This window comes from Artemia sp. Qi Xiang Cuo, chromosome 4 (genome assembly GCF_049724085.1).
Source record: "Artemia sp. Qi Xiang Cuo chromosome 4, ASM4972408v1, whole genome shotgun sequence".
Taxonomy (NCBI): domain Eukaryota; kingdom Metazoa; phylum Arthropoda; class Branchiopoda; order Anostraca; family Artemiidae; genus Artemia; species Artemia sp. Qi Xiang Cuo.
The window spans coordinates 26,746,463-26,818,551 of NC_142797.1; the positions used below are offsets into that span (position 1 = coordinate 26,746,463).

The 72,089-nt window shown below is 35.6% G+C and overlaps 1 protein-coding gene across 1 annotated transcript; it reads left to right on the top strand.

The window, feature by feature from the left end:
* Positions 1 to 14,112: 14,112 nt before the first annotated feature.
* Positions 14,113 to 43,753, top strand: Ktl (BTB/POZ domain-containing protein Ktl). Its single transcript, XM_089087474.1, has 3 exons — positions 14,113 to 14,776; positions 30,650 to 30,809; positions 42,915 to 43,753. The coding sequence occupies exons 1-2, from the start codon at positions 14,171 to 14,173 to the stop codon at positions 30,800 to 30,802; spliced, it is 759 nt and encodes a 252-aa protein (XP_088943600.1). The 5' UTR covers positions 14,113 to 14,170; the 3' UTR covers positions 30,803 to 30,809; positions 42,915 to 43,753.
* Positions 43,754 to 72,089: the final 28,336 nt, after the last annotated feature.

Here is a 72,089-nt window from a genome sequence, read left to right on the forward strand (position 1 = left end):
TTTTCTTATAGTAATTACTATGGGATGTGATCGTCTCTTACTAGGTTGCCAGCTACCGCTGCAACCCGGATTATAATTAACCAGACCAATTCATTATATAATTTTTTGTGTATTAACGAAATTCTTATTATGTCTTATATGTAACTTTTATTTCATAAGTCTTCGATAGTCTAATGGTAAGCATACCCGCTTGTAACGTGGGAGAACGGGGTTGGAATCTCCGTCGGGTAGAACTTCTAATAGGTTGAATTAAGAGCAAGATCTTTTGGGCTTGAGTTTGTTCTTTACTATGTTATTACTAACTTTTAGTCTCTTTGTGGGGTTTTCTATTCATTCTTTACTTTATACCATATGGATCTTTTATGTATTAAATAAAAAAAAACAAGTTTTTTAAACTGAAAGTAAGGAGCAACATTAAAACTTAAAAAGAACAGAAATTATTCCGTATATGAAAGGGGCTGTCCCCTCCTCAACGCCTCGCTCTTTACGCTAAATTTTTTTATTTTTTTAAAAAATAAAGTTGTGAGACAGAGTAAAACTTTAGCGTAAAGAGCGAGGCGTTGAGGAGGGGACAGCCCCTTTCATATACGGAATAATTTCTGTTCGTTTTAAGTTTTAATGTCGCTCCTTACTTTCAGTTTAAAAAACTTGTTTTTTTTATTATTTAATTTCTGATCGTTTTTTAGTTAATGCAGCTTTTATTTGCATAAAAATTTTACTTTTCTTTTGCTAAATGGATGTCTTTACAAATTAACTTACGTAACTAACTTCTATATTCGTATATTTTTCTTCTGGCAAAAAATACAAAGTTGCAGATTTTTGCAGATATGAGCTTGAAACCTGTGTAATATGGTTTTCTGATACGCTGAATCTGACGGTGTGATTTTCATTAAAATTCTTTCACTTGTAGGGGATGTTTCCCCCTTCTTTAAAAAATCGAGTAAATTTTCTCAGGCTCGTAGCCTTTGATGAGTAATACTAAACTTAATAAAATTTATATATTTAGAATCAGCATTATAAACACATTCTTTCGATACATTTATTGTCATCAAAATTCCGTTTTTAAAAGTTTCGATGACTATTGAGCCGTATCGCTGGTTTTTTTATTGTTTTTTTTTTATTACGTATATGTTATTACGTATATGAGAGAGGTGTCCCCGTATTCAAAAACACCCGGGTTAATTTAAAATTTAAAAAAAAAATTTATTAAAAAACACCAGAAAAAACAAGGACGGTTAATTAGAATATATAGCTTTTTTTAAATCACTAACAAAACTGTAGCGTAAAGAGCCGGGTATTGACTTGGGGGAGAACCCCCTCACATACGTTATAATTTCTGTTCGTTTTAAGTTCTAATATTCCTTCTTACATTTCAGTTGGAAAAACTTGTTTTTTTTTATTTAATTTCTGATCATTTTTTAAATAATGCTTGGAGATCCGGCGCCCCCTTCATAGAAATGTCCCTTACCCCAAAGAAACCTCCTCCACGGAAATATTCTCCAGAGTAAGCCCCGCCTCTAGGCCCCCCCCCCCTCCAGAAAAAATCCTTCCTGAAAATGGTTGAATACTTCCCAATAACCAATAAATAATGCTGGCAAGTCCGGCACCCCCTTCATGGCAATTTCCCTTCCCCCTTGAAAACTTCCTTCATGAACAGATCCTCCAACATAACCCCCGAACCACCCTTCCCTCCCACAACCACACAAAAAACCTCCTGAAAACTTCTGTGTACTTCCGAATAACCAATACTATATGCTAACATTGGGTAAAGTTCATAACTTTTAGCCCTCCCTCTGGGAACTTCGGGAGATTAAGTCACCCTAAAAGACATATTTTTCATATTTTCGACCATGCTGAACAAAATGGCTATCTCAAAATTTTGATCGGGTGACTTTGGGAAAAAAATAATTGTGGGAAGGGGCCTTGTTGCCCTCCATTTTTTTTGGTCACTTAAAAAGGGAAATAAAACTTTTAATTTCCGTTCGAATGATTCCTCCCATGATATTCTAGGACTATTGGGTTGATACGATCACCCCTGGGAAAAAAAAAACAAAAACAAATAAACACGCGTTCGTGATCTTTCGTCTGACAAAACAAGGAAAATTCACCTTTTTCTTAGACATGAGCTTGAAACTTCTGCAGTAGGGTTCTCTAATACGCTGAATATGATGGTGTGATTTTCATTAAGGTTTTATAACATTTAGAAGGTCTTTTTCCCTTTTTTTGAAAATCAGCCAAATTTTCTCAGGCGCGTAACTATTGATGAGTATCACTAAACTTAATGTCAGTTGTATATTTGAATCAGCATTGAAATTTAATTCTTTTGCTGTATCCATTGGTATCAAAAACCCGTTTTTTAGAGTTTCGGTTACCATTGAGCCGGGTCGCTCCTTACTTACAGTTCGTTACCACGAACTGTTTGACTAGCTATGGAGAAAAAAAAACATGAAGAAAAAATATGCCTTAGTTGGAGAATATCGCGGTTTCAGCCACTCTTCTTGATTTTCAAGCCAATATATTTTCCCTGTTGTTCAAGCCAAGTGACGGTAAGTTTTCTATATAGAGATTTTGGACAAGGCGGTTCTAATAGCGTACTTCTTGTTTTGATTTTTTTATTTAAAAAGGGCACTAGAACTTTTAATATCCGTTTAAATGAGCACTCCCGAGACATCCTAGGACCACTGGGCCGATAAGGTCACTCCTGGCAAAAAAGAGCAAATTTCCATATTTCACATTTTTGCAGATAGGAGCTTGAAACCTGTACAACAAGGTTCTCTGATACGCTGAAACTGATGGTGTGATTTTCTTTACTATATCTTTTGAGGATTGTTTTCTCCTTTTTTCGAAAATTGGGCAAATCTTCCCTGGCTTGTAACTTTTGATGAGTAGGACTTTTGATGAATACGAGTAAACTTGATGAAACTTTAATATTTAAAATCAGCATAAAAATCCAATTCTTTTGATGTATCTATTGATATTAAAATTCCACTTTTTAGAGTTTAGGTTACTCTTGAGACGAGTCGCTTACTATACTGTTCGTTACCACGAACTGTTTGATCTGACTCTATTTTTAGGAGTTATGGGTTACTTTAATTTTTACTATGGGGTGTTGTCGTGTCTGACTAGGTTGCTAGCTACCGCTGCAACCCGGAACTATTCCAATTATGACAAAGTCGTAAGTTTTTTCCTGTATGTAATGCATGTTAAAATTCCTAAAGTCTTTTATAATTGAACAGACCATGTCATACCATGTCAGCCATCTCAATATAGTCGATTACTCAATGCTCTAAATGAACCTTATCGATCCTATACGTAATTTTTTTGGCTGTCTCAATTTTTACTTCTCGATACACCTGGTCGATGGATTACCATTGCTTTTCTTTTTTCTTATATTTGATTCGGTAATTTTCATCATTATCATACCAATCCTTGAAATTTTGTTTGGCTCCCTCAATTTTCGAATGTCTATAATCTTCATCATTGTGATAACACTCCTTGCTGTTTTGTTTGGCTCTCTCAATTTTACTTCTCGATATGCCTGGTCGGTTGAATACCTTTGCTTTTCTCTTTTCAAGATGTTATCTCAGTTGTTTGTGTAGTACTGTTTTTTTAACTTGCATGTAGCAAAACCCATGGCTTTTTCTTAATTGGAATAGTAAGAGACAACCAGGCTACAACCTACGACTATGACATCATTAGTCAATCTTTAGAAAGACTATATCCAAGTTGCAGCGGTAGCTAGCAACATAGTAAGAGACGATAATTAACTAGACCCATTCTTCATATTATGAAGTCTAATGGTTATAGTCGAATAATGGCATATTCTAATGGTTTGCTTTTTAGTTCAATTACTATAGGTTATAGTTCGTTCTTTGCTATAATTCTATAGAAACTATGGGTTTTTATATTTCTTAACATTGGACGTGATCGTCTCTTACTAGGTTGCTAGCTACCGTTGCAACCCGGACGACTGAAGAAAAAAAAACACATTGTGCCCACATCGTTGTTTACTCAGGCAGTGCTAGCGCGCTGCCTATGATAATAAACTGACTACACACAGGAAAAAGACTACGGCTTTTTCTTCTTTGAAATAGTATGAGACGAGTCTCAAACATTCAAGTAGTTAGCTAATTCCAATGTATGCAATTGTTTGTTATTCCAATGATCGTCTTTTACTGCAACTAGGCTTCAGCCATCTCTACAGCATTGATACTGATGGTAAAAACCTAAACCCTATTTATGTTTCAGTTAACATGGGCTAGGTGTCGTTTTTTATTGTACTATATGTAAACTTGTTAAAAGACAAGTGTGTTGCATCATCATGCTTATGATGATTTATTAAAATATTTCATGCTTATTAAGATTATTATAACAACCCAGATAATAAACTGATTACAAACAGGAAAAAGCCTACGGCTTTTTCTTCTTTGAAATAGTAAGAGAAGAACCTCAAACCTTCAAGTAGCTAACTAATTCCAATGTATGCAATTGTTTGTTATTCCAATGATCGTCTTTTAATGTAACTATACAGGGCTTTCAGACAAGGCGGTTCTAATGGTGTACTTTTGTCTTGATCTGACTCCTTTTTTAGGAGCTATGGGTTTTTATATTTCTTAACATTGGACGTGATCGTCTCTTACTAGGTTGCTTCTTTACTGTAATCATGTCACTTATTACGTCATATATGGTTATTAGTAGATAATCGGTAAAATATTCGTTCTTTATTATAAAGTGGTCCAAGACACTGGTGTTAGCCACCAGTCTCTTCGGAGGCGTGGGTTCAAATCTTACCGCTGGTATACGATTATGTTTGAAAGACTGCAGTGTGAAAAGACATCAAAAATGCAGTTTTTGGTGGAAAAATTTATTCTCTTTTAGAAATAATTTATTTTAGTTACTATAGATTTTTAACCCAATTAATTTCCTTTAAAATGAGCTATTGAACAACCCTCTACGATGTTCCAGTGCCAAGCTATCTGTGTAAAAGAAAAAAAAAAAAATAAAAAAATATCCCGTTTGGGGAGAATAACGTGGTTAAAGTCAATTTTCTTGATTTTCAAGCCAATATATTTCCCTTGCTGTTCAAGCCAAGGGACAGAAAGTTTCCTATACAGGGGTTTCGGACAAGGCGGTTCTAATGGTGTACTTTTTGTTTTGATCTGACTCCTTTGTTAGGAACTATGGGTTTTTATATTTCTTAACATTGGACGTGATCGTCTCTTACTAGGTTGCTAGCTATCGCTGCAACCCGGAGGTTGCTAGCTATCGCTGCAACCCGGATTTCGGACAAAGCGGTTCTAATGGTGTACTTTTTGTTTTGATCTGACTCTTTTTTTAGGAGTTAGGGTTTTTTATATTTCTTAACATTGGACGTGATCGTCTCTTTCTAAGTTGCTAGCTACCGCTCCAACCCGGATTTGTTTTAGTTACAAAAGGTTTTTAACCCAATTAATTTCCATTAAAATAAGGCATTGAACAGCTCTCTACGATGTTCTAGTGCCAAGCTATCTGTGGAAAAGAAGAAGAAGAAGAAGAAAGAAAAAAATATCCCGTTTGTGGAGAATAACGTGGTTAAAGTCAATTTTCTTGATTTTCAAGCCAATATATTTTCTTTGTTATTCAAGCCAAAGGGCGGTAATTTTCCTTTATAGGGGTTTCGGACAAAGCGGTTCTAATGGTGTACTTTTTGTTTTGATTTGACTCTTTTTTTAGGAGTTAGGGGTTTTTATATTTCTTAACATAGTTCGTTCTTTGCTATAATTTTATGGAAGCTATGGGTTTTTATATTTCTTAACATTGGACGTGATCGTCTCTTACTAGGTTGCTAGCTACCGCTGCAACCCGAACGACTTAAGAAGAAAAAAAAACACATTGTGCCCACATCGTTGTTTACTCAGGCAGTGCTAGCGCGCTGCCTATAATAATAAACTGACTACACAAAGGAAAAAGCCTACGGCTTTTTCTTCTTTGAAATAGTATGAGACGAGTCTCAAACATTCAAGTAGCTTGCTAATTCCAATGTATGCAATTGTTTGTTATTCCAATGATCGTTTTTTAATGTAACTAGGTTTCAGCCATCTCTACAGCCATGATACTGATGGAAAAAACATAAACCCTATTTGTGTTTCAGTTAACATGGGCTAGGTGTCGTTCTTTATTGTACTATCCTCTTTCCAACCTGTACAATGAATTAGCTGTTCTCTGTCATCTTTGGGTATGTCCTGTTGTAGGTGTTCTAAAATCGTGGCCATCTCTACATCAAAACCTTTCTTATTTGAAAGGGATCTTAGACTCTTCAATTGGTTTTTTGTCTTTATCTGCTCGCAACTGTCACAATGCATTGTGGGGTATACATCCCTGATGTTAGCTACCTTATCAAGGCTCTCACCAAATAATTTTATTATTGTATTTTCATCCACAGAAACTCTAATAGTGCTATCACCGTAGATGAAGTCTTGACTATTATTACGACAGAGTCTACTTGACACTTCTTCTGTATAATGACTTAGTTCCTTGTACGAGCCCTCGACTTTTAGTAGATTAATATGTTGTATAATCTTACATTTTGATACTGCCTTATATACGCTATTAATGAAACAGTTCAAGACAGGAAAATGTGGAGCTAGTGCCCTTAGAGAACGCAAATAGCTCTGACATCCCTCATTTGGGCTACAGAATAACGAATGCTCATGCTTTCTTGTGTCCCTGTAATTGATTTCACAATAATCCAATTTTCCAATAATCATTTTTTCCTAGAAATGATCATATCGTTTTTGGATCTATGACGTCATGTGAAATTATAAAAGGTGGCGAATGAATCAAAACGTCTAAAGTAAAAGGCATGAAAACTATTTATGAGCTAATGATGAACGAAAATGAAGGGCGAAGAAATCTACGGCAGTCGATCGCCTCCCAGGATAATACAAATCCTATAAAAGCAACAATTCTTTGAAGGATAAACAGGAACAAGGAATTTATTCACGCCAGAATTTCATAATTTGATGCAAATTGTTGATTTCCTCCCCATGACTTAAAACCATATAATATGTGAATAATTATGCTATTACGTGGTTTGGATATTTCAGATGGTATGTGCAATGCAACACGGCTTGTTGTTACTGAATTATGTAACAATGTAATTAAAGGGAAAATAATTAATATGGGAAACGCCGTAAAAGAAGTCCATATTAATTTCTGTTAGAAGTCAAGCGACAGCAAGAATCACACACATACAAGCCTGTCGCGTGCCGAGTACCAGAGACTGAGGGAAGCCCGATCTCCTGGTATTATTACAATATTAAAGCAGAGCTATATTTTTGGCTTAAATTCTATGTGGACCAGGGAAAAGTCCGAGCGAAACTTTTTCTTATAAAGGGCTGCCCAACCGCTTCCATTATTTTCATATTTGAGTAAACAGTGTCAAACATTAATAAATTTGAGTATCTCTGAACAAGTTTATCTCCTTCCATTTCATCATTAACTCTTATTTGTAAATATTTTTTGTTCTTTCTGTCCTATCATTTTGGTGGTTAGGTATTTACATAATTAATAGTTTGTATTTCTTACCTTTCGTGGCTAGTTTCTGATTCCAGGCTGAAAATTCTTTATCGTAAAGTATTATGTAAGCTATTTTATTTCTTTTGGAATTATTTCGTCTTATGGCTTTCTGGGCTTTATCCACTTTTGAAAAAGAAGGGAACTTCGTTAACATTTTTGGTTTTCAAAGTTCGTTATTTCTTCCGCTATAGCAATGTAACAGGAGAGTAATGCACCACGTGGAATTAATGAGGTTTTTTTCAAAGATGCTAAGGCAAGCAGGAATCATTCCGATATAATTAAATATGGAATCCCGGTCTTGAATACGTGGTATCTTCGTAACTCTATTTTTTCTAAGGAAATATACTGGCTCAGTGAGAGTTTTTTTCAAAGTATTCACTCTTTGTGATCCAGCATTCACTATGAATTTCTTTTCGTTTTTTCAGATATAGTAATGCACAGTCTTTTAGGCAGTTTGACGGACACGCTCTGCATTTGAAAGGGGGCTTCAATTTTGCTTCTTAATGTTAGAAATTTGTCTTTCTTGTTTCCTTTTCTGATCTTTTGCACTTCTGAAAACTGGTTTACTCATGAGGTTTGCTTGAACGCCTTTTTCTGGCTCATCGTTTCGTCATTTTTACAGCCACTCATGCTTGTTTTGTTTGCTTGATGTCTTTTTGGATCTACTTCTTTTATTGTCGGTATCTGGCTATGAAAATCTTTTTCTTTAAAATTCCTGAGATTAATTCGGTCTTTAATATAACCATTGTTTATGATAAACGCAAAATTCCTAATTCAATCCTACAGTCAGCTACCACATCTGATTGGATTTGAACATCCGATTGGACAATCCTGACTGTAGGATTTAATTAGGAATTTTTACAACCACTCATGCTTGTTTTGTTTGCTTGATGTCTTTTTCGATCTACTTCTTTTATTGTCAGTATCTGGCTATGAAAATCTTCTTCTTTAAAATTCCTGAGATTAATTTGGTCTTTAATATAACCATTGTTTATCATAACATCAAAATTCAATGCTACAGTAAGCTACCACATCTTATTGGATTTTACGCTCTCCTTGCAACCTTGAGGATAGAGTTCAAATCGATATGTGGTAGCGTTCTTAATTACAGCGTCAGACAAAGGTGAATTCTTTTTATAATTTCACATTTTGAATTTAATATGATATTCCTATACTGTCTAGGTATTCGTCAAAGTATATCTTTTGAAGCTTATTACCATTAGCACGCAAATCCAGAATCTTAACTTCCTTGAATCCCCTCAAAATCTCGTTCAATCCAGAGAGCAAGACCAACATGAAAAGATAGAGATCCGGGTATAGTATATTTTCCATAATTCTTCAGTTTTCATTGTTGAGAAACAAAGTCACGTCGGAAAACCAAATCATTTGCTTGTTTTTCTCTTTTCTTTCTTTTTCTAATTGTATGCTCCATTATTTATCATGCTGTATAGTGTGTAGTAAATAAATATGTTAGACACAAACAGAACAAAATTTCATAAGAAATTTAGAAGCCAAAATTGGAAAAAAAAAATACTGGACAATGTATTATTTCAGTAGTCAAAGCCAAATTTAAAGCTGGATATTTCGGGACGACTTCCGGGACCTTCTTTCAAATGAAAGCGAACCATAAAAAAGATTTTTATTACTTGCAGTAAAGGATATATTTATGTCTATATTCTTTGAATTAAGGCCATATGATCGATCAAAAATCATTTTGCGAGCATCAGCGTCGACTGACTGTTTCAAAGACCAAACTAGCAAATTTTCCCAGGGGAGTATCTATCATCAAAATCTCTCGGGAATTCGAGGTTTGACTGTGAAATTTGATAAGAAAACAGTGAAATTTGCTTCCAATTGTCGGCAAGTTTTTTAGTCAAAGCTGGTGGCACCCCAGGGAACTCCCAACGTGGCAAAATTACTCAAACGATAATTTCCTTGGGCCGATTTTTGCTAATTTCGAGCAGGTGACTTAGAAAATTTTTAGGGACTGCCCTTTCCGTAACTTTCAAAATAAAATTCCGTTGCTTTTAATGAAAAAATCACTATTCAGTCTCTGACCTGTTAAGAGCTATTTGTGTTAAAAAAGGATTATATTTCGGAATCAATTATTGACTAAATATATTTTGTCATTCACATCTGACCGGTGTACAAAAGTTCAATTTTAAGCCGGATTAACTTTGGAATATATTATAACATTGAGAGTGCAGGCATATATGGAATTTAAAGCTGCTTTTAATGATTGCATATGAAATCTTGATGGCCTTTTTTTTACCTGGATAATGAATTAATTTCGGTTATGTTTTGAATCAAGACTATTTTGGGCTGAGCTAAGCAAAGTGATAATGTTTTCACATTCAACTATTCTTAATTTCATACCATCAAACATTCGATCGGGTATTGATGACGAAGCTATTATTAATCATGCAGTGGAGTTTTTTTCCTGAAAATAGTCTCAAAGATGCTAAAGTTGATTTATGGGCAGAAATATACCCTTGTAGCAAAACAGCACCAAGGAGACAAGGTGATAATGCCTCCGCTCGGCACGTGAAAGATATGATTGATTTGCTTCGGAAGTGCGAAAATGAGGAGCTAACAGTGACAACGTACATAATTATTTCACCCACTGAAGTGCCTGTTATTCCTGCTGTTGCTTATCACAAACTTGCTTCCAAAATTTGTGCCCTGGATAGTACCCTTAACTTCATCAAAGAAAAGGTAACAGCTTATGATTTAAATTTTCCGTCACTTCCCATTCCTTATGCTAGTCCTCATATTGAAAGCACTGCCACCGTTATCATTTCAAAAGTACCTACTAAACTTGACGACCCTTCAAAACGGGCTCATGCTATTAACAAAATCCCTGGCCATGAAGCTATTCACAGCATAAGGCCTTCTGGCGATAAGCTGTTTGTTCAGATTAGTCAATCTGCAGCAAAGATTTTCAGCGATGCAGTTCCAACCGTATTGAATAGCTGTGACGTCATGATTCAAGAAAAGAAATTTCATGGCATTGTTAAGGGGGTGCCCGCTAATTATGAGGCGATAATTTTTAAGAGATGTGAAGGTGTCATCGATGCTGAACGTCTGGGAAAATCCCTGGCTGTGAAAATTACCTTTGCTGATGCTATAGCCCAGAGTAATAGCCTACAACTCGGGCTCAAGGTCGGCTATGAATAATTCTGGGTTTTTGAATTCCTGCGGCCACCCCGTTGCTGTCATAATTGTCAATCTCCCAACCACATGAAAATCAAATGCGGTAAGCCAACAAAATGCAGCCGCTCTGCCGGCTCTCATGTATCATCCCGTGATTCCCCCTGTGTTTTTGATCCAAAATTGTGAGGGTAATCATGCATCGTATAGCCTAAAATGTAGTATTCTGCGTGATGCCCTGAGCAAACGTATGATTCGAAAATGACTGTCAAATTGTCCGTCTCAATCTACTCTTTTAATATCAATGGCACGAAAGATAAAGATGGCTCATTAAATTAAAAAATGAATGATTTCGACATTTTGTTCTGCAAGAATATTTACTTCCCAAAATCTCCGTTAACTCTCTACGAAGAACTAGCCACCATATTGTCTTTACCACCAGTGCCCAAAAAACAAAAGGCCGACCTTCCGGGGGCCTTGCATGTGTTATCAAACGATTAGCTACTCCTTTGACACCTATCTTATTTCATTCCTCTGATAATATTATGGCAATACGACTGGGTCACCTATGTATTTATAAATGTGTATCATCCTTACAACTAGATACAACTAGCTTCACTTACTAGGTTTTGTAACGCCGGCTCGTCACTTAAAACTCTGTCATGAGATTTTGAAAAACACGGACCTTAGTCGCTATTAACAGGGGACTTCAGATGTGATGTGCATAGCTCTTCTACTCGTGCCAACTTAGTTTTGGATTCGTTGCCTATTGGTTGCCGCATGGTACCCAAAGCTCTTAATTGCTGTTATATTCATAATAGAGGTACTGTGACCAATATTGATCATTGTATTTGCTCTACCGATGTTCCCTGTTCTGTCTTTAATGTTGACGAAGACGAACGTGATTTTGACAACCTTCTCCTTTCCTTTACTGTGACAATAACCGCTGATCCATCTTATTATCCTTGTGATTCTATTAAAAAAGGGTGTATGAAACGAAAATGGAGCAAAGCCAATTGGCCTTTATATATTTCTACCCTAACAGCTCTGTTGTCCTGCGTCAAGATCCCTTTTAATCTAGTGTGCACGAGTGTTTTTTCGCAACAAGTCAGAGTGCAACTGAATGTTTATCATCTTCACGTGGTTAAGTGCATAAAACAAGCTGAGAATGTGGCTATTCCCCTTGTCCGGGTTAAACTCAAATCTCGAAGTCCAATTTGGAACGAAGACCCGCGTCGTAAAGCCATCAAAAATCGTGTTAAACTCTGCATTCACATCTCCATTACCTATGGGTGGCTCTTGCAAGGCTAAGTGTTTTACGTAAAACGGAGGTCAAAAATGCATTTTACATGGCATCTTCTTTTGTTTAGATATAATGGCGGTAAGTTTCCTAAAACTGTAGTACAATGGAAAGAAGTCATTATTACGTCTAAATTTGATTCTTTAGGGACTAGTGATGTTATCCCAGATTCGTCTTGGCTTGGGCATTATAAAAGTATTTTTTGTAAGATTGAGTATAGTGTTCATTATCATTTTCAGTGCTTAATTTCTAAGGTTTTGCCACCTAAATTTTGCAACGTCATGTTATTCCCGTCTCAACTAAAAGTATTGTTAATTGTATGCGTAAACTTAAGTATAAATCAAGTGATCTTGAGGGGATTAGTGCTCACCATGTACGTTGTGATCGTCTAGCACTAGTCGCTCAGCTCCAGTTACTTTTTCAGTTCTGTTTATCTTTGTCAATGGTGCCTGATTCCTTCCTTTGCGGAACGGTAACTTCGATTCTTAAACGCGGAAGAGACCCTTTTGATTGTAGTTCATATAGGCCCATCACTGTTGCTTGCAATATTAGTAAGGTTTTTGAATATTTTCTGCTCCCATATATTATTGAACGAACTGCGAGATTCGAACCAATTTGGATTTCAACCTCGTATTGGGTGTCAACATGCGCATAAGGTTTTAGCTTCAACTCTTTATGATGCCCAGTCTAAAGGTTATTAATTACATATTTGCGCTTTGGATTTATCTAAAGCCTTCGATAGTATTTGCCATGTACCAGTGTGGCACTCTTTGTCAGAGTTTGGGGTGAACCCTTCCGTCATACATTTACTTAAATTTTGGTATAGTAATTCGTTTCTTCGTTTAAAATCTGGTACAGGGTACTGCGGTAATATACCAGTTCAATCTGGAGTACGACAGGGTGGAGTGCTATCACCTTATCCATTTAATGCTTGCATTAAAAATTTGTTGTTAGGAATCAAGCCTTCTTAATTTTATAATTTATCTGATGTGTCTTATATTGCGTATGCGGACGACCTGCTAGTTTTAAGCCGAACCAAGTCTATTTTGGCATTATCGGTGCAACGTATTTCTATGATGTTTCGGGATGTTGATCTGTTTTTGAATTTTGATAAATGCGAATATTTAGTTTTCAATGCCAAATCATCTGCTCATAACTTGTCATGTGGATCCTCACTAATTCACAATGTTACGAGTTTACGGTGGTTAGGAATTAATATTTTTAGACACTCACTTTTTGCGACTTCAAGTTCTGAGAGATGTTAAAGAAAAGTTGAAGATCGGATATGCGAAAATTGTACCTAACCGTGGAAAATATTCACGCCGAGCTTTAGCTAAAATGTATTCCACATATTGTGACCATTCTGTCTTGTTTTTAAGTGGAATGTATTTGTTATTGAATAAGAATGATTTGCGCAAGCTCCTTATCGGTAATTTTAGATATTGCAAATTTTTATTGTACCTTCCCACGTCATATCATAATACGCGTATTATTGAGAAGTATGGTGCTACCGACATTATACAATCGTTTGAATTGCTTAGTAATAATTTGACAAGAAATGCCTTTGTGTCCCTAGGCCCAAACCATAATACTATCCATGTGTTTTTGTCAGTGATTAAGGTTTAAGTTATCTCTGTTTCTGTGTATTTGATTGATTTTTTTTTCCTTTTCAGTGTGCTTTACTCCGCTTGTTTGGTATAAAAGTGGGTTATAAATAAATTATTATTATTATTATTATTAATGTGTAAGCTTGATTCCTGGCATCCCTTATGGCAGGGGCACGTTCCAAGATAACTCATTACTTATCTTGATATCGGTAGAAAGCAAAAGTCGATATATGAGAATCAAATAAAGCGTAAACAATCTTTCCAGAATCCCTAACGATTCCTCATACATTGACGATACGTCATTTACAACCATCATATAAATGTTTCTTCACGGATGGATGAAATTGATTGGGGCTCTGTTGTTTTCTTGAAGCTTACATTCGGAATTATAATCGAATTCAACTGAGTCTTTGATGACTACTATCTGCCTTGCGTCACCACTTTCTCCTATGAAAGAAAAAGCTTGCCGGAGCTGAATAGGGATCAGTTTGAGCTAAGTCTTTGACACTGTTAGAATCAGATTATGGTTTGATAGTTGCTTAAGCAGAAGGTAGCTATGGCTAGCGAGATGGCTAACTCTACATCCCAGATAGTTGAGCTGAATGTTGGAGGTGTCGGATATACAACAACAATACAGACACTAACTAAAGAGCCTGAATCCTATTTAGGTCAAGTTTTTAGAGGAAAACTTGCACAAATAAAGGACTCTAAAGGAAGGTATTTTATTGATAGAGATGGAGTACTATTTAGATATATTTTAGATTATTTAAGAAACCAGAAGATCATTTTACCAGAGAGTTTTGCAGAAAGAGATCGTCTTCGAGCAGAAGCGGAGTTTTATAAGCTGGAAACTTTAGCGAAGGCATTAATTCCTCTCAAAGCTACAAGCGCTGACGAGTTGACATCCTCTCTAAGCCCTCTCGGCATCACTTCAAAGGCCCCTGGTTACGTTATGCTTGGATATCGAGGCACATTCGCATTTGGAAGGGATGGCTTAGCAGATGTTAAGTTTAGGAAGCTTTCGAGAATCCTAGTCTCTGGTCGAGTTACTCTTTGTCGTGAAATCTTCGGAGAAACACTCAACGAGTCAAGAGATCCTGACCGTGGAATGACTGACAGATATTCCTCAAGATTTTTCCTCAAGCATTCTTACATAGAACAGGTAAGCTAGTGTTTATGTTATAAAATCAAATTCAAAAATTTTTAATTCTGAATCCGCCAAACCTGACAAATATTAAAGAAAATGAATAGTAAATGCTAAGAAAAGCGTAAAAGGGAATATGAGGAGAAAACAAGATTTTAGCTGGATTTATAAAGCTCTATGTTGCCATGGCGCTCAGTCTCTTTAAAAAAAAAATAGACCCTGGAATCTCTTCACAGATCATAAAAGGAACAATTACTCACAAATTAGAATTTTGGGAATAATCAGCTGTCAAACTAAAAGTTGTCAGAATTGTATTTATATTTCGCGTAGGTCTTGGTATTCTATTTTGATATATGTCTGTCCAGGTTTAAACTCTTTCGAATACTTTTATAAAAAGAGTCTGAGCTTGAAACATGGAAACTGAGTGTTTAATCGTCAAAGCCTTCAATCGGGAAAAAAGATACCATCACTTATGCATCTCTAAAACCTGGATGCCCCCCTCGTGATATCCAAATTTCTTTATTAACAAATTTTATGGCAATTTTACATGAAGGAAGCTTAAAAGGCCTATAACTGGTATCTTTTTTTGGGTTGTCTTCCTAGCATATTTCACAATAATGAAAAATATTGTCTGAATAAAACACTTTATATACCATGTATAACGTCATTGCAATGCTATCATATATCCTTTTGCTTTTTAAGTGCATTTGAATGTGACGTCATTCACATGAAAAATGTTTGTTTTTTTAATTAAGGCTCTAAAGCATAGTCAGCAGAAGGGTGCAAGTCCTGCCCATGACCCACCAAAATATTGCCACCAGGCTCCACCTGTAGGTTTCACCTGTGGGGCCTGCCCCCCACTTTCAAAGTCACGCTTATAGATCAAGACGAACATTTAAATAATATAGCATATGATAACTTTCGAATTTTCCAAACAATGTGTCTCCTTTTTTGTCCAGGGGTAATTGTATTGAACCAGTGGCCGAACAATATCAAACAGTGACTCGTTTGAATAGAAATGAAAACATCTAAATACTTTTTAAATTAACAGAATTGACCTGTCCATAGTAATGTTTCATGCCCTTCTGTGCCGCAAAACTTTATTTTTGGCGAATATGGCCAAAATGTCACAAAAGGCAAATTCTGACTTAGCGAATCGATGTTTCATGACCAGAAACCCTCGAATAAGGTTAAAAGCTCCCCATCTTGAAAACCAAGAAAAATGGAATTTTAGGATGGGCATTAAACAAATAATGATCATCCCATCATGTAAGTTTTGTTGCGCTTGCTTATAATCGCTGTATCAGAGGACTCATTTGAAAACTAATGCTTACATCTACAGATTTATTATAAGTTAGAAATATCCACCATTCAAAAAATTGGGAGAAATTAAAACAATTCAATAATTCATCGTGGATAACAGTATTGATATATCGTATGTTAGCCATGGAGACCCATATCTTTAATTTAGTTCTATTTTCTCTACAAAATCAGTTCAAGCAAAATTTGTATTTAGATTACATCCTTAGACTAACTATCCATTCTTATGGCATATTCGTCACATAAGTACGACCACCGGATTTGCTGGTCGTGATTCACTCTTTACTAAGATCCAGCTTTCTAATAACAAGAAACTAAATAATGTAAATAGTTTAAATAGATTACCTCAGCTGAGTGGTGACGAGGCGCCACTTTACAGACGAAGGAAGTGGGATTCAGCATTATTGCAATAACGGGTGGTGTCTAGACATACATGCATGCTTAGTACCTGTTACGTTATCTAAAAGCAGGGCCGTATCCAAGATTTTTGTTTCAGGTGGGGGTTTGCAATAAAAACTTCAAGAAAACATTAAATATTTTTTTATTTACATTTTTTACGTTTTTATGAGTTGGACAAACATTTGGGGAGGGGGATGTTTATATCCCCATCCCTGATAAGGCCTTGACTAGAAGCACCCTTATTTCCATCTTAGACCTATATATTCAGAAAAAAAAAATAAAAATAAAAAAAAATAAAAAAACGGAAAGCAACAAGGGTCCATTTATAAAACAGAACCAAAAAAGGTCTTAATGACAGGCTAAAATATAATTTTCTCGTGTTCTCGAAGTGAGAAGAGGACTGGAAACCTTTGATGAAGGGCTTTCGACCGTGGATGGTGTACTTTTCTTTCAATCCGCTGCCATTTTCGAGGGTCAATACGAAAGTGGCACTAAAAAATTGCATTTTACTTTAGTGCTAATAAGATGAACTTTTAAAAATCACGTGGATTAGGATTTGCCCTACTTCTCCAGATGAAAGTCTAAAAATCTCAAACATGGGAATTTCAATGGTATATTTTCTATTTCGATCTGCCGTTATTTCGGGTTTTCAAAGTCCTTTTTGGGATTCCAATAAATTAGTTTTCATCAGTACCTTGTGACGACAAGATTCATCGCAATTGTAGGACATATATTTTATAATTTAACGAGCTCATTTACCACCGAGGGGCTACTCATTTATTTTTCTCGTAAAGTATACAGTAAAAGGCGGTTCCAAATGTTCATTTTGGAAGCTGTTTAAAAGCAAGTGTATAGCCAGGATTCTGTTTTGGGAGGGTTCCAACAGATGTTGGTGGGTCTGAATACTAAAAAGCTCTTATTTTTGTGAGTGTCTACTCTAGGAGAGACTAGAGAGAGGGGGGAAACTTTGGTTAATCCTTATGAAATACACCAAAATATGAAGAAAATCTAATATTTTAGTAACAACGTTATAAAATCTACAACAGTGAATTATAGGAAGCAGGCCACCCAGAACGCATTATATTAAATACCTAACCTAACCAACTCTAAATATTGAATATTTAAATAAAATATACCTGCATTGTAGTTTATCTCACTGATAATAAGCTAATTTGTCTCCGAGTGTAGACAGAGATCCTGTTTTATTCAGATGAAAAACAACAGTGTGGTCACTATAAGCAATAAGTACCGCATAGCCATCAAAATTATCATTTAGCTCTTCTAAATTTAACCCCATTAGTAGCTATTTCTTGAGAAGAAAATTGTAAATTCTTCTCTTCTTAATTTCGAGTAGAATTTCCATCATAAGAAATCTCGTGGGGAAACTTGGGGATATATATCTCTGCTGGAGTAAATTGGATTTATGTCGAGAAGTAATATATTTTGAAGTCGCTACAGGAAAGCTTTACAGCGAAGGAAAATGGAACGTATTGATCTAAATTAAATCATCCATATTTTTTCAATAAACCAAGCGTTCGGGTATGTGGTATTATTTGGAGCCACCGGTCGTCGCTTCGCACTTACATGCTTCACTTACTAATAGAATACTAAAAGGGTACTGGGTAAAGACATTGTTGTCTAACCAGTAATTTTTTTATTCATATGCCTCACGCACAGCTTTTTTTCCATGGGGGAGGAAAGTTTAAAAAAAAAAAATACACGTGCCTTGCACAGAAAATGATTTGAATAGATATGTTTAACGGTTTTTATTAAGAAGTTACTTTTAAATTTAACAAGAGGGCAATGTTTTCAATTTACGAAAATTTAGGGGAGAAGAGAGCAAAATTTATTTTTCTAAATATAGGGGGGGGGGTGAATTTCGTTATTTTCAATTTGTTTTCGATGAGAATACAAAAAGGTATTTTTCATAACCTACGTGGGATTAAAAAAATCTAGGAGGCTCATGTCCCATTTCCAATTACCGTCACTACAAGAGGGCCTTGGATTATCATTGTTGTCCTAGAGGCCTTATTTTTTAGTGTCTTAACTTTGCATTACTGGAACACTCAGCGGTGTTCTTACTTTTGCCTCCCAGTATACACAGAATCTCCAGGGAGCATTGGATGTTTCCCTTTAATTGATATCAGAAATACTAATATCAGAACTGGTATAACAACGCTCACACACCTAAAGGCCTCATTTAGCATTTTCATGTTTCTGAGATTACTGCTAAAAATAGTTTGCTAAGACGTTTCCAAAGGACAATCTCTGTTCTATCACATTTCCATCCTCTTGGTCTAAATTCCCTTGTCAATACTCCATTTCAGAACAGCTTAGCAGTAGTAGCTTCAATTCTCAAAATTGGGGGGGGGGAGTGGATTGTATTTTTTAAAACCTAGCGTGGGGGGGCCACACTTGTATTTTTTTTTCAATGAAAATACCAAAACGGCATTTTTAATGAAAATATCCCCACAAAAAAGGTATTTTCAAATCTTGGGAGGGGGCAAAAAATCTAGGGGAACATGCCTTTCGGCCCCTCCCCTATTGACGCCCCTGTGTAGAAAAGGGTTTTGGGTAGTTGGCTCAGAAGACTGAAAATAACAGTTACGATCTTGTGTGAAAGTGACAATGAGCAAATAGTAACAAATTCTGTTTTTTTTTGTGGAATAAAATATAAATCAGTAATTAATTTTATTTTGAACTCTCTCTGCGTTTATTTTGCGAACCATGAGAGAGTTTTACGAAAAAAATGTCTTATTTTTTTAATTTGCAGCATTGCGTAAAAAAATTCGCTTTGTAAAAAATCTGATTTCAAAATAGAAAATCGTAAATGAGTAAGGACTTTCTGGCCTGAGGTATCCTTTTTCAAACAGTTCGTGTGTAACGACCTGTAAGTAAGGAGTGATGCAGCTCAATAGTAACCGAAACTCTAAGAAAAAGTCTTGACAACAATAGATACATCAATAGAATCGAATTTTGATGCTTATTGAAAACATATAAAGTTCATTAAGTTTAATGTTATCAATCAAAAGTTACAAGCCTGAGGTAATTCGCCGAGTTTAAAAAGGGGGGAAACCCCCAAAACATCAAGTGATCTCAATTGAAGTTACACCATCAGATTCAGCATATTAGTGAACCCCAGTGTAGAGGTTTCAAGCTCCTATATACAAAATTGCTGAATTTTGTATTTTTTGCCAGAAGAAAGATCACGGATGCATTTTTTTTTTATTTGTTTTTTTTTTTGTTTTTTTTTCTTTCCCATGGCTAATTGAATCGAAGCAGTGATCCTAGAAGATTGGGAGAGGACTCATTTGATTGGAAATCAAAAGTTGTAGTGCCCTTTTTAAGTAACCAAAAATATTGGAGCGCAGCTAGCCCCCCTCCCACACCCTGTTTTTCTCCAAAGTCACCCTATCAAAATTTTGAAATAAGCATTTTGTTCAGCAGAATGGAAGATCTAATAAATATGTCTTTGAAAATGACGACCCTCCACAGTCCCTGGGCGAATGGCTGCAAGCTCTAAACTTTTTCCCATTGCTTACATATAGTATTAGTTATTGGGAAGCATACAGACATTTTTGGGGGGGGGGGATTTTATGACGGGGAATGGGGTATGTAATAGTATTTTCCCACGAAGAAATTTTTCGTTTGGGAAGGGAATTTTCCACTGAGGGGAGGTGGAATTCCCGGCATTACATAAAAAACGATCGGATATTAAATAAAAAAAACAAGTTTTTTTTCAATTGAAAGTAAGGCACAACATTAAAACTTAAAACGAACAGAAATTATTACGCATATGAGGTGATTGCCCCCTCCTCAATAGCTCGCTCTTTTGGCTTTCACACGTTTTTCAATTAAAAAACAACACGTTTTTTTTTTATTTAATAAACTGATATAGCACGGTGCATAAGAGAGGGCTTGAATAGTAACTGAACATTCTTTTTCAATGTTTTTTAAGCATTTGCATGAGTTTATTATCAGAATGTAAATCAGAAATTACTTGAAATGAATTCCTCGAAATATTTTGTTTCTATTCCATTTCAATTTCATTAAAAAACTAACTTTGACAGAATAAGTAATCAGTCTTTTCCTGATCAGCACCCAGATATAAATAGTAAGTAAATACATTATTAGACCACATCCTCGTTTTTTTCTGACAAAATCCTCGTTTTTTCACCTTTTTTTATTTAATTTTTCATTTTGTTACTTTATTTCCTCTCTGAGTTTCATTTGGCATGTATAGCCAGTGTGGTCTTATTTTGTTGGTTTCTTTTTTTTTTCTTTTTTTTTGTTTAGCACTGAGGACGACTCGGGGGAGGTCCTTGTCAAAATATTTGCTTATTTCTTCTTCTTCATGGTTCGCCACTGGCTGACAAAATCCTCATTTTTTCACCTTTTTTTATTCTATTTTTCATTTTGTTATTTTCTTTCCTCTCTGAGTTTCATTTGTCATGTATAGCCAGTGTGGTCTAACTAGCCTTGGATTTTCTATATATAGAAAGCCGACTCATAATAATTGATATCTACATTTCTCTTCCAATCACCCTCCTTCTGTGAAAAGAGGGGTAATAATCTCTTCAGTCGACAGAGTTTTAAAAATTTGTTTCTGTAATCATATAAATTCTGAATTATACTATGTCAAGGATATTCTTTTCTGCAATGGTTACCCAATCAAACTTATTTAAAATATCATAGATAGACGATTAAAAAAGATAAAACAACAAAATAGGGATCTCGTCCCCCTTGATTCAGTTACCCCGGCAATTGAAAAAAAAACTTTCATCGCTTTACCATACATCCCGAAACTTGGCGATAAACTTGGAAAAATTCTAAAAAAAACACAATCTCTCTGTTTCTTTCAAAACTGAACAAAAAGTTGAACATTTTTCAACTCAGGAAAGGATAAAACTGATCCTGTACTGGGTAGTGGTGTCTACAGAATCCCGTGTTCATGTGGGAAATTTACATTGGTAGGACCCATCAACAACTAGGTGAACGTTTGCATGAGCACAAAATTTCAATAGATAAGTCCCTGAGATTAAAAACTAACAATGACAACTTTGATTCGGCATTGGCTTCGCATATTTTCGTAAATCCGACCCATCTGGTTCTTTTTGACGAGACAACTTTAATATCTACTGTAAATGGCCTACCACAAACTTTTAAAGAGGTAATTGAGATAAAAAAAATACATAAACAAAAATTTAGCAATAAATAGAGATGCTGGAGATATTTCATTAAGCCCAATTTACGACAGTTTAATTTTGAAGGATTCAATCAATATTTTTACCCGGTATAACTTGAGAGAACCTATTTGCACATCAAATGATGATCGAATTTTTAGGCCAGCCAAAGCAATAGCAAAACAAAGGATTATTGCCCAATCATCTTGGTAGTTTTCTTTTTCATTGATTCCAACCTGGTTCTTATTTAGTTTCTGTTCTGTCGTTGACAAGTAAACTTCGAAAGGTTCTATTTTCGTTGGTTTCTTTTTCTTTTCTTTCTTTTTTGTTTAGCACTGAGGACGACTCGGCGGAGGTCCTTGTCGAAATATTTGTTTATTTCTTCTTCTTCATGGTTCGCCACTGGCTGACAAAATTCTCGTTTTTTCACCTTTTTGATTTTATTTTTCATTTTGTTATTTTTTTTCCTCTCTGAGTTTCATTTATAAATAGTAGGTATAAAAGATCTGTAGAATTCAATGGCACACCTGTATAATATTTACTTGATATTCATTTATTGGTCCTTCACATGCTAAAATATCGACATTGTCCAGTTTCAAATAAATAGATCTTGTCACTATATGTTGTCACAAATCTACATAATATAAAAACGGGGAATTAGTTCATTTCGAGTTAAACGTTGATACAATTTTTTTTTGTCTTTAAAAATTTGATAGTTTTGATATAATGCTCTGTTAAACAAGGGGTACACAGTGATTTTTTAAAGTGGAAGACTTTTCAAATAAGCAAATATAAAACTACTTAAAGCAGTACACACGAACTTTGATGAACGGAATGGACCGTTCGCAGGTAAAAATAAAACAACAAAACTATAAAGAAAACACCGGAAGGGGATAAAATATTTTCTTATTCTGATTTTAATGCAGAGATCACGAGATGAAATAACAGAGTGAGGGTAAGGGGGTTGAGAGCCATTCTTATGCAATAGGCAAGGCCGCACCCAGGAGTTTTTTTCGGAGGGGTTTTACTCAAAGACTTTTTTGTTTTGAAGGGTGGGAAGGGTTTACACAAAAGCGCATACAAAATTTGTATTCATTTTTGTTACGGTTTTACGAGTCAAAAAACATTTCAGGAGGGGTTTGAACCCCCCTACCCCCCCCCCTCTGTGTAAAGTCTTGACAATAGGACAGTTTTTACACGTTTGTAAGTTTAAAATTGCACTTTACTCTCATTTGAAAAAAAATTTAAAACCGATGCAAAAGTCCTTGTTGAAAACAAAACCAAAAAGTGCACATTGGTGGCCATCCACGTCAGGGGAAAAAAAGAAAATTTGTCTTCGTGTTTGGCTTGAAATCTCCGCTCTGGAGTTCTCATAGGCGGTGAATTTGATTATGTAGTTTTAATAAAGGTCATCCTCTTTTGGAGTGTTTTCCTCCTTTTTATAAAGTTATGTAAATATTCTCGTGCTAAACAATGAAAGGCTAAAACAATGAACACATTTATCTCCCAAGAAAACACGAAAAACTAAAAAAATTGAGAAAAAGAGAGAACGACTTCAGATCTCCAATATTGTTCGTGAAGCATAAGAAACAGAAACTACTTTTTGTTATACCTTAGAAACCTCCCCAAGCCCTGAATGAAACAATAAATAACAAATGCTAGATTGTTTTTTCTTTTTCAGTTAAGTACTAGTTTCGTATAATTCTACAAACATAGGCAAACATCATCAGGCGGTTTACTCTCACACGTTATTTTCACGTGTCACAGGCTGCAAAGCAATAATTTTTGGTAAATTTAAGTTTTAACTTCACTCTTTACCTCCATCAAAAAAACTGCTTAAAAAATGGATTTTGTTCTTTTTTAGTTTAAAAAAATGTACAAAACTAGAATATTGAACTTGGATATCACTAATTACAGTAGTTTGAATGGGGGGATACTGAAAAAAAAATACAGCCTTGGAAAAAAAATTTCAACATAGCTAACTAGCCAAAAGTGTCTCTGAAGGTACTTATAAGGAACCGCCATAAGAATTTACTAACCGAGAAGTTTTAGTCGCCACGGACGCTCTATCAATGGTTATAGCACAGAAACTGGACATCCTTCTTAGCTGCATTATCAGTTTTAGTCGCCACGGACTCTCTATCAATGGTTATAGCACAAAAACTGGACATCCTTCTTAGCTGCATTATCAGTTTTAGTCGCCACGGACTCTCTATCAATGGTTTTAGCACAAAAACTGGACATCCTTCTTAGCTGCATTATCAGTTTTAGTCGTCACGGACGCTCTATCAATGGTTATATCACAGAAACTGGACATCCTTCTTAGCTGCATTATCAGTGTTAGTCGCCACGGACTCTCTATCAAAGGTTATAGCACAAAAACTGGACATCCTTCTGAGCTGCATTATCAGTGTTTCGCTTCAAACTCTCCAACACTTTTCTTCAACAACGATTTAGTTTGTTAAAGAGAGATGAAAGTAAAAAAAAGAAGGTGCAAACAAGGCCATATCCAAGGGTAGGAAGCTACGGGGTTCAACCCCCCCCCACCACAAAAAAAACAAACAAATTACGTCTAACTCGTAAAAACGTAACAAAAATGCATATAAACAAATTTTATGCATTTCAAAAGTTTTATTTGTACTTCCCCTCCTCCCCCCCCGAATAAAAGCCCGAAAACTCCCTTGTGTGCAACACAACAACATTAATAAGCTTTTGGGTATAGCTTTGGCCTATATACAAACGTTAGGGGGGGGGGGGGTCTGGAGTGCAGTTAAATGGGAAAGACATGCACAATTTTTCAAATATAAATTTTTTGAATGTAATGAAGCATGAAGTATATATTTGGAACTTTTTCGTTATTTCACTATCACTACTTTTTTGATTTGTCATTCCGTTAACTTTCTACCATTAGCGTTCTAGATCTGGAACTAGATATTTTCGAAGACCACTGCATTTCCATGACGTACAAATAAGAGTTCAAATAGGGATAAATCCTTTTATTACACAGTGAAAAACAATGATACAAATTCTGGGTATTTCGATCACACACACAGCGACCGTTGTCAGCAGATAAACCGTTTTCACTGTCCAGTAAAAGGACTTCAACCTACTTGAACTGTTTTTTGTACGTTCTGGAAGCTGGAACTAGTTTGTTTAATTGGCAAAACATAAAAAAAACACCTAAACGTGCTATTAACAATAAATTTCTATGAACTTTTTATTATAATTTTTAATTAGGCAGAAGAAAAAAACATGCATCAATATTACTGAAAGTAGTAGGGGCATTGAACAACAATGGTAGCTACCAACTCGTACAATCATGGGCGTAGGGAGGGGGGGGGCGGGGGGCCGCGGCCCCCCAAGACCTTGAAATTTACATTAGATATGGCTGAAAAAGCAGATGGTGTGGAAAAAGCAGTTGATAAAACTCCATCACACTATCGACTGCCACCCCCTAGACAATATGCTGCCTAATTCTGCCTACGCCCATGCGTACAATCTCTATTTTGGAAAAGGAAAAGTATATAAAAGCATGCCTCTTAAACACACACACCCCCCCCCCCTACTAACAAAAGCTACCGATATCTCTAGCTGAAAAAACGGTCGGAAATAGAATTGAAAAAAAAAATTACAAGCAGCCCAGCTTGAGTAATTAACTTCGATGTCACTATTTTAATATAGAGCTTGGGTAATAAACTCGGATATAATTATTTGTAATATAGAACTTGTTCAGAGAACATATCTTCAAGAAATGGGTCAAGACCGCTAAGCTTGTTTTCATTTTTAAAGTCTGGCTTAAGAAGCCAATTTTCTTCTAGTGTGGGGAAACAAAAGTACTAGGTAACCAAAATGATTAACTTATAATTCTCAGAAACGTATCATTTGGGCTGAAAAAGATTCAAAAAAGAAAAAAAACAAATTCAAAAATTCAGGGAAAAAAAATTCAAGCTTGGAAAGAAAATGCAGCTTATCTAACTTAACTAACCTGACCCTAAAGATAAGCAGTAGGGCACAGACAAAAGAATTGAGTCTATGGCCATCTCTCTACGATTTTCCAGTGAACTGCTTGCGTTGGGGATAAAAGAGGGCACATCAGTCCTATCCATGCAAAATATGCTTGTCTTTTTTTCGAGGAAGGGAACAGGAAGTCTGTCGTCAAAGGGCTTAAGAGGATGACGGTTTCAATGGTGCACTTCTTATCAGGATGTGAGGCTCTGCAGAATTCTCAAAAATGTGTTTCTGTAGTTAAAAACTATTATTATGCTGAATTTGTGGAATAGTTACTATTTCCGAATTAGTGTCAATTTAGATTTTTTTTTTCCATCACTGGCGAATTCTTTGGAAAAATGTTTTAAAAACTTTGGTAAAAATGGTCCATGGTTTGCTCTTTATTAGGTTGCTGCAGCCATAATTGCAGACTATAATCCTCCAATCAAAGGTTTTCAACGATGGTGACTTTATTGCGTAATTCATATGGTTTACACTCTGCCTTACACCTGCCTGTTCTCTGTAAAGTTAAGTGTAAGGCAGAGTTCCATTCTATCACCAATATTTCAACCCAGTTTGCTCATCACGGTGATAGATTCTGTTCGTCGCGACGCGAATGCAGTCTCACGGGTGAATCCTGTAAGAACACACAACGATTGAGACTTGGCTCTGATATTTCTCTTCTCTCTTACTACCCAAAAGATGTTTAGGTCTACCACAACTTGGACGTGTGACCTTTCATGAACGGTAGTAAGACTAAACCAACGTAAATTTTGCTTCTTCCCTTATAGCTCAACGACTTTTGTTCAATAGTGATGAATTAAAGAAGTAAGAGAGTTCAAATATCTCAGAATTATTCTTCCACAAAATTCCATTCAATCAGAGTTTTTTTTGCCAAATAGTGTTGGCTGGGTTTGCTTTCAATTTCCTTAGAAATGTTTGGAGAAATAATAAGGTATCCAAAAGTTAAAGCGTAGAGTTTTAATAGTAATTTCTGTTATAGTCAGAACCATTTCACCAACAGGCTAGAATTCTGGTGGTCTGTCAAAAGGAAACCTGATTAATTATTCATATTGAGATTGTTGAGCCTTAGTTGATATAAGCATGTGAAAGCTTGATGAAAATCTTTAAAAAAATCTTTAGATAGCTTCCTTTTTATTTATTGCTTAAAAGACTCTAGTCGCTATCCTGGTACATACGGTCCCTAATTATCCAACCAAAATTGCTCACGACTTTTTAATCACAGGGAATATGGTTTTGGACGGCCCCATAGTTTTAGTATACCGTAATGAAAATATTGTAAAATAAAGAAACACTAAAAAAGTTGGTATAGGCCTAAAGAAGGACATGTGGAGAAGGAAACATGTCAAGAATACAATTCATAATTCATAATAATATGCAGTATAATTGTAGCTAACAAATTTTGCATGCAGTTTCTCTAGGCTTATAACAAAAATTGTATTGTGCAAAGATCCGTACGGTAATTTTACCCTGATTCACCTTGTCAGTAGGCCTATTCTTCGAACTTCTATGAAATATCTTGATCACGGTTTCACCGCAGTAAAACCCAAGAAAGTGTTATTAATAGTTCAAAGGAAGAAGTAAAGAGTAAAGGGGGCTTTTTTATTATTATTATTAAGAATAAGGGGGCTTTGCACTCATTCCCTTATCTTTAAAATCTTAAAATCGTCTTGATTTTGTCTTTATTTTATTATATTTTCCATATAAATTCTCTTTCTTTCGTTTTTGAAGCTATACCCTATCAATGTTGTTTGTTCAGCTCTAATATTAGGACATGTTAAAATTACCTATATTAAAATATCAATTCAACCATTGAGGAAACTTTTCTTTGCCTTGATATGTTGTTCTTAACGTCTGATCTGAATAAGAGGTTTTTACCGACATATGTATACTACGGTCGTGAGATAGGTCACACGCTGTTCCTGTAGTTTTACTCCATATAGATTTCGCTGATAAATTCTCAAGGATAACCAAGTAAAAGATTTAATGAAGGGAAAAAGTTATCTTCTTTATGAAGAAATGCATAAAAAAACTTTTATTTAATTTATATTAAATAGTGTTTGGCTGTTCTCCTAAAAGGCCAGTCTTTACTTTTCAAAGCAAATTCCCATATCAGATTCTCCGCAAAAATCTAAATTTATTTTGAAATCAAAGCCAGTAAAGTCTAGTTTTACAAATGGGCAGAAAGAGCAACCAGACTTTGCTTTTCCCGCTTTAAAAGAACTTGAACTTGAACTTTTCCTGCTCAAATAGCAGGGAAATTTTTACTGAAAAAATTTCATTTTTACTGCTTAAAATAGAGCAGTAAAAAATGAACTGGCACTAAAAAACGTGCGTTCTAAGATATTCGGAAATCATTAAATTAAGATTTGGTCTAAAGTTTTCAACTCTAGAGTCCTGCAATATTGCATAGGTTGAGGTGTTATGCATAGTTCCAAAAATTATTTCATGTACAGTGGCGGTTCTGGCCTCTCTTGTGTCCGGGGAAAAATCTTGATAGGCCCCCTCACCCTGTCTCCCAAAAATTTTCAAATTTTAGAAAAAATTCCATTTATCAACAAAATTTTGCCAACTGCGTCCTCTACGTTATTTTATAAAAATCAAATTTCAAAAAACAAAATTTTTATAACAGTTGTATTATTTGTTTGAAATTCTTATAACCGTTCTATAATTCTTGTAAAATGATTATAACCGTTATATTATTTATTTGAAATTCTGCGCCCCTAAAATTTCCGTGCCCAGGACAAGTAGGATTTTGACGGAATTACGCCCCTGTCGAAATAGGTGATGGAATATAAATTAGCTAAAAAAATAAAAGTGAATCTTGGCACAGGATTTCTACTTGTAGCCGTAGACTATGAAGGAAATTTTACGCAGGATATAGGGGAAATATTCCACTTGTTTCGTTTTGTACGGCAGTAGTTCTACGTTAATTTGCCGAGCTTTCATTCGCATACCTTCCCTAAGGGAAAAACCAGGTAGTCCAGTAAAACTACGAAAAAAAAGGCCAAACCTCAACGTTTGAGCAGCAGAAATGTTTTTGGCCCCCCCCCAAAAAAAATGCTTAATAACATACCGAAAATTGGCCAAAGAAATACCCTTTTTTCAGGGAAAAGAGGGAAAAGGGGGGATCTCTAATTTATATTTCTGCAAATTTTCTGGGTTAAAAGGTCGTTTCCAACTGTTTCGAATCCAGGGTTACCGAAAATGACCTCAGAATGCGGAAATTCCATCGCTTAATACCCCACTTCCATCCAAGTACAGAGGGGGATGAAAAATCAGCATATTAGTTTCTGCAATATTTTTTGGATTGAAAGGTCGTTTCCTATTTGTTCAACCCTGGGGAGACCAAAAATGACAACAGGATTGGAAAATTCCATCACTTAGTATCCTATTTCCCCATTTATTTTTTTTTTCAATTATGCATTATATTTTTATAATTCCACAAATGGTATTTTTACCCATTCTGGCCTCGATTAGGGGGGATATGGGGTATTAAGTGATAGAATAGTGATATGGGGTACTAAGCGATAGAATCTTTCAAATTTAATGTAATTTTTGGTCTCCCCAGACTCGAATTAATAGGAAGTAAAAAAGTAACAAAAATGGGTACAATTTTCTTATGCATTTTAAAAAGTTCTTTTGTACCCCTTCGCCTCCAACAAAAATCCTGGATACGCCCTAGATAATTGATGTTAAAGAATCCTTTGGCTATTCGCCGAACAATTCTTTACTTCTAAGATTTTTTCACCCTAGCACACGCCTGAGTTGAGCAACATTTCATATATTGCTCCAAAACCAGATTCCTTATAATTTATAAAGCAATTCTATTCTCATCATACTCAGCTTGGGCAAAGAAGGTCACTTTCTCCTTGGAATTTTGCCAAAGCCTCCAAGGACCAGAGAAAGTATAAAAGTCAGTCAAGTTAGATTTATTATAGAACAATTCTGAAAAATGCCTGTTATTTCAATAGATTGAAGTAAATTTTGTGATATTAATTGTTTCCTCTTTTTTTGAGAACCACAGTACTCATTTTAATATAACAAAAACTTGAGGAAAAACAAATCTTCAAGGATAGGTAAATTTACGAACTAATAAAATTAAATTTATAACAAGTGACGGAGGAAAATTGAGCGCCTGCCAAATAAATCTTAGGTTGCAAACGAGTTAGCATGGTTTATCGTCTGTATTGAAGTAATTAATAATGTAAAAAAGAAAGAATAAAAAGCAATACAACATATCGTCAAAATTACCAGGAAATGAAGCTTCAACATTTTCATCAAACATTTTACTGGAATAGCCCTTCTGGGTGTATAACAATCGGTGGTACTTACGCATGGGCGTAGGCAGCATTAGGCAGCATATTGTCTAGGGGGGGGGGCAGTTGTTAGTGCGATGGAGTTTTATCAACTGCTTTTTCCAAACCATCTGCTTTTTCAGCCATATCTAATGTAAATTTGAAGGTCTAGGGGGGAAGATGCCCCCCCCTGCACCCCCTCCCTACGCCCATGTATTTACGTGTTCTAGCAACCACGCTCTTTTCTTAATCTGTAATGAACCCGGTTTTCCAGTGTCCAGGGGGGGAAAATCAGCTCAGCAAGAGCGAGATGTTTTAATTAATAGTTAATACATAGAGGTGGTTAGGTTAGCTAAGCAGGTATATTTTAGTTAAATATATAAACAACTAAATATATATAATATAATTAAATATATAATCGAATATATTTAAATGAAATATTTAAAATATAGAGGTGGCTAGGTTAGGTTAGTTATTTAGTATAATGCGCTCCGGACGGCCTACTTTTCATAATTCTCTGTTGTATTTTCCATCATTTTGTTACTAAAGAATTATATTTTCATTATATCTTGGTATATTTTGTTAGGATTAGCCTTACTTCACTTCTTTGGCGTGGTCGCTATAATACGTAATTACCCCAATGGTAATTATTAGATATAATAGCCTAATTTTATAATTTTCAGGCTTTTGACATGCTTCAAGAAGCAGGCTTCAGCTGCGTGGCCTCCTGTGGTTCAGGTACAGCATCGATTGGACCCAATGACCTTAAACCTGGTATGGACTCTGAAGAAAATCGATGGAATCACTACAACGAATTCGTCTTCGTAAGAAATTAAGGACATGGTAAGCAGCTTAATTCTCTTTATTCCATGTTGGAGATTTCAGATGGGCAACAAAAAGACCCGTATCTGATTATCATTTTAATTTAATTTTCAGTCTAAATGTTTTTTTTTTATTCTATTTAGACACTGTAGATACATACGTAAGAATTTATGTCACGGCTCGAGAAGATTCCTCAGAACGATTGGAAAACGATTGGAATTATGTGAAACTATAGTAGTTAGGGAAACATCACAAAACCATGACCTTTTGGGGAGTGGTCAGACTCTGAGGCCTTTGGTGTACCCATAGTAGACAGAATATACAGTATCGACAAAAGATATACTCTCCATTAAAAATAAGTGACACAGATTTAAAACTACACACGATTCCTACTCCGCCTTAGCGCACGCGCGATTCCGATGTACACATCACGAGAAGCCTATGGAAATACCTTGTTTTTTTGTCCGACCACTAGCAACTAAACTAAGGTTCTGACGTATATTCCCAGGGTCAGTACGCGCGATATCAAATGTGTCATATTTGGAAAAAGAAGACGCTACAGTCTACATTGAATTTGGCAACCCTGACTAGGGTTGTACCTTAACTTAAAGTACACCTGACTAGGTGTACCTTAAAGTATGTTACTTGAAGAACTAAGGATAGTAAAAATGAAGTTTGATTCTTCAGATGAGTCAAGTGGAAATTTCCAAAGCCATTTAAGTCTTAAATTATAAAAAAAAACAACCTAAACTCAATTTTTAGTGAAAAGACCTTTATATGTAGTTAAGTGATTTTGACAATTACTGGCACCAAGTTTGAAAATAAGGAGCGTGCATGGAAAACCAGTAGAAAATAAGTTAATCATCTCAACCCAATTGCGCAAACAGGAAAAACGTGTGATTAACATTCTGGGGAAAAAAAAATTCTTCATATCTACAAGCGAAAAGCATCGCCAAGTTCATAGAATTAGCTTCTCCTTATTTTTGTTTTGTTTCATGGTTCAACATGGCAACACCGTCCGCAGAAACTTTGCACAGAAATGTTTACCTAATTATTCTTGTAACAACCAGAAGAAAATCATAGAGAATGCCAGTTTTCAGGTAAGAATAGACCAAATATGGAGCCAGGGGGCAAAAGATGTTTTTTTTTTTATGTACTTTTTGGTCTCCTATTTAAATATATTATTCTATTACATTCTAATTTCACAATGGAATAAAACGATAGAATTCGATTAATAAAACTGAATAAAACTTTAGAATTCTTAAACGTTAGAATGTAAAATAAAATCTTTCTGCGGAACTTAAAAACCACAGTTTATATAATTATCCAGTAAGTTTATCGCAGATGATTTCTGGCTCTTTATTCTCGGTGCGAACAAAAAGCTCCTCCCACTTATTTGTGCACTTATTGTCCACTTATTGGTTGAGCCGGCCAAGTGGTTTTGTCAGTACTTGTTCCGTAGGTCATTATTCTTTGTCTATCCGTGAAAAGATGTAATGCCGTTTATGTTTATAGGTTCTCTGGAGCACTCGCACCTCGGTCCGGGTTTTTATAAGGGGTGAGATAGGGAAAGATCATACTGCTAATGATAAAAACTGTGTTAAAAACTAAGCTGTTTGTTTCTTATCCATAAGAATACTATGTTTTTAGAAATGCAGTTTTAATATAAACATTTTCAATAAATTTATTACAAATCTTTACTATTGAACTATTTTTTTCACACTTTGTTCATCTTGAAGGTTGCTGATAAAATCTTATCCCTAATATTTAATTTCCATCAATTGTTTCTATGACCATTTTATAAGGAAAACAATTAATTCGATTTCTAGCTATACTGCGTGATGTAACTAAATACGATCTTTATGTTCGGCTTGCATGACAGAAATCCTGGTATAGCGAAAAATCTTCACGAGGTGATTATCGACTATTATTGATTATCATGCCTACTGTACCTTACTGTACCACAGAAAGATCAAGATATAAAGATAGGTTTACTTATAGTTTGAAGGGGAAAAAGAGGGGAGTGAGAACTCACATTATCCTTGGGGTTGAAAAACTACCTATATCCTTAGTATTTACGTGGAAATCTACTTTATGAGAAGTTTCAACTTGGGCAAAAAGGTCTAGTTTACGCTATTCGATATACGATATAGACATCAACCAATACGATTTCGATTGATATCGACACGACATCGTTTGATATTCGAGTGAATATCGGTGCAGGTTACTTAGGTGCCGGTGAAGGTTTTCAAAATTTATTTCTCAGAAATTTCAGTTCAGGTTAGAAAGGTCTATGCTATGGATAGAGTGAATATCAGTATAGGCTACTTAAGATTAGGTATGAAGCTTTATTTTGTAAGTAGTCTTAGTTCTCAGCCAAAAGGCCTTGCTATAGATATGAACTGAAATTCAGGCGAAATTTTTAATTAAAGAGCAATGGTGTCATGCATTTCAACTTCGGAGCAGGGTTACCATATTTATTCCTAAAACCTATTTGGGGAGTTTACTGCTACAAAAAAAGAAACAACTTCTATAGTAGCCAAAAGTGTTTTGTTTTAAGATTAATTTCAAATTGACAAGCCCCAGCCCGGTCCTGAGAATTTAAATTTGATAATAAGACTTCATATTAAAAAATGTATTCTTTTATTCAAAATTTTTCAAAAAAAAATTGTCCAAAAAATCCAAAAATTATTAAATTAAGAAAAAATTTCTGAGAATGAAACATTAAGAAAAAAAAATGAAAAGTATAGGTATTTTTCAGATTTTTATTGAATTTTAGGGATTAGAAATGGATCGGTTCACCAGCTTTTAACTTGGCCATGCACTTCAAATTGATTAGCTCTAATCCCGTCTTTAGAAATTAAAACTTTACACCTGTGAAAGTGCGATTATAATTCACAGATTTTTATTGGATATTTGGCATACGAGTCAGGTCGATTTGCCAATTATTGACTCCGCCGTAAAGAACCAGAACAAATTTTATATATTTTTTTTCATACGATCCCAATGTAATAGTAATAAAACACAATTTTGTATTATTATATTTGCAAAACGTCAGCGATATCTTTCTAGCATCAGAACTAAAAGTATCTAGTAAATAAACAAAAGATAGGAAACAGTTTTATTTTTTTTTTAAATGGCAGACGGTGATACAGAACCAAATCACAGCTTTTGGTTCTAAAGCATTTCTAGAGGCGTTCCTCTGACTCTTTATTGAATGGCCGAAAACACAAGCAACGATCTGGCCTGTCTGTCACGAAAAGTGTTACAGCAGTGTGTTTCTGATGTGATGTTATACATAAATGTCAACCTTGTATAAAGCTCTTTAGTCCAGTAACTAGTATAAGGTCAACCTTTGCAATCGATGTATCTAAAATTCAGTTGAACAGACGAAGAAAAGAGAAGAAGAAAATTCAATAAAGATAAATATTCTTTTTTCAAAATTGTTTTATCTTTTGCCATCCAGGTTTAATTAGGGAAAATCGACAAAAAAGATAACATAATTTATAGCGTTTAGGGAATAATCTAACACAAAATCTTTGAACTAAGACAGTACCAAATAAGATTTTTCGGTCTAAATTTGGTGTAGAGGGATACTATCAAATATAATAGATAATTTCTTAAACCACATTGGCCTGACATCACATAAAGAAAGAAAAACGAGCAAAAATGGGGTTTTTATAGGCCAAATGAAGATACTGAAAAAACAAAGCGAATATTTCGAGAGGACAAACGCCTCTCTTCTTCAGCGCGAAACGAAACGATGTATCAATAAAAGCCGAAAATTAAAAGATTTAAAACCAAATACCTAACAACCATAAAAGCGAGTTATTCGCCAATATCCGCGATTTGCACAAAATCCAGAAAATATGATCTGCCATCGACGGATACTAGCGAACAACTGAACAAAAGAAAGGAATCAATTCATTCACTCGAAAAACAAAAACAAAACGAACCAGCAATTAAATAAGTTGGAAAACTATGTCATTTGATTTCGGATTTTAATTAAGGCATTTCTTGCAGACACCCTTTGAGACCTAAGGGGTTGTTCACGTGTTTGATTAGATGACTGAGAAAGTGGTTCAAGGTTTATTTCAGGGATCACTAAAGTATCGGCTTCTCTTTTGAGAAAACCGAAATATGACTCATTTATTCTTAAATCACCGGAATCTCTGTTTAAAGCTAGACCTAAATGTTGGTATTTATAAATTTCAACAGCTTCTCTGTAGTGCTGGACAATACCCTTATCATTCGAAATAAGACTAGCTTGATTAAACAAAATAGTATGGTCTGGTTTTTCGAAAATGTGCTCTGCAAGGGCATAGTCAAAATTTTCCGGTTTTTTCCGCTTTTTAAGTGTATTATTAATTGAGCTAGAATGCTGAGTTAATCTATATGTTAGTCGCTGATTAGTTCTTCCAATATACAAAAGACCACACGAACAAGGAATTCTGTAGACACCGGAGTTTTCACCTATCGGGATAGGGTCTTTTCCTTGATAAATTTGGGACTTGATAGTTTTTCTGGGTCTATAATAAGTGTAAATGTTATTTTTCCTTAGATTTTTTGAAATGTGGTCTGAAATCCCTTTAATGTATGGGAGACCAAGATAAACTGAATTTTCCCTTTGATTTGTGTTTTCTGTGGAACTATCTGATAATCTTTTAATGCGTTTTGCAATTACAGAATTTATTAAACTAATTGGATAAGCATTCCCAAATAAAATATCTCTAAGGTGGTTGAGTTCTAAATCCAAGAAACGTGTTGAACAAACTTTCAAAGCTCTATCAACTAGAGAAGTGACAACTCCTCTTTTCACAGCAGGAGAATGATTGGAGGAATAACTTAAGTAACGGTCATTATGTGTGGGTTTTCAATATACACTAAACTCGAAACATGAATCATTTCGGTGCACCAAAACATCTAAGAAAGGAAGACGCCTCTCTATCTCTGATTCCTGAGTAAATTTCAGTTTTGGATCCAAGGAGTTGAGCAAGTGAAGAAAAGAACCCAGAGACTCGTCACCATGCTCCCATAAATAAAAAATGTCATCTTTAAAACGAACCCAAAACTCAGGCTTACAAGAACCATGCAAAATAGCCCTTTCTTCAAGGTCTTCCATGAAAATATCAGCCTGTATTGGAGAAAGGGGGCACCCATGGAGAGCCCATATTTCTGTCTATAAAAAATGCCTCTATAATGAAAGTAAAAAGAAGTTCTATTACAAAGGGCTGTAAGCGAAAGAAGTGTCTGATTCGAAAGAGCAGAATTTTCTGATATAGATGGGTTAGAGTTAAGTTTTTGCTCCAAAAACAGTTCGGCCTTTTGAGGATCACAATTGGTATACATTGAATCTGCATCAAAACTGCCAATTCTTGTATTTGGTTTAACAGAAACTTGCTTTACCTTGGAAACGAAATCAGTGGAATTTTTAATATAGGATTTTTGAGCCTGAATAAGTGGGCGAAATATCACTGATAAGAATTTTCCTATTTTTGCTGTAGGAGAATTAAAAGAAGAAACAATGGGTCGAAGTGGATTACCGGGCTTATGAACTTTAGGAAGACCATAAAAGTGAGGGGACGTACAACCGCGTGGGTAAAACCTTTTGTACAACTGATCTGTAATTTCACCTTTTCCTTTTAGATAAGACAGCTCTTTTCGGACTTCCTGTACAAATTTTTTGTGGGATCGGTAGCTAATTGTTCATATGTGTTAGAATCATTTAAAATTTCTCTGATTTTTTTTGTCGTAATCATCTGAATCTAATACAACAACAGTATTGCCTTTATCGGCTTTCGTAATAATTCTGGAATGATCTTTTTGTAGTGCGTGTAAGACCAAGTGTTCATTTTTACTAAAATTTTTTAAATTTCGATTATTAATAGAAGGTGAATCCAACAAACTTTCAACAAATTGCGCTCTAACCTCAGCAATCTCTCCAATCTCCGCACGAGAGTCATGAAAAGCACCCTCTGTGTTCGCAATAATTTCACTATAAGGTATTTTCGAAGGGGTTATCGAAAATTTGAATCCTTTCGATAGAACCTGATTTTGCTCTGTTGTAAGGGGCGTGGAGCTGAGATTTATCACAGCAGGACCAGGAAACGCATTTGGGACAAAAGGTGGATTATTAGAGAGTTTTTCAAACTTTAAACGGTGTAATTTCTCGGAAAGTCTTTGTCTAGAAATCCTAAAATCATGCTGAAAAGAATTTTCAGCAATAGCCTTAATTTGAAGAAAATCAGCATAAGATAGCGTACATAATACTTTTTGCTCTAGCCTGAAAATATCCTGATTTAACCGGTAGCGCTTGCTTTTGCAGTCGCTAATAACATGATTTAAAATACCAAACCCTATACGTTCTGTAAATTGCCGTTCGTTACGTGTGTTTAAGTGAAGTGAAGGTCGCATTCACTTGGGTAAAATACGGTTCATTTTACAATTATGAAGAAAATATTGTTGATTAATCAAATTAGCTTTTTTTCTCACAAGAGATATGAATGTAGTGACAACATTGGTTGAATGCTCCCCATAAGCATGACGAAGATAATTTCTTAAACCACATTGGCCTGATATCACATAAATAAATAAAAACGAGCAAAAATGGGTTTTTTATAGGCCAAATGAAGATACTGAAAAAACGAAGCGAATATTTCGAGAGGACAAACGCCTCTCTTCTTCAGCGCGAAACGAAACGATGTATGAATAAAAGCCAAAAATTAAAAGAATTAAAACCAAATACCTAACAACCATAAAAGCGAGTTATTCGCCAATATCCGCGATTTGCACAAAATCCAAAAAATATGATCTGCCATCGACGGATACTAGCGAACAACTGAACAAAGAAAGGAATCAATTCATTCACTCGAAAAACAAAACGAACCAGCAATTAAATAAGTTGGAAAACTATGTCATTTGATTTCGGATTTTAATTAAGGCATTTCTTGCAGGCACCCTTTGAGACCTAAGGGGTTGTTCACGTGTTTGATTAGATGACTGAGAAAGTGGTTCAAGGTTTATTTCAGGGATCACTAAAGTATCGGCTTCTCTTTTGAGAAAACCGAAATATAACTCATTTATTCTTAAATCACCGGAATCTCTGTTTAAAGCTAGACCTAAATGTTGGTATTTATAAATTTCAACAGCTTCTCTGTAGTGCTGGACAATACCCTTATCATTCGAAATAAGACTAGCTTGATTAAACAAAATAGTATGGTCTGGTTTTTCAAAAATGTGCTCTGCAAGGGCAGAGTCAAAATTTTCCGGTTTTTTCCGCTTTTTAAGTGTATTATTAATTGAGCTCCCAAATTTATCAAGGAAAAGACCCTATCCCGATAGGTGAAAACTCCGGTGTCTACAGAATTCCTTGTTCGTGTGGTCTTTGGTATATTGGAAGAACTAATCAGCGACTAACAGATAGATTAACTCAGCATTCTAGCTCAATTAATAATACACTTAAAAAGCGGAAAAAACCGGAAAATTTTGACTATGCCCTTGCAGAGCACATTTTCGAAAAACCAGACCATACTATTTTGTTTAATCAAGCTAGTCTTATTTCGAATGATAAGGGTATTGTCCAGCACTACAGAGAAGCTGTTGAAATTTATAAATACCAACATTTAGGTCTAGCTTTAAACAGAGATTCCGGTGATTTAAGAATAAATGAGTCATATTTCGGTTTTCTCAAAAGAGAAGCCGATACTTTAGTGATCCCTGAAATAAACCTTGAACCACTTTCCCAGTCATCTAATCAAACAAGTGAACAACCCCTTAGGTCTCAAAGGGTGTCTGCAAGAAATGCCTTAATTAAAATCCGAAATCAAATGACATAGTTTTCCAACTTATTTAATTGCTGGTTCGTTATGTTTTTTGAGTGAATGAATTGATTTCTTTCTTTTGTTCAGTTGTTCGCTAGTGTCCGTCGATGGCAGATCATATTTTTTGGATTTTGTGCAAATCGCGGATATTGGCGAATAACTCGCTTTTATGGTTGTTAGGTATTTGGTTTTAATTCTTTTAATTTTTGGCTTTTATTGATACATCGTTTCGTTTCGCGCTGAAGAAGAGAGGCGTTTGTCCTCTCGAAATATTCGCTTCGTTTTTTCAGTATCTTCATTTGGCCTATAAAAACCCCATTTTTGCTCGTTTTTCTTTCTTTATCAAATATAATCGTGATTTTATCAATAATATTTGTTAACTGTTGTAAAGTATTGCTATGATTATAATGGTGATTTGGGTATGAAATTAAATTCAATACTATTTAAACTGGCTGACATCTCTTGTTAACAGCATAGAAATAAGAATAGTAGATGGTAGTAGATAGTAGAAATCAGAATAAGAATAGTAGAACAGACTGATAATTACATCAATGCAAAATTTGAAGCTACAATGCACCGTGGATGTCAGCTGAGTGATGGGTAGGCTGGATGATTGGATCCATTAGAAGATAAATAGTCAAAAATCACCATGCTGTGCAATGTTTGAAAAAAATGTTAAAATTAACTGAGTTTTTTTCAACCCTTTTAACTCTAAAATTATTTTTCTTGCTGGTTCAGAAAGTATTTACAAACGGTGTGCTCTGAGAAAAAATAGAGCAGAGAAACGATTAACTTCAAATCCGAAAAGTTACACAAAAAAATCGAATGAGGTAATAGGTATGAAATAATGCCATACGTTAAGCTCTATTTTAGATTTTCCTCTTATTTAGTATGTTTCTTTTGGTTTTTGAGAAACAATCCTGTCAATTCAATCAAATGCAAAATTGCAGAATTCACAGCACACATATTTAGTAGTTTTATACTCTAAAAAAATTTCACTGTATATGAATAAAATGAGCCTTTAAAAAGTCAACCTAAAGTCCACGTATTTGCAAATTTAGTGGTTTTACCTCCAGAATGCGAGATTGAACCATTGCTTTGTACATTTATAAATGTATATTTTTTGAAAACATATATATTTAAAACGCAATAAATTAATTTCGATTTTTATGGAGTTATCGTAAAAAATGACAAAAAATTTCACCTTGTTGTCATACCTACTTTTTTTAACCAATTTGACTGATGCTCATTTTAATATTCAAATTAACTACATTTTTGATGCTGAAACTTATAAAAAAAAAACTACCAAAACCCTGGTCATTTTGCTCTCCACGCGATTAGTGTATCAAATTCAAAACAAATAACGTCTGGGTAATTGTTGGTTATTGGGAACACACTCAAGAATTACGCTGTGCACTGTAAGACAAAAACCGGTTTTTCAATGGGTAGTCCCAATGAAATATACCAAAATATGATGAAAATACAATACTTTATTTACAGAATAATGGGATCTACTGCATAAAATCTTTGAAATGAGACCGCCCAGATATCCAGTTCTGTAAGACAATTAAATAAAAAAAACAAGTTTTTTTAACTGAAAGTAAGGAACGACGTTAAAACTTAAAACGAACAGAAATTATTCCGTATATGAAAGGGGCTGTCCCCTCCTCAACCCCTCGCTCTTTACGCCAAAGTTTGACTTTCTCACGACTCTATTTTTTTCAAACAATAAAAAACTTTAGCCTAAAGAGCGAGGCGTTGAGGAGGGGACAGCCCCTTTCATACGGAATAATTTCTGTTCGTTTTATGTTTTAATGTTGCTCCTTACTTTCAGTAAAAAAAACTTGTTTTTTTTATTTAATTTTTGAACGTTTTTGAATTAATGGAGGTTTTGAGTTTGGATCACCGTACATCAATAATTAAAAAAAAGACATATCAATTTTACTTTTATTTGGTTAAATGGCTTTCTCGAAACCTGTTTAATTTTATTTACGAAGGTTTTTATTAGTAATAAATATACGGAACTTACGAATTAACTTACGTAACGAACCTCTATATTCTTATATTTCTAATACGTATATTAGAGGGTTCGCTCTCTAGACAATATCTTGCCATTTAAGCTAAAATTCGAATTTTGTTCCAATTATTTAAAAATTACTCCTTAATCACAACTGCCGTTTATTAGAATAAAGATCTCTTATAAAAGTACTAAATAATCTTTGGCTTAAAGAGCGAGGTATTGACCAGGGGATGAACCTAATCATATACGTAATGTTTCCTGTCGTTTTAAGTTTTGATGCTGCTCCTTACTTTCAGTTAAAAAAACTTGTTTTTTTTATAAATATAATTTCTGATCTTTATTTAAATAATGCTGGAAAATCCGGCGCCCACTTCATAGCAATGTCCCTTTTCCCATGAAAAATTCCTTCATGGTAAGATCCTCCCACATAACCCCCAACCCACTCCCCCCCCCCTACGACAAAAAAATATCCTCTCTGAAAACGCCTGAAATCCTATCTGAAACGTGATAACCAATACTATATGTTAACATTGAGTAAAATTCAGAACTTTCAGCCCTCCCCCGGGGACTTCGGGGGATTAAGTCATCCTAAAAGACATAGTTATCATATTTTCGACCATGCTGAACAAAATGGCTATCTCAAAATTTTGATCGGATTACTTTGGGAAAAAAATGAGTGTGGGAGAGGGCTTAGTTACCCTCCATTTTTTTGTCACTTAAAAAGGGCACTAGAACTTTTAATTTCCGTTTGAATGAGCCCTCCCGCGATATTCTAGGACCACTGGGTCGATACGATCACCCCTGGGAAAAAAAACAAAAAAAAAGACAAACAAACAAACAAACAAATAAACACGCATCCGTGATCTTTCTTCTGGCAAAAAATGTAAAACTCCACATTTTTGTAGATAGGAGCTTGAAACCTCCGCAGTAGGGTTTTCTGATACGCTGAATATGATGGTGTGATTTTATGTGATTATGATGGTGTGAACCATTAAGGTTCTATTACTTTTAGGGGGTCTTTCCCCCTTTTTTCGAAAATCAGCCAAATTTTCTCAGGCACGTAACTTTTGATAGGTAGGACTAAACTTGATGTAAGTTAGGCATATAGATTTGAAATCAGCATTAAAAATCTGATCCTTTTGATGCATCTATTCGTATCGAAATTGTGTTTTTCAAGGTTTTAGTTACCATTCAGTCGGGTCGCTCCTTACTGACAGTTCGTTACCACGAACTGTTTGAAAACTTACAATAATATTTTTTAATGTGAGAGTATTAAGTCATGTTTTGTCCATTGATGCACTGTTTTGTTTTGGGTAACAACCCTTTATCCTGGAAATATTTAATTGCCTCTTTTTTAGTCCTTGGCAAATCCCAAATCTTCATTTCAACACTCTTGGTTAGGGTTAAACAGTATCCTTTACCACTATACATTCAAAACTGAATATAGGCAAACAGGTTTTGGCAAAATTCTAGTATAGCTACTTTTGGCTATCTTGGGAAGGGCTTTGGCTAGGAAAATGAAACTTTCAGGGATGGATCTACAGACTGAAAATATGACCTGGGAAGGTATTTTTGAAGTGCCTACCTCCCCTCCTTCTCCCTCTAGAAGGCACTGACCTTACATGACCTTTAAAAATAATTGTGTTATAAAAGTGAAACCTGACAAAATAGTTCTTCTGCTTAAATGAAGCACAAGAAAACTATTTTCAGCTACACAACTTTTTTCAGCTATTTTTCAGCTAATTTTTCAAACTATTTTCAGCTCAATCTCAATTTATGCAGTTTCAAAGATCTGCAAGTACAATTCCCAAAATAAAAAAAAAACCATTGATGTGGTTCAAATTTCGGCTTAAATAGCAGGAATTGCATTTTTGAAACTAAACCTAGAGAAAAAGAAACTCAAAAGTGAAAATTAAAGTATAATGTTGTTTTGTGAAAATTTAAATAGGTATATACTTGTCAAGTAGGCAAACTTCTAAGACTTAAAAATCAGGAGAGGGCTTATAAAATAGCTTGGCATTATCCTCCCAGTGTACGTTTTTGGTCCTGGATTCATTCGTGAAAGTTTCATTTTCCTAACCTAACCTCTTTCCAAGATAGCCAAAAGTACCTAAACTAGAATTTTACCCAGGTTTTTGTCTTACAGAGCGTAATTTTTGAATGCGTTTCCAATAACTGACAAGTACCAACGACTGTTGTTTTTTATTCTATTTAATGTTTTCTATGGACTTAGCCAAATTGTCTTCTGAATGAATTATATTGGCTTCAAGTACTTCTCTATTTCAGGGACGCGGAAACACAGAAGAATAAGAAGTATGTGTGTACCTCTACAATAGCTATAGTGGTAGATTCGTAGAAGATGAATGCTTTTTCTTCCATTGTTTTTAATTAACTTTCATTATTTGTAGTTGATCTAATTGTAACTTTTAATTACATGCCATTATAAAATTAATAGCTGTAAGCGCAATTTGTGAAGGAATATTCATGTAACTTGTTTTGTTCTATATTGGCAATACTGGACAAAATTGTGAGCGTTGTTTGAAAGTGTCGATGAAAGTTAATTGCAACAGAAAACAGGAATTGTTGGTATATATGATTGAGCCTATTGGTAATTTCACTTGAAAACATATTAAAAAAAATTATAACCTTATTATGAAGATGCGGCTTATTAACCAATAACTTTCATTGCTAGTATTCTATCACTCATGTTAGCTTCTCTCCATCGCCATTATTTTAAGGTCATACAGTCGATTTTTGCCAGTTTGGATTGAACAGCTATGGTCAAAACACGACAGTATTGGGTAAAAAAAAAAGTAATTTAAAACAAAATAATAAAAAGTTCCATCTCCTATTTACATTTGCATCTCATATTTTAGGTTCTCTTACAGGCCGTAATAACCTAATAAAACAAAAGAAAAAATTTGCGCCATCCGGCTTTTTAATCTTTTGGGGTTCAAGACACCGACAATCATGAATCGTTTAATAAAACGCACACATCTCTCTTGGTGGTTTCGATGAGCATGTTGAAAATTTTGGGAGGATCTAGATTCCTTCAACCCTCGTCTCAGCGAAGTCACTGAATTAGGCGGCAGACAGACCGCTTTGGGAATAATTAATAGGCTATACATATAGTTGTCAGATTTTGGGAACTATATTAAGGCTTCTTATTTATCCTAAGTTACATAAAGTTTTCGCTTAATATTGCAACAATAAAACGCTTCGGTATGCTAAAACCATAAGAAATTGAATATAAAAAAAGCTGTTCTGTTCCTGTTTCCACTTGCAATTTAAAGACAACAGACTTCCGATACTGAGCCCAAGGGACATCCATCACCATCATATGAAATGTTTTCGATATACCTCAACACAGATTCTGATTTTTGGCAATGAATGATTCTATAGCTATCAATATGAAAGAAAAGGACAGAAAGGGTGAGCTGGAAGTATCATTGTTGCAGGAATAGTTGCAATCTAGGGAAGAGTGAGGTGTGGCCCATAATAGTCGAAACTCATAAAATAGTTTTTAAAGAAACTGTCTAGTGACCAATATTTTCCATGTAAGATTATTTTGAAAACCACAGTTCTTATTCAGATATAGCTGATCAGTAATTTCTCATTAGGAGAAAAACTTATTAAGAGATCCAAAAAATACATGAGACCTCTCAGAATGGCCGCCAAATTGAAATAGGAGTACCGTACACCGTTAAAATCACTTTTTTTTCAAAAGGTCTTTACTGGACGCTTACAGTTCCTCATCTTGAACATTAACGGGAATTAAATTTTCATGGGTAGCACTGGTGTGTCTCCTTTCGTTTTTTCCCCAGGAGTGAATATATGAAATTAGTGGTTGCAGAATATCGGAAGAGGGCTTATTTGAACCGTATTGTCAACAAAAGAGAACAATTGTTGCAAAGAAGATATATATCTATGCATATATATACATTTATATATATATATATATATATATATATATATATATATATATATATATATATATATATATATATATATATATATATATATATATATATATATAGAGAGAGAGAGAGAGAGAGATATATATATATATATATATATATATATATATAAATATAAAATATATATAAAAATATATATATATATATATATATATATATATATATATATATATATATATATATATATATATATATATATATATATATATATATAATATATAGAATATATATATATATATATATATATATATATATATATATATATATATATATATATATATATATATATGTAAATCAACTTTTCGGAGAACGTCATAGAAGCATGTACTTGTACGCATGGCATTATTGCTCAACTCTATGGAATTCTTAAAGAAATTAGAATCTGTGAAGAGGTCTATTGTTCTAAATGTCCCCAACGTCTGTTGACCTTAGGAGAAACGCTTTCTATTTGTATTATTACCAATGCGTTTTCAAGAGCTTCGACAGTGGACCATGTGTTGTATGCTTTGATTTTGTTGTTTGTGTCTAGATAGGAATAAATTGTTACGTTTATGCCGTTTCCTTTAGGTCATTACCAAACGGAAGATGTCTAGAAGTCACAATGAAGTGCGTAGAAGAACCGAGTGAATAAATAGTAACATAAGAGAATATATATATATATATATATATATATATATATATATATATATATATATATATATATATATATATATATATATATATATATATATATATATATATATATATATATATATATATATATATATAATATATATATATATATATATATATATATATATATATATATATATATATATATATATATATATATATATATATATATATATATATATATATATATATATATTCTTAGTGAAACTGAATTTCAAGTCAAAGATTAATGAAGGAATCAACTATGGTAGTGGAGTTGAAAACAAACAAACAACAAGGACATGTGCTACAGAAATTAAATAAAGAATTTACAATGAAGCAATAGAAATTTTAATCGCCTCCTAGATTTTGAAAATTATTTTATTTAATATTTTCATCTTAAGAAAATAAAAAACCAGCAAAATTGCAACACCCTCTCTAGATCTTAAAATTTGTTTTAATCTACATTTAAAAAAAAAATAAAAAACTCCTTCTCCCCTTCTCCCAAAACTCCTTCTCCCATATATGCTCTGAATTCGAACCCCTACTAGCGCTACGAATTCAAAAGATACTATTGAAAAGGGGTCAAATCCACCCGTCCTCTGAAACCGCTGACGGTTGCCAGACATCATAGATCTCTAATCACTTTTATTTTCATGTAGTTTAGTTCTAACAAAGCCTTAATGAAAATCATAACGATTTTTTGTACTGTAGCTTTTGGCAAAGATTCTTCTTCAGGTTGTTAGACTATTGATGCACCACAGTCTCCAGAGCCAGTGTCATCAATTTATTCCGTTGATTTTATGAGACTGTTTGAATTATCTGAGGTATCCATCTGTCTTTTGTTCATAAGAATAGGGACGCAACTTAAAAAAAATCTAAAGAAGGTGGAGGGATTCCCTAGCAGTCTTGCTATTGTCTCCGATTCAAACGTTAGAACTAATTTCAGATATGACATCACATTGTGTCGAGTGAAAACGACCAAGCAAATGTCATTAGGTGAGACTCTGATGTCCTCGAGAAACATTCTTGGGGAAATTCATAGTTACTCTCTGGATAATCATCATTTCTCTTCGGAGATTCAGCTTTGATAAAGCTGAGCACCCTACTTAACCAAATAAGGTGATGAGACGGGCCCACCATAGGCAGGCATCAAAGATAAATCTACGCTGAAACAGGCATAGTATCAGTAACATTACTTTTCTATTCTGATAAGAACTTAAAAAATAAAGAAGAAACTTGCAATACCGGAAACAAGAAATGCAAGTTAGATTATAATCACTTTCAAGAAAGAAAGGGCGACGCCCGGACAAAACAAAATATAGCATGATCAAAAACCGTCAAATGTACGCTCCAACAAACAAACAAAAAATGCCAAATTACGTTCCCCTTCACAAGATCACGCCTATTATAATAGCCACGGTGTGTATTGATCTTAGCATAACCAATTTGTTTTGCTTAACCAGAGCCTTGTTTTCAGGCCACTCACATCCAACACAGAGTTCGACACAGGTTTAGCAGATTACCGTTTTGAGTGCCGTGTTCAACACGGTGAATGTCTTCTCAGAACCCGTGTTCAACTATGCTATTCTTAACGCACTACAGTTGTAAGATGAAAATGTTTTAATATTTAGCTGGTTTGAAGACGGAGAACCTGAAAACGATTTTTGTCAAACCCGCTTGAAACTCGGTGCCAGGAAACACAACTTGGCCTTTCTCATGAAGTCGTTGCACAAGTTAAAGGAGTTATTTACAACAACCTGTGCCTTAGCGGCAAGAAAGTGCCAATTGCTCTGGATATCCTTTATTCTTTTTCTGACAGAAGACGGTCAATTTTTCCTAAGAAGCCTAAGAAGGGGGGGGGGAATGATTATATTAATTAGAAAAAACATTTCACATGTAGTCTACAACATTATGACCATGTGTCAAGCACTAGAAGTTTATTTCATTTTTTTTTGTTATTCTTTGCTCTGACGGTCATGTACACTAGCGTTTGAGTGAGGGCATTATTTTTTTTTTATTCATTTTACTTCTATCTATTTATTGTTGCTATACACGGTAGAAATATTAATTGCTATAAATTTACCATATATCAGAAGGAATCTCGATGACGTCATACATTGGTGTGTTCTTTTTGTGCAAAAAGAAAAGAAAGAATAGTCTAATAACAACAAATACCATGGGCCATTCTATTTGAAACAATTTCTCAAAAATATGTTGAGTAAACCACGAAGCAGTAATTTTTGATCATTTTAAGTTTCAACTTAATTCTTTACTTTCATAAGAAAGACTTCGTTTTTTAAAATTCGTTTTTGTACTTTTTTAGATTTTAAAAATATTGATGATAAACCTCATAAAATGATCTTTTTCCAGCTTTGGCAAAAAAGAAAAGAAGCTAACATGAGTTTTTGCTAAAATAGAACATTAAGTATAGGTTTAGCATCCTACAAAAAGTACGTTGAAATGATCAATAGCTTTGAATTGATTCTTTAAATCTCTCTCTGCCATGTTGGCTGCATGCTACTTCTATTTACGGCAATTCGGGGATGCCCGTGCCCCCTAGTTTCATACCCCTACCTAGATTTTGGGAAATAGCTTTTTTTATAGTCTTTTCATTGGAAAATGTCTTTGGTATTCTCATTAAGAGCATTGGAGAAACAACTCAAAGTTCACTTTTCAGGTAAGGGAACAATTTTCATAAAAAAAATTCGCAAACATTTTTATCATTAAGATTAATCAAACTATTATTTACTGTTCCTGAATAAGCTTCAAATGACAATTTTTTCTCACTTGACAGTTTTATTTAAAAAAAAAATTCCTAGATTTTCGGTTACTACGGGCTGAACGTCGTTATTTGCTAGGTTGCAGCAATTGTTGCAACCATGATATATTCTTATACGAGTCCAAATTACATGACTGTTAAGATGTTACCTCTGGAGCTAGAGAAGTTCAGGTTGTTTTCTTTGATTTTTTTTTTACATTTTCTTTTGGAAGCCTACTACGAATTTTGTAAGCTTCCGATGAATCTCTTTTCCCTGTTTAAAAATCTTAAAATTACATAAAAAAGCTGAAAATTGTAAAGTTTACTATTCCAATAATCACGAGAATCTAGAAAAAGCAGCAGTGTTGCTCCGCAACACCTATTCAGTTACAAAACTAGTTAGTTTTTTTTTACAGCAATGCTTTGATTACTTTCAAAGTAAATACTTTAATGCTTATGGTAGCTACGGCAAAAACTATCAGATTAGTTAATTGCTTATTTTTTTCATTTTCTTTATTCATTCCCTTTTGAGCTTTACACTTTTTGAGGCTATTTACTTTATCTTGAAGTATTTTGGACCTTTCACTGTTGTAATTTTGTTAGCGGGAGATTCTTCTTTAAGCATATGCTTAAGTATATCTTCTTTAAGCATATGTAAGTTTTCCACTAAGACCAGGGGCGAATCTCCAGCATTTTTATTGGAGGGGGGAGAGGGGTCCATATCTGGATAGTCAAAGGGCATGGGACGTTTAATATTTTTTTTCTCTCCACCTTATTGGGGGAGGGCAGCCCCCCCCCTTGCGACCCCGAAACGACGCCCCAGACTAAGACGAGTGATAAAAACAGTAAATGAGACAAATTATTGGGTACAAAGTATTTATAACATTTTAGAATTATTTTAATTTGAAATTGTCAATTATGCGTGAAAAAATTATAGCCCCAAACATGCATATGACGCCTAACGAACGTGATCTCACAAACAATTAACATAGTCCAGAATGGACAAAAACGAAAAAAAAATAGCTGCAAGCTAGTTAAAAACAAATAACAACCCAAAGTCACCAAAATCTAAAATATGTGCTTAAAATAATTCTTTAGATAGCCTCAAAGGAAGAAATCCAGGCCGAAAATATCGCACGTGGTCACTCGCCAATTCACTCTGTGTTTCGAGAAATGATGCGACATTCTAAGATGATGACGAGAGAGATGATGCAAATTTCTCATTCTCTTTTTTTTATTAATAATGCTAGAAATTCTGTTATTTGTGACAGGCGAGAAGTATCGTGTCCTACCGTGTCCGTGTCCCGTGTTTTCCAGCTTTTGTATCTTAAATTGGATGTTAAAAACTTTGAAAATTTACAATTTTAATAGGATGGTGCCATCTATCGCACGACCAAGGAACGAATATGCTGGCCTTTGTTGAACGAGAAACGAGAAATCCTGAGATCACATCTTCTTTTAAAACACGAAGTGAATTGGTGGCGCAGTGGCAACAATATGCAAAACTTTAGCGGGAATAGAAGGGGGGGTACCAGCCCCAGGACTCACCCCTGCTGCCACCTACAACTTTTTTTAACACCATATATGGGCATAGAACCACATGGTTTATGGTTTTTGTCAGTGAGAATGAAAAAACAGGACTTTTGTCACATTTATGTCTGTTTTCATGGATGGTTATGTGTGTTGGTCGATTTATTTGATGTTTTTCATGATTGTCAACATCAAATTATGGATGTTTTATGGTTTTTGTCAGTGAGAATGGAAAAACAGAGGTTTTGTCCCGTTCATGGATTATTGAGTCTAATGGGGGCAGGTCAATGACACTTCTTTCTTGTTGTTGCTCGGCGCGAATGCTATGATCCAGAAATTGCACTTGTTGTTGTGGATAAAATTGTTCAATGTTATGAGTTTCCCGGAAACAGTTAGATCACGCGTTTCCTTCTCAGCCAATCAGCGAGTCGGATACATCCCCCTTCTCAGCCAATCAGAGGGCTTGTTACGTATGGTTTTCCCCGTTACATAACAATTAGCCCTTGAGATTTCGTATATAACGGACATGTAATGTGATTAAATTATCAGAAAGTATTTTGACACAGTGCAAACAACTAAAATGGATAGAACAATTAACATTATTGACGAGCTTGAGGCCTTGGCAGCTGCAATTAGCAATGTAAGTGCATTTTTATTTTCAAACGAATTTTCCTTGGACATCCTCCAGTATATTCAGCTAAAACGTAAATATATTCCTTTACCCCCAACCCCTCCCCCCCCCCCAAACCATACAAACATCACTTTACAATCTTTATACTCACTAGGAAAACGTAAATATATTCTTTTTACCCTCGAAACCTAACCCCCCCCCTCACTGTTTTACAACAAAACTCTCGCAAATGGAAATAATAATCTTTTCGTTAAACTTATGCAATTTTAAGTGTTCTATATCCTAGCTAAAAGCGACCATTGACTTCCGTCAATTTTTAATGAAAATGTCGCTCTGGTTTTGACATAAGACTCCAATGTGAGGCCTATAATTAGCTATCACCCCTTTTCCGGTGTGTTCACGAACGCGGCAGCCAAAGTCAAAGGGTTTTGTTTTGGCCGTCAAATTAAAACAGTTTTAAGCAAAAAGAGATTGTTGTATATTAAGCTTGTAGATTCCTAACCTTGTATTTGTCGGAGAACCGATGAAAGAGATTATTTTCAAATTAAGTTTAACAATATATTTAGGATATTATGTGAAAGGGGGGAGGGGGCAATACATTGCTTCTAACAGCTTCGTTGTAAGTAAATTATGTAAAGGGGATGGCAATGCCTTCAATTCTACCGCCACCAGTGTAGAATGAAAACAAACTGTTTCTTCGCGTGAAAAGTAAGGGGAGTGGGTTTAAGAAAAAGATACATTGCTTTATTATGCGTAAATTTAATAACATTTTTACCTATGTTCGCAAATTTTAGGCATATAAGCTATATGTTAACGATTTTTGTATCTTATTTAAAGCCTATAGACTGGAACATTTAAATGATAAAAATATAAACATTGATTTCTATCCTAAGACTACAGAGTACTGTTTGTCAAGATTTATTTTTTCACATGTTGTGCAATAAAAACGTTTGATTTCTGAGCCAACTATATTTCTCGTAAATTTTACTTTTTGCTTTGCTTTTGGGTTTTGGGGGAGGGGGCTTCTTAGTGGATAAATTCTTTTCTAAACAAAATTGTAGTTAATAACTTTCTTTCCTTAAAATAAAGGGGCAAATTATTCAAATACTAACTTTTTTCTCTTCTTTTTAAGGCCAATTATGAAGAATGCGTGTCGCCGCCACCCGCTAAGAAAGCGAGGGCCAATAATGCGCCCCCTATGAACGCGTCAGTTGTGCAGTATAGTCGCTGGCTAAAGCCCCCCAACTCCACTGGCCAATCCAACCTAAATATCGGCTATACAAGACCGACACTGCCTGTACAAGCCGCAGCCCAATTTGTACAAGAATGTAACGCCACCGGTCCCTCCACCCTCCAACATGCACTACCCGGTCCTTCGGGCAACCATGCCCAGACGAATTTTGCAAATGTAAGCATTTTTTCCTACCTACCCATCAATTTCTTCCAATGTTATTTTTAGTCTTTTCTTTTTCACTATTTTTCAACACTATAAAAGTTTGTCTCAGAGATATTTAAAAAATGTTATTTTCTCTATAATCCCACACCCTTTGTTTTAAATTTCTCTGCTCCCCCCTCCCTCGGAGATATCTAAATATAATGTAATTTTTGCATGTCAATGAAACCGCTCTTTTTCTAATCTTTCCAATTTTCCATTGTAGACATCTTCGCTTTCTCATAATAATATATTTAGCTAATTTTCTAGTTTACTGTTAGAGAACCTTTTTATCACAAAATGCTATTTTTCGTTGGAATATTATAGTTTTAAGTGGCCTAGAAGTAAACCTTTTATTTCATCACAGTAAAATTATGTCAGAGATATTAAAGGACATTGTTCCCCCTTTTAAATCAGGTCACTGTTATCGCATACATTCAGCAGTCTGCTGAATCGGCTCATAGTAAAGCCGAAAAGGGATACTATATCCCGGACATAATTTCCTCATAGAAAACTGCCTTTGCGTTATAAACTGCCGTTTTATTTAAACACAATTTTCTATGAGGAGGCTTGGCCAGGAGCCGCGGAGCCCGGAATGCGCCGTTGGGTCCGGGAAGCGCTGTGGGGCAAGGTTGGGGAAGCGCAGGGGGAAGCGCCGCGGGCCCAAGAAGCATAACATGGATGCGCCACGAGTCAGGGAGCGCTGTAGGATGCGCTGTGGGCCAGAAAAGCATAACAGAGATGCGCTGTGGCTCCGAAAAGCGCCAAAAAAAAAATAAAAAAAAATAAATAAATAAAATTAGTAGTGATGATTTGAACACTTTGAAAATAAGCTATTTTTTTTGAACAAAATCAAATTGCAGCCTTCCATGTAAAGCGGCATTTTAGATTGTATTTATCTTATATTAAGTTGGATTTTCTTTCAGTTGAATTAACCAAATGCTATTAAGCAATAATACAAATTTTAACAGTAGGGATGATTTGAACACTTTGAAAATAAGCTATTTTTTCATTTATAGATTGGACGACCATTGGTCCCCTACTCTCCGTCCAGTGAAGAAGAGGAAGAACCAATTCTAACACCGCCAGTGGAGATTCAGGACAACGAAATCATTAACTCTATTGAAGTACCTTTCGATATTGATGAGTTTATAGCTGATTATTTTAAAGTAGATAATAGCACAGTTGAGCTGGTAGACATGAGTTCGTATACTTTGCTGCTTTTAGATGATTTTACAGGGAACCCTCCTCCTCCAGCCTCCGATACCCTCACGACACCACTCCAAACACCTGAAGTGGAACATGCCCCAAATTTTGTTGAACAACTTGGGGGAGGGGTAAATATCCCAGCGGGGGAGGGGGAAACAACTCTCCCCGATTTTCAATTGACCAACATAATTTTAAATGCAATAGTTGTTTACACTGCGACGTTTGGTGATCCTTTTAATACACTAATGGGGGGAAAATTTGTTTTTGACCCCGTAAAAATTGTGCATGCATATGTAGATAAAATTCGTGCACTTCTGGAGAAACAAATTCAATTGTGGGGGAGGGAATCAATTAAGGTTTCTATTGTTTTAAAAGTGTTCTATTTAAATGAGGGGAAAAGCGAGGTTTACTATCATTATATACATTCCGAGATGCGTTTGGTTTATTCAAATTTAGAAAATTTTGAGGGTGCTTTCTTGGATTGGGTCGATCAAATTATAACGCATCTTGAGAACTTTAATGAAAATGGGAGTGGCTCTCTGGTTTTATTTATTGAAAATTTAAGCATTAATATCTGTAAAATTAATAAAGATTTTATTTTAAGAAGAGTGACTGATAGTTATAATAGTGATACATTTTTAAATTATAACCATAATCTGGAGGGCTGTCACGGTGTCAAAAGAATTTGTTTTGAAACAGGTCAAATATATTTCAGGTATCCTTTCTTAATATCAGCTTTCCAAGCACTGAAAGATGAAGCTACTAAGACGAATTTAGATCATTGGAATATACATGAGAAGGACGGTTCCCATTTCCCCATTGTAGATTTCTCATGTTTAGAAGGGAAATATGCAGTAACGCTTCGAGCTATTGACATGTTTGAAAGTGCAAATGCTCATTTACATATTGGCGTTACTAGGGTACAATATGAAACTGACTTAGAAGTTGGGGCTCGTTCAAAAAAGAAGGGGGTGGTCTTCCCTGCACGGAGTTCCTCATTTGATTTGGTTAAACACTTGGTTTGGTTGTTTTACACACCACCTAGTAAACCAAAGACAATCGGTCATTTTAACCCTATCACTGACAATAGTAGAGGTCTGGGGGGTGGTAAGGATCTTGGGGTATGCGTCTATTGTCCAAAATGTCTCTCACAAGTCTGTAGTGATATAAAACTATGGAATTCCATGAGGCACTGTAGCTAATATGGATCCCAGCCAGTGGAAACAGTTTCTGAGGGTAGGGTTATTCTACAATTCAAAAATTTGGAGAATAAAGTTCTCCAGTGCAACAAAATATCTTTAGACTGTGAAGCTAGGCTGGAGGAGGTGAACGATTCCCAATTTCCAAACCGAGTCAAAGAACATCAGGCTATTGCAGTGTCCTACGCCCAAGCGCAAAGAGATAGTTCTAACACCATGCAGTTGTTAGAAATAGTAGAAACATTGGATGAGGGGCCCGAGTGCATGGTCAAGGCATTGACTAAACTGATTGGCACGGCTAATGGTGCTATTTCTCGTTTGAGAAATACGCATTATCCAATGGTTCTGTCTGCAGAGGAGCGTCTCGCGATTAAAAATAAAAAAATAGGTGGGGTTTGTACGGGGGAGTTTGCAGAAGGGGATAAGGGGACTAACGGGAAACGGGGGGGGAGGGGGAAAGTCAGAGATCATGATCACTTGTGGCAGGAAATATCCTTGGGGGTAGTAATTTTAGGGGGGTTGAGCATCAATCGTGTAATTTAACTGTTAGCCAGCAGTTTTTTATCCCAGTTTTTATTCATAATTCTAACTATGATTTAAAATTTATTTGACCGGCACAGGCACGTATGCATAGGGAGGGAGGGGGAGTAGATTGTCCATGGGTGAATAGTTCATTTACCTATAACATTATTCCCAAATCGGTTGAGAAGTTGTTGCTTCTCGAACTGAAATGGCAGGTAGTGGATAATGGGCGTACGTGCTGGAATAAAATCAGGTTTTTAGATTCTTTTAGTTTTTCTCCCAAGGCATTGAGTCAATTGATTCAAATGCAGAAAAGCAACAATTTAGATAGCTTTCCCTTGCTTAAACAACACTTTCCAGACAGTGAAATGTATGACCTATTGACCTGCAAAGGTATATACGCATACGACTATTACTGTTCTGGCACACGCTTAAGTGAGGTGAAACTACCTCCAATTGAAGCTTTTTACAATTCACTGACCAACAGTGAATGCACAGCCGAGGAGTATGAGTTTGCCAAGAAGGTGTGGTCCAAGGGGGATTGTAAAAATGGCTGGGATTATTGTAGACTGTACTTGGCCAGTGACGTTCTAACTCTGTTGGATATAGTCTGTAAGAATACAGACCAAATCTATTCAGAGTTCGGGTTAGATATAGGCTATTATTTTTCTACACCCCATTTAGTGATGGATTTAATTTTAAAAATTAGCAGGGAGGACATAGGCCTAATCACCGATGTACATCAACACCTTTTTGTAGAGCGTTCAATGAGGGGAGGATATGTTGTTCATGGGGACCGCATCTTATCAACCAATCCGAGCGGGCAAAGCACAGGTGCAAAGTCAAATGCAGTGTTCTTGGACATGAACTCATTGTACCCCTCGGCAATGTCTCACTACTCTTTGCCGTGTGGGAACTATCAATGGCTTGAGAATCCCTGTGAGTTCCCAGACATTAACACCGTCGAGGACAATGGGCCACAAGGATGGTTCTTTGAAGTTGACGGGCACAGTCCGCTGGTGCTTCACAACTCAGTCAAAGATTTTGTCTTTCCCTGTATCAATCGGCCGGTGAGCAGGGACTCTCTGAGCCCCTGCAACCGATCATTGGTTGAGGATATGGGGATGCATTGGACTCCCTCCAAACAGAAACTGATTGCTGATTTGGACCCTAAGGAGAATATCGTTGTTCACCATATGCTTTTGCATTGGATGGTGAGCAATGGTTTCAAGATCATCAAAATACACAGGGGCCTACAGTACAATCAGCGACTTTATTTGAAAACATTTATCGATACCTTTTTCGATAAACGCTCTAGGGCGAATTCAAAGGTGGAGAAGGAATTGTACAAGCTCATTCTAAATTCAGCGTTTGGCAAAATGTGTGAAAGCGTTCGTAATAGATCTCACTGTGACGTCGTGACTGACCCTCTAGAGTGTGCACGAATTATTGCCGATCCCAATTTTACATCATTCACGAGCATAGAGGCTGGCATGGTTCTTCTACACAGGCGAAAGCGAAATGTGGTACTGAACAAGAATATTGCAGGAGGTAGTTCAGTACTGGAAATTTCAAAAAAGCTCATTTTGTCGTTCTTTTACAATTTTTGCAAGGTGCAATGGCCACCGGAGGGGGAGGTTAAAGTTTACTATGGGTATACAGATTATCTGCTGTTAAAGGTAAATGGTACTGAAGATTTATTGGGTGATTTGCAAAATGGGGTGCACATCAGCTCGCAGATGGATTTCACCAACTGGAATCCATCCCTCTACCCCGAGTTGGTGAAACGTCAAGCCCCCAACCAACTATTAATGTTAAAATCAGAGACGGGGAGTAATTGTATATCCCGGGAGATGTTTCCGGGTCCCAAAGTCTATTGCGCTGAAACACATGGTGGGGAAGAAAAGACGGCGTGTAAAGGGGTGCCTACACATTTTGTAAAGAGCAATTTAGACATGAGCGTGTACAGAGACTGTGTAGAAAGTAGCCTAGTGCCGAGAGCACAAGTGCTTGCAATTCGCTCTCTACAATATAGAAATTATATTGTGAGAGTAGAAAAGAATGCAATGTCGTGTATATCTGACAAGGTCTATGTGCTCGAGAATGGTGTGACTGTTCTACCCCATGGCCGCTACCGTATTTCAGACCGAGTTCAATGCATTGACTATCGCAATCAACTTGGTCTGGATAAATTAACCTAACCAACTAACCACTCAACCTTTCATAAATTAACTAATCCCAATCTAACCCACTCTAACCACCACCAACCCAACCACTAACCTGCAGTAGCAGTGACGACAACTATTGTTTTTCCATCGCGGCCCCCGGGGGGTTGTGGGAGGGGGGGGGGGGTCCCTTCCCGCGGCCGCCCCGGGGGGGGGGGGGGTCCCGCCTGCGGCCGGCCGGCCTTCGCCCCGCGGTCCCCGGGGAGGGGGGGATCCCACCTTTAAATTCACAGTAATTTTCAACTGTGCTATTGTTCCAAGTGTTTTTTCTGTTGTACAAAAAGTGGTGTATATAAAAGTGTTGTACAAAGATGTTGTACAGAAGAGTGTTGTATAGAAAAGTGTTATTGTACAAAAGTGTTGTACAGAAAAGTGTATATTTTAAAGTGTTATCATTGTTCATGTTGAACAAATAGAGTTTTCATGTTGACAATGAAATTATGTCAACTGGTCTTGTTGAACAAGTGTTATTTTTATCGTTGCAGTTCATGTTGAACAAATATTTATTTTCATGCAGTGTCGAAATAAATGCTGCCATGAAATATTGTTTTTGTTGTTCTTGAATAGATAGATCTATGGGAAAATTATTACTACTTATTCATTGAACACGTGTGATTTACAGTTAGTTGTAGTCCGACTGTTGCCCCCAACAGCAGCATGTATCAATTTAAAACACCCTTCAGATCGTTTCTGTGTGGTCCCTCAATGTCGGCGAAAACAACACTTTTAGTTAGAATAATTCAAAATCGTGATAAAATGTGTTTAGAGAAGCCAAAAAAATCTACTATTGCCATTGTATTTGGCAGGAGTCCTACGATAAAATAAAAGCTATTGCCACAACCATACCAATACAATTCATACGGGGACTTGATGTTTTCAATAGTATTGAACCGAACTCGTGGCTGATTATTGATGATTTGGCTGAATCCATTGAACAGTTCTCACAGGAAATGCTACAACTGTTCACCGTTCGCTCCCATCATGAACACATTTCCGTTACTCTGGTTCTACACAATCTGTTTTATCAGAGCAAATGTATGCAAACCCTTGCTTTGAATTGCACCGTCTATATTATCTATCGAGTTGTTCATGATTCTAGCTCACTCATAACTCTCAATAAGCAGATATACCCCGGCGCCCCTAAATTTCTGTTGTCAGCGTACACTCAGGCGACTAGCAAGCCCTACGGTTACATTTTGCTGGATCTTAATCAGAGCACGCCCGAGGATCTACGTGTAGTCACCGACATTTTCGACAATGAAATTACAGTATATCTTCTGGTGAACAGTAGAAAAGGTTATTAGTTGCCAATATGACACTGAAGAAACTACACGAACAACGGCATTTATTTTCCGTTTTAAGCACTTCAAAACCCTTGCTTAGGAAGGCCATACTCAAACATGGTGTTGACAATGATTTCATTAATCTAATATCTGAAGTTTGTTTAAATTTAACTGTGGGCAATGTTCAACTGCCAGATGGTGTTAGACAACATACAACGCAACATCGTTCCAGTGTAGGTGCCTTGGGTTGTAAAAAAAAAGTAAAAAAATTTAAAAGAAAACGGCTCCTTCAAGCAGGCGGTAGCTTTTTCACACTTTTACTGCCAATAATTGCAGGACTTGTAAACAGTTTTCTCTAGAGAATGGCAAAACCCTATAAATTGACAACATTTGAACTTGTCCTCTCGCCCATCAAACATTTTGAAAACAATCTAAACAAATTCATTAATGATGGGAATATTTCCGATGAAAAAAAACTGCTTTTACTTCAAGATGCATTGAGACGTGTGGACTAACACAAACCATATCGTGAGAGACCTATCGCCGATCCCTCTAAACAGGAAACATCTCCTCAAGATTCTGCACAATCAAAGGAGAAGGAATTGAATTCAATTGTATCAAAAATTGGAAACCTATTGCCGCTGACCTATCGAGAACAGAGTAAAAGAGTATTAACATATCTCATGTTGGAAACTGGCGTACAGTTTCAAGTCGATAGCACAGGGGAACTAGTTATAATTCAGGGGAAAAGCTATAATCTAGTTGAATTAATTTGTGATATGTGGACAAATAGTAAAGGACTCTTATGAACTGACAATAATCTATACACCTTTCTGTGTGTATCAAACTTTCCCAAAAGTCTTATTGGCAATAAGCAAATTCTAAAGAAACTAAGAGAGTATAGTCTTCCTCCAACTCCAACAACACCATTTAAAAAAAAAGAAGAAGATTTAATATTTGAAGATACTATCAGCGCCATTGATTTTACAACACCTCTGGCTGCTATTCAAAAGCGAATATGAATTTAGCCGCCCGCCAGTGGGCAAAAGGGTATTTGACATTACACTACATGTCCACGTTCAAAATGGCTAAAGTCTTAACATGTGTCGTTGAAAATGTTGACGAGGTGGGGAGTTTAAGTTCCCCCAAAACGCTTTCTAATGTCTCCGGCATCACATTGAAAAAAGCAAAAGAGTATCTAGAGAATGAACTGAATTACACACTGCATCGGAATCACATGCTTCGCAGTAAACAATATCGACAAACTAAAGCCTTTTTCCCTCTGCAAATAATGCAAACGGATCTTTTAACTCTAGACACAGTTCAAAAGCGTCACAATGCCCCCGACAAATATATTCTGGTGGCAATCAGTGTCTTTAGTCGCTATGCATATGCCATTCCACTGCGGTCAAAGAGAGCTGTTGAAGTTGCACGAGCCATTGAAAGTATTCTTGAACAGGATTCATATAGAAAAATTCAATCGGATCGTGGCAGTGAATTTGTTAATCCCCATGTGCAAAAGGTTCTTTTGAAATATAATACAACACTTTATCATAGTCACAGTCCGATAAAGGCTGCATTGGCTGAACGATTAATAAGAACGATTCGTCTATTAATTTCAAGATATTGTATTCTAAAAAATACACCTGCTTTTATTCATGATTTAGATAAAATCATGCAGATATATAACCACTGACCCCACAGATCTCTATCCAACTCTCCCACTCGGAATGATCATTATAGTTAAACTGCAGTTAATGCCTTTCTTTAGAAAAGATCACATGGCAATGAGAAGAAAAAGAAGAAGAAGAAAGTCATTGATGTTTATAGCTTTAAAATTAATAGAACCAGAACTATTTTTGAAAAAGTGACTTATTTATGGATCACCGAGATTTTTAAAGTGTCCAAATTCATGCACAACAAACCCGTAAGAACTCAGATATAAGATAATAAAGATGACGAGATTCTCGGTGGTTCTTATGAATATGAACTACAAAGAGTTAGAAACATTACCGAGAGGTATCAATTTGAAAAGATATTAAAGAGTCGTACACGCCATGGCAAGAGACAGTTGCTTGTTCGCTGGCTAGGATACAACTCAGATTTTGATTCTTGGACCAGTGTTGAATACACTGACAATGCCCAATGATTTCTATGTGACTTTCATGTCTAATGTTTCTGATCCTCTCTACAATGACTTGAATAGGACCAGTGATTTTTGGACGAAACTCTCCCCCACCATCAAATTCGACGGAAAGTATGAAGTGGCTCTTGTCGACTGTATTCTAAAAAATACCTATGACATCCTGAGAAAGGATCGTAAATATGAAATAAAAATTAGACCCTATGATTGGCCGCCTCCACCAGGTGATCAAGAACAAATTCAAAAAATCAATTGGTTGAATTATCCATATATTGAATTACCCTACGAGGAACTCACCTATATGAATGATTTATGTCGTTCTATTAATAAAAGAATTTCCGCTCGTAAAAAAGGAGCTTTTCATTTCAACTATTCAAAGGAGGAGGGCAAGATATACATTAGTTCACCTATTGCCAGTGATAAGGTTATTCTCAATGATAATCTAAAGGATGTTATTGGCTTTAAGCTCAATATAATCAATGGTAAAAGTGCCGGAAACACTAATTTCATTTTTGCTGACTACCCGTCTGCCTTCTCCACAGACACCTGTATTTTTCTCTACGCTTCATTTGTGGAAACATCTCGGGTTGGTAATTCAAATGTTCCCCTCCTACGAGTTCTCGAACGAAAAACCAATCAAGAACATATTCATCACTACAATATAAAGCATCTTCAGTATATTCCCGTAAGCACTTTCTAGTTGGAACTCTGTCAGTTAACACTAAGAACCGAATTGGGTGATCCCATAGCAATTTCAAAAGGTTTGGCTGTGATTATATGCCGTTTTCGTCCCATCGTTCAACAGCAAGATGTCTAATAAAAAAGTGGTATTCACTTGTCCTGATATTGACTGCTATGTTAATACTCTTGGACCAAGACAACAGGGCAATGGAATGGACTATTACAAGGGTCACTCGTCAGTGTCTGGCTACGGTCTTGGCAGCTGGTTTTATAAGCTGATTTGCTCTTCACTACCACGGGCTAGAAAATATCTTGTACCGGCTGCGACAGATTTTGCATCCTCTACACTATACGATTGGGGCTCTGGCAAGGATTTAAAAAAAAATGCTTCGGAAAATCTTAGGTCCAGTGCGCGAACCCTTGGCGAGAAATTAAAACAGAATGGTAAAGGCTTAAAAAGGTCAAGAAACAATGCATCACTCATCAGTCTCCACTCAGGTCGGAAACGAAAGACATCGTTTTTGTCAAAGAAAAGAAGGAAAAAGCCGACACGTAGTGTAACCAGAAGTCCCAGGAAGAAAATTGTTAGATCGAAACTAGATTTCTTCTCCTAAGATGTCCTACCTACCGCATAAGGATTCTCAACCTTCAATCACCGCCTCATTGAATCTATGCAATGCCGAAAATTTTGATGTGAGTGTCAAGCATGGCTACTATGAACAATTTTATCCACTACATTCCCTCTCCGACAATATCCTCTTTCAAACTTATTCTAATGAAGACTATTTCATAGATTTATCGTCCACATTTATAGATTTGCAAATGAAAGTTCGGAAATCCGATAATACAATGCCAATTCGGGCCGATGGGATATCCTATGAAAATTGTATACTACATAATTTATTTCTACAAATTAGTGTCTACATCAATGGCACGCTGGTGAGCACAAGCAACAATCTCTCCAACTATGCAAGCTATATGCAATTAATGTTGATGACACCCATGTCATACAAGGAATTGAGAGGCGCCTCCAATGGATATGAATATATTACTAATACTAATAGTACAGATGCACTTAAAAATGCTACAACTAGTGAATTATATCTAGTTGGAAAAATATATCATGAAATATTTAATATACCCCAATGGCTGCCACCCAATATTAAAGTGGATATAAAATTGACGCTTGCACCCTCCAATTTCATATTGAGAAAAGAAATTGCTGCCAATCCCGATGTAAGTCTCGCCCTCACTTCAGCAATACTTCATGTACGCAAACAACAGGTCATGAGTTCTGTTGCTTTGGCCGTGGAAAAACTGAGAGCCAATGGCAACAATATTAAACTACTTGTTCCTCATGCAATCACCAATCAACGTCATATTGCCATGGGGTCACGCACCTTCACCGACTCATCCTTTATCAATGGTGAAATTCCATCAAAACTTGCTTTGGCATTTGTAAAAAGCGCCAGTGCAATAGGATCATGGACTGAATGTCCACATAAATTCGAGATGTTTGGACTTTCTCTTGTGTTTCTCTTGACGATCTCTTGTGTGCAAAGTAAACGGCATCCCACTCTACAATCTATCAATTGATAAATCCTATAGAACATTGTACGAGTTGACCATGCAAACCCTAGATCATGATTCGCAACTATTTGAAAATTGCATAACTGAAGATATGTTTGCTAAAACACATGGTATCATTGTACTGGATTTGTCAGGTACACAGGATATGAGTATAGTACGTACAGGGAGTGTTCGTTTAGAGTGTACATTTGCCGACTCATTGGCTGAGAGTATTGCACTAATGTCACTAAACCAATATGAAACCTAGTAGGAAATTGCTCCCGAAGTTAGTGTTCTACTAGACTTAGTGCCATGAACACCAGTCAAATAATCAATGTATTTAATATGGATCCCTACGTGTCCCAGTACAAATCCTATTGTCTGCCATCGGACTTTCTTGGAAAAATTCAAAGTGTCAACAATACCTTGATTATTGTTAATAGCAGTCCGTCGACTGTGCTGACGTGTTATTGGCTGTGCATCTTTCAAACAATGAAGAATATCGAATTTTTTGATCCTCTTGGCCTACCTTATACATTCTACACACCACACATCAGCAACTATATTGAGAGCAGTGGGAACACTATTATTCAAAATAGAAAGAGGGATCAGAATCTAACGACTAAAAGCTGTGGCTTCCATGCACTACTATATTTTGTGTTCCGATGTCGTGGTTATACTTACAAGCAGTTTCTCCACATTTATAGTGACAATCCCCGTCTGAATGACTTTCTAGTGGAAAATATCCTCTCAGACCTATATAGTATTGATTTCAGTGCCCTAAGAGTAAAGTGCTTAGAAAATTTTTGTGAATTCGTTTATTAATAAAATGTATATATACAACAATGTCTTTAAATCATCACTTTTAGATTTCTTCTTCGATGTATAGGCAACTGTCGTGAACCACTAATGCTGGTAAATCATTTGGATTCACTGTATATTGATCTTGATTGACTACAAAGTCAGGGTCACATTTTCTACAGTACAATGTAACTTCACTCTTGTCATAACTCTTCGTATAGTCAATGTTACTATTCGCATTCATATTATGAAATTCACGAGTTTCAATCGGTCTATTTGATGCAATATCACATACTATGTTTTCAAGTGGTGAATCACATTCGGTAACTGCCAAATAAAAATCACTTGGTTTATAGTCATAGTAGGTGGTGTCATCACAACGATGACGTAGAAACCAGATTGTCTTGTTACCCCAACAGTTGAATCGTAGACCAGATTCCTCTTCCCAGAAAAATTTAAATCCACGACGATACCAATCTCGTAGAAATAAACTAAAATCACGTTTGGGATTCTTTCCAATCATAGCGGGGTAAGTATTTTCTCACTGATCACATTTATCATTGTGACAATAGGAGCACAGGTGCCCTCTAGGGTGAGAGTCACACACCTCTTCAAGACATGAATTACATCCTTTAATTTGTACTGCATAGCCTCTATGTAATTTACAAGTGTTACATAATTTACACTTTTCACTATAGTCATCATAAATTGTACAATTCTCTCATTGAGTCCAACTGCCAAGAGTGTACAAGCACAATGGACATATATAGAACATTTTTAGTTTCCGATGTCAACTCTCTCACAGCTAAAACGAAACTGATCATTTTCGCTGCATAAATTCAAAGGGGAGAGGAGTAGCTCTGTGACGTTACCTCTTTCGAAGGACGGGGGAGCCATCTACATTGAATCCATTGGCAATGTTTTCAAAAGTATATCCACAATATGATTCTGCCTTGTTCCAATTAATATATCAATAAATTGACTAAGCATTTGAATCACATTTTAAAAGTTTCATACAATAGTCCAATGGGGGAGAATCAGTTTTCATTATATTGTCAAGTGTTCCCTGACATGAGAATATCCTGCGTTGAAGAGATAACTCGAGAAAATCATCATCCAAAATCAAATGTTTTTCCATAAACACTAGATTTGATCTAATTCTCTCTTTCTCAAAGTTATTCATTTTTCAATCCTTTCACTCCGACTGCTGACTCTAGACTGAACCTGATTCGTTAGCCCTAACCAGAAAAGAAAAGGATCATTTTCGATTTCGAAACAATTTTATTGACTAATTACAACAACAACATCAATAATACAGAGCATGTACAATTAGCGATACTGTTTATTGTCTTCAATATGTTTCACTAATGCACTTAAAGCACATTGAAGTCTATTCATATGTGCTATATCAACTTTTGCGGCGAAACATAATTGATCTTCCATTTTAAATTTGCTCAAGGATATCACATATCTTGCATATACTGCATCCCATTCCAGACAAAGACGCGATCCTTTCGTAATTTCCACCGCAATGTTTGGTGCTCTTGTACTATTATCATCAACTCCACTATCAACTTCTAATAGTGTAAACATTCCACTCATTATTACAAATATATATCCAAATGAGTAAAGTCAAAACTGTTCTTCTCACTCCTTTGAATTCTATTCACAGACTAATAAAACTATAGCAAAAATCCTTTCCTTATATTCCCTCCGTCGCTAATATGTAACCAGCCCTCTGATTGGTTGAGAAGGGGGATGTAACCGACTCGCTGATTGGCTGAGAAGGAAACACGTGATCTAACTGTTTCCGGGAAACTCATAACATTGAACAATTTTATCCACAACAACAAGTACAATTTCTGGATCATAGCATTTGCACCGAGCAACAACAACAAGAAAGAAGTGTCATTGACCTGCCCCCATTAGACTCAATAATCCATGAACGGGACAAAGTTTCTGTTTTTCCATTCTCACTGACAAAAACCATAAAAACATCAAATAAATGTGACAAAGTTCCTGTTTTTTCATTCTCACTGACAAAAACCATAAAACATTCATGAAAAACATCAAATAAATCGACCAAAACACATAACCATCCATGAAAACATACATAAATGTGACAAAATTCCTGTTTTTTCATTCTCACTGACAAAAACCATAAACCATGTGGTTCTATGCCCATATATGGTGTTAAAAAAAGTTGTAGGTGGCAGCAGGGGTGAGTCCTGGGGCTGGTACCCCCCCTTCTACTAGCAGGGGTTCTTGGTTGTTTTTTTATTTGTGAAAATTTCACATTAGACATTTTCAACTGAAGACGCCCAAAAAAGGTATTTCATGAAATCTGCCTGAGAGGGCAATAAAAAAAATAATAAAAAAATAAAAAATAATAAAAAAAAACAGAAAGCAAATTGACGCCATTTGACCAGTGAGAACTAAGCTGCAGACGTGTGCTTGAAAAAAAAGAGGATAAGTATAGGTGAAATGCGAAAAGCTTGTTTTCCGATTCAGTAACCTCTTTTCTCAATACAAGAGAAAAATGCTCCTTGGCTCTGACGCTAGAATGGCTTTAGGGATCGATTTTCTATCAAAAGCATTTGAGATGGAAAACAATTCAGTCCTCTTAGAGTCAGTTTTCTACAGCACTTCGTCAAGAAATAAAGTTAATTCCATTGTCTCCTTTTGATGAAAAAGTTATAACTTATAAATTTTTTGAAAATAAAAGCAGATATCCAAAGAATTTAATGGAATCCGCAAATTTTGTCACCAAAATTTTTACAGCATAATGCTCTTAAAATAGATAAGAAAGTAAAGGAGGAAAATGACCAAAGGAATTAAACACCTTCTGCAAAATTCAGCCCTCGAAAAATTCTAAGCAAAGTTCACCCTAAATAAAGTTCAACCCAACGGAACTCAAACCTGTGATAGTCCAAACAACGCAAACAATTTGAAATTGGTAAAAAACAGTCAACAGCAGGCAGTTGTGACAACTCATGAAGATGAAAGAAGGGGTATATTTTTCAAATGTAGGGGGAAGTATTATTGGTGATTTTTACAATAATCAGAAATACCAAACAACCAAAAAATACCAATATTGGTTATAAAAATACCAGAAGAGGATACTCAAGGAAAATACAGAAAAAGGTGTTTTTAAAAACCTAAGGGGGGGGGGAATATAGGAACTAATGACCTAGTCCTCAAATATAGTCTGACAACACAATAAGAAAATCTAAACTCAAAAGAGACAAAAATATGTTTCATAGCACTTGACTCGGGTCAATTTTGAATCACACCTACACATAAAAAAGCAGGAAAAATTACGGGAAGAGCCTCACCTAAACAATGTATTTTCTCATGCTTTAATCAGATCTCTCAGAGCAATCTTCGGTGACTTACAGCTGTTTGGTTCAAAAATCGAGCCTTGAAGAATTGTCTTCTGTGGAGAATGATTTGGAAACAAGAACAGCTTGTTAATAAGACAAAACCCTTCCAATTTTTCATAGTTTTTTCTTGATTTTTTATTTTATTTCCTGTTTGTTTTGGAATTCATCTGTTCATCCTCAGCAGCGTATTGTCCACTTTAACTTCTGTTTGTTTTTGGTTTCATTCACTCATTCCTTGTAATTACCGTTTGCTTTAGCTTTAAGTTATGATGTGACTTAACTTCTGCTCGTTTTAGGCTTTAATATGGCTCTTAAAGTTTTATTGTAACTTTGTTTAAAATTAATTTCCCTGAAGAGTCTTTTGGGGCAATATTAGGAACAGAATTATACCGCTCCACTATTACTTGGATAAATAGAAAAATTTGCTAGAGTCAAATACCAAGCTGAGAATTTGCTCCATATTGTGCAAAGCCAAATTCATGGATGTATAGCTTCATCTTCCTGGGAGGAGGGCACAAAGAGAATACTCAGAAGTAAGACTTCTTGGTCTATCAGGAACTGAAGGTCACCACTATCATTGAATTCAACATTAGGATTCTTACATCAACTGATGTTACTACCTTAGGCGTCGCCGTCATTGTCGTCTTCATCAATAGCCACTATTCCGAAAATCCAGAAATTTCAAAAACCATGTCTTTGAAGATGAACCCCCCCCCAGCCCTCAAGGCAAGGGTTGTAAGTTATGCCCTGGGGGCATATTAGGTATATATAGAAGGCTGATTGTATAAAATTCGGAGGGGGCTTGTTGGATTGGTAATAAAAAGTTCTAGTGCCCTTTTAGGATTCAGAGTGATCAGAGGGTGGATATTCCCCCACCCCACAGCTTGTATTTCCCTGAAATGCATTTGATAGAAATTTTGAAATGGCGATTTGTTGTCATAAAAACTTCGAAAAGAGCTCATTCGATTGGAAATTGAAAGGGCTAGTGCCCTTTTTAATATTGAAAAATGATTGAATGGTATCTGACCCCCTCTTGCGCCCATCATTTCCCAAACACATCCAATAAAAATTTTGAGATAGCTATTTTGTTCAACGTAATTAAAAGCTTCATAAATGTTTGTCTTTAAGGATGAAAACTTCCCCACAGCCCTCAGGGCCAGGATTGTAAGTTATGCCATTGGGGCATGTAAGGTTTAAATAGAAAGGGTGATCGTATGAACTTCGGAGGGGGCTTGTTTTATTGGTAATCAGAAGTTTTAGTGTCCTTACTGAGATTAGGAGTGATAGAAGACTGGATACTCTCCCCCCAACCTCGTATATTCCCGAAATGTATCTGATAGTAATTTTGAGATGACCATTTGCTGTTATAGAAACTTCGAAAGGCTCATTCGATTGGAAATTGAAAGGGATAGTATGGTCAAAAGGGATTGGATGGCAACTAGCCCCCTCCACGCCCATCAATTCACAAAAAACAATAAATATAAAAGTTTTAGATAGTCATTTTGTTCAGCTTAGGTAAAAGGTCTGGAAATTATGTCTTTGATAACCCGCAAACCTTCTCTAGAGTAGAACAGAATTTGCACTTTACAGAAAAAAAAATGGCTGTGGATTGTCAGTTTAGTATACATATATTGATATTTATTCCTTAAAGTCTTTATAATTTTTTATTTGTTATAGTTAAAAAAAAAAGTTAAAAACATTTTAAACGTAATTAAAAATCTAACTTTTAAGACTCAAAAGTGAATGGAGGGACGTCAGCCCCGGACGCCTATATAAACATACAGGTTATCAAAAGCTGATAACACAGGTTATCAGGAATGTCATAGCAATGGCTAATTGTATTAAGTTTAAAATTTCAGGACTTAGTGAGAGGGATGTACAACTTACCAACAGGCAATAGGTTAGTACTACTGCTGCTTGTAGTACTATCGCTATTCAGTACGATTACTAGTAATATCAAAACTACTACTGTGACTACTATTACAACTATGCCTAAGAGCATGAAGGTGAAATTTTTAAGTAATTTTGAGGGGAAAAGATGAAGCTAATCAGAACACACCCTCTGTATACAGGTTGTCAAAAGGATGTAATAGCAATATCTTAGGAACAGTTAGGTGTGTGAAGTTGAAACTAACAGGGCCTGTTGTGGGGGATGTTGAACCAACCAAAAAAAAATATTTGCATCCTAATGCTTCTGCTTCTACTCATACTGCTATTGCTGTTACTATTACCACTACCTCTACTACTGATACTTCCACCAAAGCTTTGGCTACGACAATTTATTCTAAAGCTACTACTACTACTACTATTAAAACTAAGGACATTAAGGCGATAAGTTTGAGATATACAGAAGCTGTATGGAACTAAACAGAAGCACACTATGCCCACACAGGTTGTCCACCGGACGCATCAGAAAAACTGTCAGCGTGCGTTGAATGGGATGTTGAAGAAACCAAAGGTGCTATACTCATATTGACACAAATATTGCTACTGCGCAAGCTAAGGGCATTAAGGTGAAGTTTTCAAAAAATATTTAGGCGGATGTTGCACCAAATAATAATAATAATAATAATAATAAAAAAAAAAAAAAAAAAAAAAAAAATTATGATCAAGTGGACTTTCACAAAGGTGACACAACAATATCTGAAGAACAACTTATATTATTAATTTAGACCTTTAAGGGTAAGTTGTGTGGGATTTTGAACTAGCCAGAAGGCGCTATATGTATACTTTTAATATTACCAATACACTTAATGTAAGTAATTACGCTAAAGGTATTGAGATGAAACTTCTAGGGAATGTTTAGGAGTTTCAATTAAAGAGAAAAACTGTAGGAATACAGGTTTTCAAAAGGGCATATAAGCAATATCATAGGTAGCAACACTATAATAGCTAGAAATATCATTGAAAATTTTAAAGGAGCTAATTCAATTCAAAATTAAAAGTTCTGGTGCCCTTTTTAAGAGTAACAAGAGATTGGAGAGCAAGCAGCCCTTCTCTCAAGTCCCTTTATTTTCCAAACGCATCCAGTCAAAATTTTGAGATAAACATTTTGTTCTTGGAAAAAGTTTTTTAAATTAATCTTTATAATAATTGACCCTACTCTAGAAATAATTATTAAATCATGAGCTCCATTCTTGCTAACACATCATTTTCGTCAAGGGATTCTATGCAAATTAGCTTTTCTTGTTATTTTTCTCTTATAGAAAATTGAACATCAAACCGAAATATACGCAATAATCAATATTCCTTTCAAATTACATGTTTTCTGTACTTTAATCAACTTCTTCTGCGTACCTGGACAGTGTCTTCAGGAAATGTTCGTCTTACGGCACATAAGAAAAGATACTTTAAACTTTTATAATGAGAAAACTTACAAAATTTTATCATTGCCAGTTTGATCTAAAATTTAGTTGTTCAAAGGCGATATTGATAATTCACCTACACTAGCCTTTTCCATATGTAATTATTTCTAGTTACAGATTTTGAGTCTATCAAAAGCAGTGACTAATTTTCATTTAAGATAATAACAAACCTTGGCATTCGAGATCAATCTTAGGGCATCTAATCTTTCACCAGTCACATAAAAACATAAAAAAAATATTTCAGGGAGGGGTCGGAAATATGGCCTTGCTCAGGGGAATTATTGTTAAACTTCATGTTCTCGTGCGTACCTGCAGTGGCGGTTCTAGGCCTGGGCAGGAGGAGCAGCTGCCCCCTTTTTTTGACATTATATTCCTTTTATCTTATTTTTTACACTTCTGTAGTATACCTCCCCCCCCCCCCGATTACGAGGTCAAAGACCGATACTGCGCACCCGGACAAACCACAAAACAATGCTTTATGGTAAATAGAAAAACAAACCCTAAACCTTTCTAATGAGAAAAGTCGAAAACGTCTCATCATCAACGAATCAACCTTAATCTAATTTGTTCAACTGAGAGATTAATAAGCAAAGAGACTAAATTTTATCTCTAATAAGCTTTTCCATATCAAACCATTGCTAGGTTTCCGATTCCAAGTCAACTGAAGGTAGTGACTAATTATCTCCCGGAATGGTAACATTTTCCCTATGTATTTAATGTCAGCCCTGGAGTATCAAATCTTTCGTTGCTCCCATGCATAGTACACGTTTCATGGGGGGAGAGGGGGTAAAGTAACAGAAGGGAAAAGAAGAATATTAAGAAAATGCGCAAAATATAGATTATCTTTCGTGTTCATGTCCTTTGCTTGTTTTCTCTTTTGCTTCGTTTTTTATTCTGCTGTATATCTGTTTGTTATATATGCTGTATATATATGCTGTATATTTGTGTGCTATTAAATGAATAAATAAAGTATGTAGATTGTATGTAAAATGTAATATATTGTGGGAAAGGTCATAAGCTGTTGAGATTTTGGAGACAGTGTTAAAGCTCTCCATGCAAATACGTCCAGTTTTCACCTTTGTTGAAAATTAAATAAAAAAAAAAGTTTTTTTCAACTAATAGTACGAAGCAACATTAAAACTTACAATGAACAGAAATATTTGCGTATATAAGGGGGTTAACCCCCTCGTCAATATTTCGCTCTTTACGCTAAAGTTCGAATTTTGTTGTAATTCTTTAAGAATGACCCCTGAATCACAAAGGCGGTTTAATAAGAATAAATAGCTCTTTCGAAAGTACTAAAAAAACTTTAGCATATAGAGCGTGGCATTGACAAAGGGGCGAACCCTGTCATATACGTAAAAATTTCTGTTTGTTTTAAGTTTTAATATTGCTCCTTACTTTCAGTTGAAAAAACTTGTTTTTTAATTTAATTTCTGATCGGTTATAAATAATGCTGGAAAATCTGGCACCCCCTTCACAAAAAATTGCCTCCCCCCATGAAAAATTCATCCACGGAAAGATACTCCCATTTAACCCCCTCCACTGACCTCTCCCACCGTAAAAATATACCCTGGAAACGTCTGTATCTCAAAATCGAAACGTCTGAAACGTCTATCTCAAAATTTTGATCGGGTAACTTTGAGAAAAAAATGAGCGTAGGAAGGGGCCTAGTTTCCCTCCAATTTTTTGGTCACTTAAAAAGGGCACAAGAACTTTTAATTTCCGTTCAAATGAGCCCTCTCGCGATATTCAAGGACCAATTGGTGGATACGACCACCTTTGGGGGAAAAAAAAATAAACACGCAAAACCTCTTAAGACACCTCTTAAGTAACAAATAAACACCTCTTAAGTAGGATTCTCTGATAAGCTGAATCTGATGATGTGATTCTCATTAAGATTCTATGACTTTTAGGGGGTTTTATTCACCTTTTTTCGAAAATAAGGCAAATTTTCTCAGGCTCTTAACTTTGATGGGTAAGACTAAGCTTGATGAAACTTATATGTACGAAATTAGCATAAAAATACGATCTTTTTGATGTATCTACGCTTGTGCCCTTCTTAATAGCCAAAAGTGATTGGAGGGCAATTAACACCC

What these genes read in the sequence shown, in the direction of transcription:
- Ktl (XM_089087474.1), top strand. Translation starts at nt 14,171, where the DNA reads ATGGCTAGCGAGATGGCTAACTCTACATCCCAGATAGTTGAGCTGAAT. An exon ending in AGCATTCTTACATAGAACAG is followed by an intron (nt 14,777 to 30,649) that starts GTAAGCTAGTGT and finishes TATAATTTTCAG; the next exon opens with GCTTTTGACATGCTTCAAGA.